The 72,089-nt window shown below is 34.1% G+C and overlaps 7 protein-coding genes and 2 pseudogenes across 10 annotated transcripts; 4 read left to right on the top strand and 5 right to left on the bottom strand.

Moving 5' to 3' along the window:
* Positions 1–6,229: 6,229 nt before the first annotated feature.
* Positions 6,230–6,812, top strand: LOC132938696 (KRAB-A domain-containing protein 2-like). Its single transcript, XM_061005685.1, has 3 exons — positions 6,230–6,279; positions 6,332–6,456; positions 6,562–6,812. The coding sequence occupies exons 1-3, from the start codon at positions 6,230–6,232 to the stop codon at positions 6,810–6,812; spliced, it is 426 nt and encodes a 141-aa protein (XP_060861668.1).
* A 16,660-nt stretch (positions 6,813–23,472) lies between these two features.
* Positions 23,473–24,610, bottom strand: LOC132936392 (uncharacterized). The gene is made up of 2 exons (XM_061003114.1): positions 23,699–24,610; positions 23,473–23,616 (listed from the first exon to the last, which is right to left on the bottom strand). The coding sequence occupies exons 1-2, from the start codon at positions 24,608–24,610 to the stop codon at positions 23,473–23,475; spliced, it is 1,056 nt and encodes a 351-aa protein (XP_060859097.1).
* A 3,386-nt stretch (positions 24,611–27,996) lies between these two features.
* LOC132936393 (uncharacterized) lies at positions 27,997–29,810 on the top strand. Of its 4 annotated transcripts, none has more exons than XM_061003115.1 (5): positions 27,998–28,338; positions 28,438–28,587; positions 28,681–28,767; positions 28,824–29,020; positions 29,367–29,807. In XM_061003115.1, the coding sequence occupies exons 1-5, from the start codon at positions 28,294–28,296 to the stop codon at positions 29,515–29,517; spliced, it is 630 nt and encodes a 209-aa protein (XP_060859098.1). In that variant the 5' UTR covers positions 27,998–28,293; the 3' UTR covers positions 29,518–29,807. The 4 variants fall into 4 exon arrangements, with proteins under 4 accessions (XP_060859100.1, XP_060859098.1, XP_060859099.1 ...); XM_061003116.1 differs by having other exon boundaries at positions 28,002–28,338; positions 28,438–28,575; positions 29,367–29,802; XM_061003117.1 differs by lacking the exon at positions 28,681–28,767 and having other exon boundaries at positions 27,997–28,338; positions 29,367–29,810.
* Positions 29,811–32,957: 3,147 nt separating this feature from the next.
* On the bottom strand, positions 32,958–34,182 carry LOC132938681 (uncharacterized). Its single transcript, XM_061005662.1, has 2 exons — positions 33,946–34,182; positions 32,958–33,161 (listed from the first exon to the last, which is right to left on the bottom strand). The coding sequence occupies exons 1-2, from the start codon at positions 34,180–34,182 to the stop codon at positions 32,958–32,960; spliced, it is 441 nt and encodes a 146-aa protein (XP_060861645.1).
* Positions 34,183–37,368: 3,186 nt separating this feature from the next.
* Positions 37,369–38,064, top strand: LOC132938668 (uncharacterized). The gene has a single exon (XM_061005641.1). The coding sequence runs from the start codon at positions 37,369–37,371 to the stop codon at positions 38,062–38,064; it is 696 nt and encodes a 231-aa protein (XP_060861624.1).
* A 9,176-nt stretch (positions 38,065–47,240) lies between these two features.
* On the top strand, positions 47,241–48,092 carry LOC132934080 (uncharacterized; annotated as a pseudogene).
* Positions 48,093–48,095: 3 nt separating this feature from the next.
* On the bottom strand, positions 48,096–48,534 carry LOC132938651 (uncharacterized; the record flags this gene model as incomplete). Its single annotated transcript, XM_061005606.1, has 2 exons — positions 48,294–48,534; positions 48,096–48,226 (listed from the first exon to the last, which is right to left on the bottom strand). Coding segments are annotated over exons 1-2 (372 nt in total), but the record flags the coding sequence as incomplete, so codon positions are not given.
* A 15,270-nt stretch (positions 48,535–63,804) lies between these two features.
* Positions 63,805–65,942, bottom strand: LOC132936703 (uncharacterized). The gene is made up of 5 exons (XM_061003464.1): positions 65,867–65,942; positions 65,400–65,663; positions 64,812–65,060; positions 64,600–64,728; positions 63,805–64,523 (listed from the first exon to the last, which is right to left on the bottom strand). Exons 1-5 carry the CDS (start codon positions 65,940–65,942, stop codon positions 63,976–63,978), a joined length of 1,266 nt encoding a protein of 421 aa, XP_060859447.1. The 3' UTR covers positions 63,805–63,975.
* A 39-nt stretch (positions 65,943–65,981) lies between these two features.
* LOC132938631 (uncharacterized) lies at positions 65,982–67,148 on the bottom strand (annotated as a pseudogene).
* Between the last annotated feature and the right edge of the window lie 4,941 nt (positions 67,149–72,089).

The raw sequence follows: 72,089 nt of genomic DNA, 5'->3' as shown, positions 1-72,089 counted from the left end.
GGTACGCCTCTACCCAGCGACTGTAACAATCAGTTACTACCAAAATCGTTGTCTTACCCCGCTGCGTTCGTGGGTATGGACCCATAAGATCGATGCTCAGCACCTCCCAAGGTTGCCTTGGGACTCGGGTGCATATCCGATCTTCTGGTTTGCGATTCAGTAGTTTTACACGTGCACAGACGACGCACGCCCGCATGTAATTACGCACTCCTTCTCGCATACCGGCCCAAAAGAAACGACTCTTTATGCTTCGGTACGTTTCTTTCCACCCTGGGTGATTCGCTGTATTGTGGTCGTGAAACCTTTGTAGCAGAATCTGGGCCTTGTCTACCGGGTCGATCACCCCCTCTTCTCCATGCGCGATGGATCGAGGGTGGAGGTGAAACACCTTGTCCCGGATCACGTACAACTTCCGAAGCCGACCGAACCTTGGACCGACTCCGGAGAGTTTAGCAACTATCTCCCGTATGTCGTTTTGTTTCCACTCTCGGACAACTTGCAATGTGACGTTTCTGTTATCCCTCTTCGGCTGGATCGCTCCACACTGGGTGACACGGCACCAACTCCGACTTCACTTGCGTCGGTCTGTAGATTGAATGTCTTACCCGGAAGAGGAGGGCAGAGCCGTGGTGCGGACACCAAAGACATCTTCAACTTCCGGAACGCCTCTTGCTCAATTTCTCACCAATGCCATTTGGTCCCTTTGGCCAACAGACTCGTGAGTGGTGCTGTGATATCGGCGTAGTGTGGCACGAACTGACTGTACCAACCACAAACGCCTAACACCCGTAACACGTCTTTAGACTTCTTTGGGACCGGTAATTCTTGAATCGCCGTCAGTTTTTCCGGCTCCCGGTCTATTCCTTCACCGTCCACGACGTGACCTAGGAATTTGATCTGTGTCAACCCGAATGTACATTTTTTTGGCTGGCACGTCAGACCGTAAGACTGGAGTCGCTTCAAGACTCTTTGCAAGTGGTTTAGATGTTGATCGGGACTATCAGAGTATACCACAATATCATCCAAATAAACCAACACAAATTTACTAACTAACCCACGGAAGACTTCGCTTACCAAGCGAAAGAATGTGGCGGGGGCGTTTTTAAGTCCAAAAGGCATTACTCTGAACTGGAATAATCCTCTTTGGGTCCTAAACGCCGTGAGTGGACATGTCTCTGGTGAGGGACCCACCTGCCAGTATCCTAATTTCAAATCCATGGTGCTGTAAATCTTCGCTCCACCCATTCCTCGGACTATGTCATGGAGGTCCGGCATCGGGTGAGCGTCTGCATGTTCAGACGGCGATAGTCAACGCAAAATTTACGTGAACCATCCTTTTTCTTCACGAGTACCACCGGCAGCCCATGGATATATGCTAAGTTCAACGAAAACCCTGCTCCTCCATATCTCGCACCATTTCGGCAATCACCTCGTTTTTCTCTCGGGAGTACCCGTAAGCGTTTAGAGCCACCGGATTTGGATCCTTGAGACGGATCTGGTGCTCTATAACCCGAGTTCTGCCTACTTCTCCGGAGAAAACCTCCGGATATTGGCATAAGACTTCTTTAGCCCGTATACCGTACTCTCCTTCGGGTAAACCTGCGGTTGTTAAGTCCACTCCTACGGTGACCGGAGTTGCTGGATTTCTCCAACTCACAGACACACGTCTTTCTTTCCCCAGGTGGATTATGCAACCACTGTAGTCTCAAGCTACTTGTTGCTCCACGAGGAAATCATGGCCCAGAAAGACATCTCCAATGAGATCGTCTAATACTGCCGCCCTGAAGCTTACCTCCAGATCCACTATTTGGGCCCGAAATTCAGAAAACTCCGTAATTTCTCGGGTCCGACCGTCCACCATCCGGACAATCTCCGGTTCTTCGGTAAAACTCCGGCCAAACTTCTTTGCCACCCATGGTTTGACGTATGTCCTCGCCGCTTAGGAGTCCAGTAGCGCTACTACTGCCCCGAGTGCAAACTCTAGTTCTATAGCCGGTAACGGAACATCCGTTACTTTAGTTTTCCCCGTTGACACCGTTGCAATGGCTGGAGACTCGAACACTCTTGTCCGCAGATCCGAAAAGCGTTCTCTCAACTCAATTTTTGAGTCCGTATCTGAGTCTCTCCTCTTGCACTTTTCCCGTGGATAAGGAATAAACTCCTCGGAAAAATCTTCGGATGTGACTGGACAAATAAACAACTCCTGTGTTAACTCATCTTGTTCCGCATCACCTGAAATGCTGTCTGCGACATTGTTATTGGAAAGATAACTCACCTCCGTGCGATTTTCACATTTTTGACCCTTATAGAGTTTCCCGACCTGTTGTCCAGCTGGCCGGGACCCGTTTCCGTCACCGAACCATTTACCCGGTCCATTGTCACGAACTGTGGTTCCTCCACCGGAACGTCGTTTTCAATGGATTTTCTCGGGTGATTTCGGCGATTTCTCCGGTGTTTTTCCGGAGGCTCAACGGCTTTCACCGAACAACTCCTCACTCCGGAGGTTATCTTGGGGTGACCAAAGTTTTTCTCCGGAGGAATTCCGTTCTTACCGGATTTCACCGGTTCAGAACTCTTTTGGCCCGATTTCTTCGAGCCCTTTCCCGAGTCTCCGGTCCGTAACGCTCCGAAGTTCCGTTTCTTCGAGCCAGGTCTTGTAACTTGTGGTTCCTGTACCGGAACGTTACTCACTGCCCGCGTTGAACTCCGCTGTTTACCTCTCTTTGGACGACTCGTGATTTTTTCGCCAGTTACTTCCTGGCCGGCCGGGACCCGGTGGTCCCGCTGGTCCTTTTGGAGTTTCCCGACTCCGACTTTCTTTTTCGACATGAAGCTTGCCAGTGGCCATGACTACCACAAACTCTGCATCCTGCTACCGATGATTGTCGTTGCTTCGGATTCGGCACATGGGATTTCTCTGCACTCTCAACTTTTCGTTTGTCCAACCATTTTAACTTTGGTGGTACGCTGGTGCTCACTCCCACCTTTTCCGATATTACAGCCTTGCTATTATCCAGTACATAGGCAAGCGCTCGTAACTCGCTGAACGATTTCAGTCGCTGTATACGTGCATGAATTCTAAATTCATCACGCATGAGTCCAATCACTGTCATTACCACCACCTCTTCTGTCAGACCAAGGTTTAACCTCCGATACAACTGATACTTGTGTAGGACATACTCCCCCAGTGTTTCGGTCTTGGTCTGAGCGGTGCTCAACAATTCTGATTGCAGACTCGACTGCAACTCGTCCCCGTTGAACTTCTCCAATAGTTCAGAACTGAACTCTTGCTATGGTAAGTCCAACGCTCTCATGGTTCCCCACTATGTTCCTGCCTGTGCCTTCAGCTGAGGAGCCAAAACGGTCACCCATCTAGCCTTGTGGATACCAGTTTCTTCAAGTATTGCCTCGGCCTGGAGCAAAAACCGCACGCGGTTGCTTTGGTCCAGCCCTTCTGTTACATCCCTCGCTTAATTGCCTCCACCGGTGTGTCGTAACATTTTTCCACGTCACTTTCCGTAACGCTGATATGTCACTCGGACGAGTGAGCCCCATGCGGATTAGAGAGGTATCCCTCTTCCCTCTGGCCTCTGGCCACTGTGATGTCAGGGGCCCCGCTTCGGAATCTTACTTTAACGCCGAGTCGCGTCTAACGGGCTCGTTCTTCCTCAGAGCGGCTCAGTGTTGCGTGTGCAAACTGTTTCACCGCCTGGAACAAGACCTTGGATCTGGTCATAAACTCGGGCTCACACGGCCAGTCCGCACCGGCCGCTCGCACCGTGAGCTCGAGTTTGTTTCTTTCCTGGTCAGCAAGTGGGCATTCATACAGCAGATGCTCGGCGGTCTGGTTCCGAGACCCGCACCCGCAAGCTGCATCGCCTCTCAGGTTGAACATGTGGGGTTTCGCATTGAAGTCGCCGTGTCCCGTCATCAGTTGCGATGTGTAATAGTCCGTGACGCACCAAGTGCGCTCCAACCGATGACGGATGCTTGGGAACCAGGCGTAAGTCCACCTTCCCTTATATACAGCGACCCATCGTTGCTGCCAGAGGTCGATGGTCTCATTTGTATAATATGACAGATTGCGGCCAGCCTCTACAGCCGTCATCGCGCCTTTCCTTACCAGGATCCTGTCCTTCTCAACCTTAGCCATCTCCTTTAGTTTCAAGTCCAGGGGGGGTGTCCCCGCTAGTACTTGCAGCGCCACCGTCGACGTCGTGTTGTAAGCACCTGTTATCGCCCGCAACGGTAGTCTCTGGGTTGAGTTCGCTCTGCCCCGTGTCTAAAGGTATATACATAGTATACATATTTAAAAAAAAAAAAAAAAAAAATATAGTGTATATCGGAAAAATACGCACCGCCGTCGACAGTGTCGTAACGGCGTGTTACATTATACATTCGGCCGGTCGGATATAATATATATGTATATACACCGGTGTATTCTATATATGTTACGGGCAAAGTATAAAAATTGGTCATTTTATACAATGGCCGGGCATTTTATATAATGTCCGGGCGTTATGTAAAATTACCTTCATATATTGGGCAATATAGATAATACAATGTAATTGTAAATTATAAAGCATTTTATTCATTATATTTTAACTTTATAAACATGATACGTATTAACTAGGAGGTACCTATACTAATATTATTGTTCAGTGCGTATGCCAGTTATCGTCGCGGATAATGTTCAACGCGCGACCGTTCCGATATCTCCGGAGAGGGAATGTTATCTGTGTACCGCCGGCGGTCTCTTCCCGCCGCATGCTAGCCCGACGCAGGACCTTTTAGTCGCAGTCGCAAGTCGAAAAGTCGCCGGTCCTCAGCCGTCTTGACAAATATCGTTCGTTTTGTCGTCTGTGTGTCCGATATATGAACGAACCGGTACGCCGTCGCCGTCAATATCCGTTCTGTGATTCCGTGCCCGTCCGAGTCGTTTTTGCTCACTATTATAGAGCTTGCGTTCGTTGTCAATCGTTACGACAGCGTTTAGCACCTCGCTAAACAGTTAAGCTTCGTTAAGTATTACTCAGCCGCACGTAGCCCTTCGCGCCACGTGGTTGGTCGTTCCGACTGGTACGTGTACCTACTAAGTCGTCCGAGCACCTCGAACTTTCGCGCGTCACACCCTCACGGTGACCGCGTATCATTTTGGGTATAGGATATTGTCAAACCACGTCGTATCCATTTCGTCCTCGCTTCAGTTTGTTAAAATCAAAATATTCACACGCGCACCGGCGCCCTCACGCGTAGTGTCGTAACCGCTGTTGTTACCCGCACGCGCAGTCTTTATTGGCCGTCGTCCAACATTTTATTATCATCCACCTTTTTTATTATAATTATTGTTTACGCTTGTCACTCAACCATTGAATTATTATTTTTTATATGTTTATTATTTGTCATTTTGTCCCGTTGTATTGGCGACCGCTTGTGGTCGGCCCCCCACCTACTACTAACATAGTATTTAAGCGTTTTTTTCCCTATAGCAACGGTTAATACACGTCATATTTATTTGATAATTTTTATACAGAAATTAAACGACATTTTTATTTCTCACTTTCATTTTCCGTCACCCATTTTCCATTTTCCTATTACAGTCCACTACTATCGTATGACAATTACCATATGCTAACATAATTCGTAAGCGGGCAATACCTGACAATCACATATACGCTGTCGAGCTGCACAGCTGCTTTAATTCAGGTTGCCTCCACACAATTATATTTTATTACTATTTAATTGTAAAGTATAGTCAAAATACCAATGTTGGATTATTATCTGTAGATTTGGCATTTTGGTTGGTTCTTATTGACTTATCGGGCAGTCACATATTATTTGATTGTAGTGTTTATCGTATGATGCCATAATAGATAGACATGATATTTTACCTATATCGATTAATTCTCAAAAATTAACTATTTAGTAACCGCGAATCACTTGTATAGTGCAGTTATATTTCGAATATGGAAAAGTTTAATGTAGATGTAAATGATAGGTTAAAAAAAAAGGTTCAAATACTTAATTTTTGAAAAAGCTATGTTCAACTAATTTCGCATATAATTCAACTAAAGAATAATTAATAAAAAAAGGAACCGAATGATTATAAACTTTTAAAAAAATACGACGTGTTAAACGTTGCTAATGTTAACAAGTTAATTGTACCTGTATCTGAAAATAATGAAATTAAATATTATGTAGACGATGAAGTTATTTGATATTATACACGATGTTCATTTATCAATTGGACACAGTGGCCGAAACAGAATGGAACACGAGGTACAAAGTACAAAAATATCACTAGAGATATGATTATGCTATACTTAAATAGTTGCGAATCATGTCAAAAAAAAGGAAGCAAAGCCAAGAAAGGGTTGGTGGTAAAACCAATTATATCTTCTGAGATGAATTCTCGCTGTCAGATTGACCTAATAGATATGCAAGCACAATCGGATGGTGAGTATAAGTTTATATTGGTTTACCAGGACGCCCTCACAAAATACGTACTACTTTGATCGTTAAAACACAAACGTGCTGAAGATGTAGCGTATGTATTATAAGATATTTTCACAACATTCGGAGCACCATCAATTTTACAGTCGGGTAGTGGTCGAGAATTTGCAAATAAAGTTGTAACTGAAATATGTGCGATGTGGCCAGAACTTAAAATAGTTCATGGAAAACCTCGTCACAGATTGAGCCAGGGTTCAGTTGAACGAGATAACCAGGATATTGCAAATATGCTTGCTACTTGGTTGACAGATAACCGTACTAAAAAATGGAGTGAGGAGTTAAAATTAAAATCGGGTTAAAATCGGTAATTTATCTCGGTTTAAATCGGGACTAAGGAAGGTCGCCTTTCAACTTTATATAGTAGAAACCAATTTGTAATTTGCAAGGAAAGATTTCTGAAAGTCGATGATGTGCTACAAACCAAGATTTCACTCCGAGAGACAGCACGGAAATTTTCTAATTTGGGTGGTCAAGGCTACGACCGATGTACGTGTGTACAAAAATGTAAAACACAGAAGTGCAAGTGCAAAGCTGCGGAGCGACTATGCACATCAAAATGCCACGGAAATAGTACATGCGATAATAAGTAATAAACTGATAACATTGAGTATAAATATTATCATTACTCAATGGTAATAAATAATAACTACTAATAAGTAATGAAATATAATTAAATAGTAATAAAATATAATATTAGTATAGGTACCTCCTAGTTAATATTTATCATGTTCATAAAGTTAAAATATAATTAATAAAATGCTTTATAATTTACAATCACATAGTATTATCCATATTGCCCAATATATGAAGGTCAATTTACATAACACCCGGACATTATATAAAATGCCCGGCCATTGTATAAAATGACCAAATTGTATACTTTGCCCGTAACTTATACATCTATACAATTCATTACCGGACGGGTGCGCTGGCATCATCGTCCCGCAGCCGCCGTCGAGGCAACCCGATCACATAAAATACGATCTAAAGCGGCCTCTAGACGATCAATAATATTGTCAATATTTGTATCAATAATATTGACGGAACCATATTGAAGCAAGTATTGATCGCTTAGAAGGATATTGATATAGATTGTCAATCATTGAGAGAGATTGATAGAAATTTTGATTGATGCTCATTGACGGTCAAGATTGACAGGACGTATTGAACGTCTAGAAGCGTTTATTGTCAATATTTCTGAAATTGTTATCATTTATCAGTCAGACAGCATGGCGGAACTATCGACACCGCTTGGCGACGAATCGGGTGGTGAGCGTGAGTTTTTAACACTTTTGATAACTTTATATCGTGATCATCCTGAACTATGGCAATTGAGATCAAAAGATTATTTCAATAAAAATAAAAAAGCTAAAGCACTCCAAACAATTGTGGACACTTTGAAGCCGTATAAATCTGATTTCACAGTAGAGAAATTGAAACAAAAAATTAATATATTGCGCACTAATTTTAACAAATGCTACAGGGCGATTGAAAATAAGAAACGGTCAGGTGCATCAGTGGACGATATTCCAGAACCCAACGTATGGTATTACAACGAACTGCTGTTTATCAAAGACCAAGTCGAGATAGCAGAATCTCAATCTTCCGAGGTTAGTAAACATCAAATATATTTTATTTATTTATGTGTATAATTATATTTACGACCTAACTATTTCTTTAAATAAGACTGATATGATCATAGACATAATTATATTATGTCTATGGGTATGATAAACAATCCACGCATGGCATATTCGATGGGCAGTCGTTGTTTTGTTGCGATAAGCTTTATTTTATTTTATACACATGACACAGTTGGATTATTGATTATTTTTCCCATTATTGTTTACAATATTGTATTTAATTTTCATTTACTTAATTTCGAATTTTTTTCCTACCTAATATATAATATTACATAATATAATAATAATAATAATAATAATAATAATAATACATAATATAATAATAATAACATAATATTAAATAATATATAATATTTAATTATTACTTATACAATATACCTGCTAAATTTAACAAATAATACAAAGGTACCTATATGGTTCTAAGTCAAATAATTGTTTTGCCACGGAACTGAGCCAGAAGAGTTGAAATACTCGCAAAAATCATCTCTTATTTTTTTTGCTTCAGCCGCTGAATTTCCTCTAGTTCTTTGAAGTTCTGCCACATGCTGAGTTCCTTGTCTCCATGAACCTTCTTCTACTTTGCCAGTATCTTTGTTTTCGTAATCAACATCACCACGTTGCAAATAATATCCATTATTTCTTGTTGACAAGTAGTTGTGTAAATGACAGCAAGCCATCACTATTTTCCTAGCCTTGTGTGGTTCAAAATTAATATTTTTTTGGAATATTTTGAACCTCGATGTTAAAATTCCAAACGCATTTTCAACAATCCTGCGTGCTCGGGACAATCTATAATTAAAAATCCGTTTTTCATCTGTGAGTACTGCTCTGTTGTAAGGTTTCATGAAATTTGGCTGAAGTTGGAAAGCTTCGTCACCGACAAACACGTAAGGGAACGTTTTATTTGAGCTGGGTAATTCACGTGCATTAGGAATGTTTAATTGGTTCCGACACAACTTTTGCCAAAATATCGTGTTCTTCAGAACTCTACCATCAGATATTCGTCCATTCACTCCAACATCTACCATGATAATGTAGTAATATTACGTTAGCTTGCCAGCCTGTATCCCCACTAATATGTCATTTTTAGTCAACATTATGCGCGCGACCGATGAAGGCGATCGGCGTCGTTGCAGTTTGTTATGCATTTTTTAGTTTGTAAATTGAAATAACATTGTGATTGCAAATTGTTTGTGAAATAAATACTAGTCGTGTTTGTAATATTGAAGTATTGTGTTTATCCTGACAACATTGTACCTGTAGCGGCCGAACGACCGTTACTACAACTTCAGAAGTGGGATTCGAGCGAGATATCTGCGTATTGTTACGGATTCTCAACACGTGTTCCATATTCCGTAATTGGAGACAATTGTCTGGTGAGACATCTTATTGTTTTGGATTCTCACAATTGTAATTGGTAAGTTGACTCTATTGTCAAGTCAATTTATTGCTAGTCAAGATGTCCGAGCACGTGGTTTCACAAGGTAATGATGACCTTAACCTCAAAAATCATATTGACCATGATTACGTTGGAAGTAATGACGCCAATGCAACCAATAGTGCGAATTTTTTTTCTACACCGTCAACTGTTGTTACACCTATTACTTCGACTGATACTCGTAGTCAGTTATCAAATTCTACAAACAATGCAAATGTTAACAACAGCTTGCCCCAACAATCAAACGTGATCTCGGATACGAATTCTGTTGTGATGGCATTGATTGAACAGAATCGATTGCTTATGGAACAATTATTGTTGCGCCGTTCTACGCCAAGTCCATCTGTTCAAAGTAATGTGTCTAACGGTTATTACGTAATGCCAGATTTCCATGAAACATTGTCAAACTTCATCGGAACTGAGTCACCCACTGAAGCGTCAAATTAGATGAAGAGTATTAATTCGACGGCTGATCTTCACAATTGGCCAGATTCATTTAAATTGGAGATCATACGAACTAAGTTTAAAGGTGCTGCTCGCAACTGGTACCTCGGAAGAACATTTTCTGACTGGGAGCATTTCGAAAGACAATTCAGAGAAACTTTTATTGGTACACAAACTTCAACAGTCGAGCGTACAAAATTATTAATTGCTCGCCACCAACGAAAAGGTGAAACAATTGTAGAATATTTTCACGACAAGGCTCGTATGTGCCATGAACTTGAACTCAACTTTGTCGAATCTAAGCAACAGATTATCGAAGGAATATATTCTCGCGAATTATGTTTGTATTTATTGAGCCGAAGTCATACTCACGAAAATGAACTATTGAATGATATTGTTATGTTTATGAAAGTCAATGATTCTCGAAACACAAGGTTCAAAAATTCTAGTCGTCCATTACATCCAGAAGCAACGACTAAAAATATTAATTGTCAACCTGAAGCAGCAACTAAACCACCCACTTCCGATGCATATTCCAAGCAATCATCTCAAGTAAAGAAAACACGATGTTTCAACTGCGGTTCGTTTGACCACATCTCAACAGGATGCACTAAGCCGAAACGACCAAAAGGTTCGTGTTTTAAGTGTGGGTCCGTAGATCATCAGATTAGCCAATGTTCTTCAGGTCAGCTTCCAGCTGACAGTAAAAATAAGCAGGCTCCTAGCAACTCAGCCATGTTATTACAGCAGTCAGATGTGGTAACTCCAGCTTATATTATAAATATTGATGTAAAATTTAACAATAGTTTGTTATCGAATATTTTGGCTGTTGTAGATACTGGTAGTCCTATAAGTTTAGTTAGGGAACAAGTGTTACCAGAACACACTAAAATTGTAGCAAGTCCAATTAACTCTGGTATTGTAGGCATTAATGGATCAGAATTGATAATTTTAGAACAGATATATGTAGATGTTTCTCAGCCTAATATTGGCGATCCATTAAATATTAAATTAAATGTAGTGCCTAACGACACAATTAAATGTGATTGTTTGCTGGGTAGAGATTTCCTGTCGCATCCAAGAGTAATTTTTGGAGTTAATAATGGTAATTTTGAAATTGAAATTAAACGTAGTGACATAATATCATTTAATGAAATTCTTAACTTGGAGATTTTGAATATGAAGGATGACAATATTGATCTTAAGTTGGACCATACCTTACCTGAACATATTAAAGTGAAAATGAATAATATATATAAACAATTTTACTTGGATAATACTAGTGAGCAGGATTATGAACTATTGGTTAGTGAACCTTTACAAATTGTTTTAAAAAATCAGGATGTGTTTAGTTTCCAACCAAGACGATTATCATATTATGAAAAAAATAAATTACAAGAAATAATCGATTCTTTACTTAAAAATGGTGTGATTAGAGAAAGTAACTCAGAATATAGTAGCCCAATAGTGTTGGTGAAGAAGAAGTCTGGTGAACTGAGATTGTGTGTTGATTACAGAGAACTTAACAAGAGATGCTGTAGAGATAGGTATCCAATTCCACTAATCGATGACCACCTTGACCTATTGAGGGAAAAAAAATATTTCTCAAGCCTTGATTTAAAAGATGGTTTTCATCATATTGAAGTGGCCGAATCATCTAGGAAGTACACATCTTTTATATCTCCATTGGGCCAATATGAATTTTGTAAGATGCCATTTGGACTTTGTAATGGTCCAAGTAAATTTCAAAGATTTGTCAATAATATTTTTAAAGAACTTGTTAAAGCAAATAAGATTTTAGTGTATTTTGATGATATTATTATTGCTACCGAGTCTCTTGAGGATCAATTAAATATTTTATCACAAGTTTTTGACCTGATGAGGAAACATAAATTGCAATTGAGGTTAGATAAATGTCAATTTCTTAAACAAAAAATTATCTACTTAGGATATCAGGTTGATGCATCTGGTATTCGGCCTAACCCTAAGAATGTTTCAGTTATTAGGGATTATCCTGTCCCAAGTAACACTAAAGCCCTTAAAAGTTTTATTGGTTTAGCTTCATATTTCAGGCGCTTTATTCCCAACTTTGCTATATTAGCTAGACCTCTTTATCAATTGCTTAAAGATAATGTTCAATTTAATTTTGGTATAGATCAAATTAATGCTTTGGAACTGATCAAACTTAAACTCTGTGAAAATCCACTATTATGTTTATTCAATCCTGGTGCCGAAACTGAATTGCATTGTGACGCATCAAGTCAAGGATTTGGATCTATTTTATTACAAAAACAACTTGATGGAAAATTTCACCCTATTTTTTTTTATAGTCATCGGACATCCGATGCAGAATCTCGCTACCATAGCTTCGAATTAGAAATGTTGGCCATAGTTAACTCAATTAAGAGATTTAAAATATATCTACAGGGCATTAGGTTTAAGATTGTCACAGACTGTAATAGCATAACAATGACTCTAGCGAGAAAAGATATCAATCCAAGAATTGCTAGGTGGGCATTGTTTTTGCAGGATTTTGATTATCAGATAGAACATAGACCAGGTACGAGAATGCAACACGTTGATGCCCTAAGCCGTAACCACATATTGGTTATTGAAGGGTGTACTTTTAACCAAACACTGTCAATTAAGCAAAGCTGTGACCCAGAAATAAAAAAACTTAGCTAAAATATTAGAATCTTCAGAGCACAAGTTCTTTGAACTTCGAAACGGGCTGGTTTATAGGAAGAGTAATGGGCGTCTTTTGTTTTATGTCCCAGCTGATATGTGTAGTAACGTAATTAGATCATGCCACGACGATATGGGTCATGTTGGTATTAATCGTACAACAGAAAATATTAAAATAACATATTGGTTCCCCAACATGTCTGAGCTAATTAGACGACATATTGAAAACTGCCTTAAGTGTATTATATTTTCTTCGAAAACTGGGAAATCAGAAGGGTTACTTAAATTAGTGGATAAGAATGATACCCCCTTTCATACTATACATATTGACCATTATGGTCCCCTAAATCCGACAGTGGGTAATTTTCGTCATATTTTTATTGTAGTTGATACGTTCAGCAAATTCCTAAAACTGTACCCAGTTCGCTCTGTTAAGACAACAGAGACATGCACGAAACTTCTTGAATACTTCTCTTACTATAGTAAACCAATAAGAATTATTTCAGATAGAGGTACAAGTTTTACCTCTGATGTATTTAAAAACTTTTGTAAGGAACATAATATTCAACATGTACTTATTGCTGTGGGTTCCCCTCAAGCCAATGGGCAAATAGAACGCTATAATAGGACAATCAAAGCAATGATTTTAAAAATTATGCATGAGGAAGGAAAAAATTGGAATGAGTCTTTAAATAAAGTACAATTTGCTTGTAATAATACATACAACAGGTCTATAAAAAATACACCTAGCATGCTACTATTTGGGTTAAATCAGCATGGTGAGACAAATGATTACCTAAGAAAGGTTCTGGATGCTGAAAATTGTGTGGATAAGCGTGAGTAGGTAGTATATGTAGGTTCTATCCCAGTTTTTACAATTACAGGGAGATTTAAAAACGGTTATCCACGACTTTCCCCCTTGAACGATCAGATTTGTGGGTGCTTACTACCCCAGTTTTTTACTGTTCCAGGGTGATTTAAAAACGGTTATCCACGACTTTCCCCCTTGGATGAACAGATTTTTGGCTGCTTTCTATCCCAGTTAATACTGTTTAATTTTTTCATCACTGCTAGATATCGCTTTTTGCTTAAAGCAGACTATGGTGTACCAGGAGAACATGTGAATTAAATTTTCATTGATGTATTTGTTCATTCACAGACTGTTTTTCCGGAGAAACTTAAATTTTACTTTTGTTGGTTGCACTGTATTTTTTATCAAAATTTGGTAAACAAATTATTAATAATTTTTAAATATATTCAGTTGCTTGCGATTAGCTGTTTTACCAAGTTGTGTTTTGTAGTTTCTAATTTCCTCGTCGTTTCTTTAATTTTTTTAAAAAAAATGAATTTCCAAAAATGTACAAATGATATCCGGTCATTGGTTAGTCAAATACGATTCAATTCAACACCGGCTTATCCAGAATTCACCGCATTTTCATCAAGGCTAAGATCATTTCAAACATACCCATCAAATACGGGCCAGAACAAATATAAATTGGCCCAGTGTGGTTTCCAGTATCTAAACATCGGGGATGCAGTTCAATGTCACTGGTGTGGGATAATTCTACATAATTTTGAAATTTTTGACGATTGTTTTATAGAACATACTCGTTATTCACCAAAATGTGTATTTCTATTATTAATGAAGGGAAATCAGTATATACAAAAAGTCTTAAGTAATTATTGTAAAACCGATGTTATTTGTAATTGTGAAACCGATCCGGACGACACCATTTGTTAAATCATGTGTTTTTGCTTATAATATATATTTTTTTTACATTTTTTGTATTTTTTATCCATGATTTTAGTATATAATATGTTTACAAACGATAAAAACTCACAGTTCAACGTAGGACTTCTAGCAGTTATATTTCACTTTATATTTATGCTTATAGTGGTCAAAATATTTTTAACTTATAAAAAAATTAACAAAATTATTTAACAATGGGTTCACCAATAATTGTCTGTAAGTCTACTTTTGACATCCGTGCTTTTAGCAAGAAAAATATTACAGTGGGGTTATTAATTAATAATCAGATTTCTATTATTTTGCTATTGGAGTGTAAACTTTCAAAGAAAATTATTACATTAAGTTTGGAAGAATGGTTTACACTTATGTCTGAATCTAATTACAATTCAATTATGAATAATTTACATATCAGATGTAGACGTGTAAAAATAACAGATAACTTTTCATATTCAACCAATGTTAAACATAGTTTAATTACCTTGCATATAAACGACAATTACATTAGTTTGACGAACATTGACTTCGCCCGTCTCAAGCAAATACAAAATTTGATCGATTTGTATATTGTAGAAAAACAGAAACGTTTGTCAAGTTATCAGGTTACATTTGACACAGCTTACGAACTGATTAAAAACGATGTCCGCGGTCTTCCCATCACTTGCCAGAGGAATGAATTTACAAACCAATATATTCAAAACTATGACTTTAGTTATTATTCGCATCTACAAAACGATGACACATCATTTTTACATGAAATATTGCAATTTAATTTTAACACAATGTCTGATATGATATTACAAGACCTATTAGTATAATAAATTATTGTTTTTTTATAAATAAAACTTTTTTGTATACAATAATCAATCTTTTTTTATTTCAGGAGATAACCTATGTAAATAATTAATTTGCCTTGATAAAAAACTTTTATATTTTTTATTATAAAAAGTATAACATATAAAATATCTTTATTTTAAAATATCTGATGATGTTATCCATGAATTTTGGCTCGAATCAAAGCCTAACCATTTGACAAACATTTTATTCCCAACTTTTTTTATGATACGTTCAACGAGGAAAGTGTCTGGATAATCCGTTAACTTAATTTCCTGTTCGTAAAAACCACCTAAGATTTTATTGCCTGTTCCATCTTTTAGTCGATAAGTTACTGGGTTTGTCTGTAAGACTTTTGAAATTGTAAATATTTCCGTTGTCCAATTTGGGGTGTATCCTTTACTAAATGCATGTTTATACTTAGATATTCTTACTTTATCATTAACTTTAAATTTCGGTTTATATAATGTTTTATCATTTATATGGGTATTAAATTTAATTTTGTTTGCGTCCAACCGAGCATCATTGGGTGTACATTTGATTGTTCTATGTTTTGTATTATTATAGTTTTGTATAATTTTTGATATTTTATCATACCAATTCCATGTACCTGTTGCAGTGAAATGTCTATATATATTATTTTTAAGGGTTTGTATAACACGTTCACAAATTGAACACTTGATAACACTGTATGAACTAAAATGTTTAATTTTATATTTTTTCATTAAATTTTGAAATTGAATATTATAAAATTCTGTGCCATTATCTGTCTGTAACAATTTTGGATTAGCTTTTTTCAATATATTAGACATGGCTTTTGTACAATTTTCACCGGACTTATTTTTCAGTGACTCAACCCAAATATATTTTGAATACGTGTCTATAACAACTAAAATATATCTAAAGCCGTGATTTTTTTTAGAATGAGATTGCATATCCATTAAATCAGCTTGCCAGAGGTCATCAATAAACCGTGTTACTACGCATCGTCTAGGAAATATTTTTCTGGCTGGCCGATGTAGTTCATTAGCTATACTATCTAAGGTTACCATTATACTATAATATTTCTCTCACGTAGCTCTTCTAAAATAGATATAATTTCATTATTAACACCAGTATTACCCGCACTTTGTGATGATGCTAAAAGATTTAATCTAGTCACTAGCTCATTTGGGTCGTCATAATAAACTAACTGGGTTTGAGGTATTACATCTTTATATAAACCAGCACCTTTATTATTAGTCTGTGGTGTTGAAGTAAAACTAAACATATTTTCAACAACAGGTTCTGAAATCATAGAACTGTTAGCTGTTGGTTGAAATTCAAACGGAGCATTTCCCATGGTTGTATTATTATGAATATTACTACGTTTAGCGCTCAACCTAGATATATGTTCGTTAAATGGTAATAAGTTAATTTGAGGAGTTTTAGGGGTATTAATTTTAGTTATTTCTTTGTTTAACTGATGATCCTCATTTTTCATTCGTTCGTACAGAGGTTTTACAACATTAATCCATTTAAAGTATCTTGAGGTTTTGGGTTTCCCATCGGGTTTTAAATGAACATGTGTTGTTCTTAAAATATCATAATAAGATTCCATATCTTCTATAGTGTGATTTTTTGGTTCCTTCTCGCATAATAACGACCATAGCCCTTTAGTCCATTTATAGTATTTATTAACCAACTGTAAGTTACCATGACAAAAAGTTACTGTGTGATCTCCTATTTTGTACGAATCACTAGCTTTATCATAATACATACCATAGGATTTATCATAACGTTGTATTGTCTGTCGATTATTAAAAAAATTTGAAAATGTTGAATTTAATACATCGTCATCTTCGTCACTAATATGCGAGGTTTCCGTATTTTTTTGATCAGCTGGGTGCGAGTTACATTGATTATTTTTTTCTATACTTGTACTCAATGGTTTAAATGCTTCACGGAAATAGTTTTCAGAATCTATAACGCCCCGTTTCATTTCCATTATTTTTCGTTTAATATTTTTTTTTGATGTTATTAAATTTTCCAGCAAAACTTTTTCTTTATCCATTGTAAATAATAAATACAATTTAACTGTATCGTATGACTACTGATATCACTATGTGGTTAATAACTGCGTACTATGGTATATATATATATTTATAAAGTATTTTATTAAAATAATATTAAGGTTTACAATAATTTTTACAAAGTTCATCATTAAATGGCTTGTAAATTATAATATCAGAAAATTAATGATATGTATGTTAACATAATACAATACTAATTTATCTTATTTTAATAAACGTATGAAAACCACATCTATATCTTCCTTCATTCATTTCTCGAGTCTTATCGATAACCAGAAACCCGTAATCACTGTGGTTCCAACATAAATGGGAAATTTCCCGAAATTTTGAGAAATCCATATCTGCTGACGTATGATCGTTGAATATATGTCGTAAATTTGTATCATCTTGTTTCAGCAGCATTAAAAAGTTTGAGTTATATCTTACTAATTGTTTTGATATTTTAGAATATGTTTGTGCTAAATAAAATACAGAGCTAGCACCTGAATGTCTTCCAATGCTGAAGTATTCTCTGATTACAGATTGTGGACCACATATTACATCATCAAAAATTATAATAGAATTTTTTTTAGTCAAGTTCGGTTTTATAACCTTATCAGCGCTTGTAAATATGAAAAAATTAGCACCTTGTATATCATCTATAATTTTTTTTAATAAAACATATTTTTCTTGATTGGAGGTTTTCGAGTATAAATAAATATTTTCAAATCTTAACCCGTTTGCGTGTGTGATCAGATTATACATTATATTTGTTTTTCCTGAACCGCTGGGACCAACTAGTATAGCACGTATAGTATCAGGAAATAACGAACCGTGTCTTGATGGTTTTTTAACTGTCCGAACATCCACATTTATAACATCCAATTTATCTTTCTGTTCAATCAAATCCATTTTTTCTTATAAATACGCTAGAATTTTCCAATTTGTAATCAGTTATCGATGACACGTTCAACTCGTAAGTGTAAGTCAGTCAAGACTGGAAAAGGATTTGTAAACTCCCTTATAAATAGTCTCCCGTTTGAAGCCCATGTACCAGGATATCAGTATTGCGGTCCAGGTACGAAATTAAAAAAGAGGTTAGATCGTGGTGATAAAGGAATAAACCCATTGGATGCTGCTTGTCGCGATCACGATATTGTGTATGCAGCGAGTAAAAATTTAGACGATAGACATAGAGCTGATAAAGTGTTAGAAAATCGTGCTTGGGAAAGATTTAAAGCAAAAGATACTCCTAAAAAAGAGAAACTAGTTGCGTATGAAGTAACAAATGCGATGAAAGCTAAAAGAAAAATAGGTATGGGTTGTAAACGGAAACGTGCTATAAAAACAAATGGTATATTAGCAGCGAAGAAAAAAAGAATCTCAAAGAAAAAGAATGGTGGTAAAAGGCTGATTTTAGCACCGAGACAGTCAGGAGGTGTAATTCCTTTAATACCTATATTTGCAGGATTGTCAGCACTTGGTAGTTTGATGTCTGGAGGTGCTAGTGTGTATAATGCGGTTCAAAATAGAAAAAGAAAAAAAGGAAGTGGTTTGAATTCAAACAAGAATAGATCAAGAAAAAAAAAAACTGATGATTACGCTACCTGACAGACCGCTTTCGTCTCAGGATATTATAAAATACGTCGGGAAGTTGAAAATCAATCATTTCCGTGGTGTCTTTTCACGTGATAACTTACCTAAAAAACCGCATACGATTGAATGTGGTATATTAAACTTGGATATATCTTCAGGCGACGGAAGCCATTGGGTAGCGTTTTATAAAAATAAGGACAAAGTTGTATATTTGGATAGCTTTGGTGATTTACCACCACCAATTGAATTACAACATTATTTCAGACAGTTCAAAATAGTATACAACTATTCCAACTATCAAGACTTCAATACATTTAACTGTGGTCATTTATGTCTTGAATTTTTACAATGTATGAATCTGTTACATTAAGTTTAACTGGAAATACAACTATATTATCCACGAATTATTTTCCATCTCTAAACGTTTACGAGGATTCAGAAATAGCTTTGTTATCTTTGCAAACATACAATTCATTTCCAAATATTATAAATCTAACTAATAACCGGCTGAGAATAAAATCAATTCCTCCAGATAGAAAAGTAAATATTCAATTTTTTGTGCCAGTCGAATGCTGTGACATAGAAGATATTAACAAATATATGGTAGAAGAGTTACCTCAAGCTAATAAAGTCTACGGAACAAAGCTAACATTCAATGAACGTATTGATCCTATCGATTTTAGAACGTATATAAAATGTAATGGAATACTACGCTTTGAGCATCCGTATAGTATAGCACCTGTTTTTGGGTATAGAAAGAAAGATTGTGGACCGTTTTATGAAGAACATCGATCGGATAAAGCTGCAAATTTAAACACATTTAATTCTATAAAAGTAATGTGTAATATAGCACATGGGTCATTCAACAACCAACTTCAAACCCATTCGATATATGAGTTTTTCCCGAGTGGGAGAAGAGGAACAAAGGTTGTTAAATCTCCGGTAAACCTTATATATTACCGATTAAACAAAACAGATATTAATTCAATTACTGTTCAGTTAGTTGACCAAAACAATAATCCAATTGACAATTTTAACGAAACGTTAACAGTTGTTCTGCATATTAAACGTCACGGATCTCATCATTAAATTTATATCTTAGATTTTGTAATGTATGAGTCAGTTACTTTAAGTTTAACTGGGAATGCTACCATATTATCTGTAAATTATTTTCCACCTATAGGCCTTTACGAGGACTCAGAAATAGCTTTGTTATGTTTACAGTCATTTAATTCGTTTCCAAATATTAATGATAATAATAATAAATTTTCTATACAAGTAGCTGAGAATGAAAACAATAATGATCCTATGATATGTTTTATTACATTGGAAGAGGGTTGTTATGAAATTGAAGATATTAAGCAACGAGTTAAGAAGCAAATAGATACCTATAATAGTAAAAACTTAACCAATTTAACATTCGACATTACGGTTGATCCTAACGATTTCAGATCGTATATAAAATGTAATGGGATACTACACTTTGAGTATCCGCATAGTATAGCACCTGTATTCGGTTTTGAAAAACGAGTATATAACCCATACAATGAAATTCTTCGATCAAAAAAAGCTGTCAATTTAAACACAATTAATTCTATAAAAGTAATGTGTAATATAGCTCAAGGATCATTCAACAACCATCTTCAAAGTCATTCGATTTATGAGTTTTTCCCGAGTGAAAAAACAGGATCTAAAGTTATACAGTCACCACCAAACTTAATATATTACAAATTGAATAAAACAAATATTGACTCGATAACCGTTCAGTTAGTAGATCAAGATCATAATCCGATTGATAATTTTGATGAGGCATTGACAATTGTGTTACATATTAAACGTTACGGGTCTTGAGATGGGATTAAAATTCAATATAAGTCCACTACTTCGGATCAGAACAACTAGTCATAAGACTAAAGTGCTACCAGTAACATCAAATAAAATAAAAAAATTGACAGTGAAGAATAAAAAAATTTTACAAGCTCTGGGTTATCAATTGAAGCAAAATGCCTGAAAGTGATATTTTGGATATAACTTCACAGTACGAAACGGATTCTAAAATTACGAAAATTGAATATCATTCATACGCACCGTATACAACATCATTTAATAATAATGATGAAATACGTATATCAATCCAGCAAACGGATGTTTATCCATACCTACACGAAAGCTTCATTTTTTTGGAAGGAACAATTACTGATCCTACCAAAGTGAAACTATCTAATAACGGTTACTCTTACCTCTTCGAACAAATACGATTGGAAATCAATGGGATAGAAGTAGATAGCGCACGTGTTCTTGTGTTCTTGGAATCACTAGCTCGTTGAAAGGTTACTTATCCGGTACGCCAGACAACTACAATTGCTATGAAAATGCTGGCTGGAATTTTAAAAACGCAACACAATCGGAAAATGATAAAGGTGAATTTAGTGCTTGCATTCCATTGAAATATTGGTTAGGTTTATTTGAAGACTATAAAAGAATATTAGTGAATTCTAGATTGGAATTAATATTAACCCGAAGTCATAGTGATTTAAATGCTTTACAAGTTAAAACTGGTGCAACTGCTACTGAAGGTAAAGTCGTTTTAAATAAAATTGTCTGGATGGTACCACATATCACTGTTGACGATGAAGAAAGATTAAAATTATTGAAACTTATAGAAAAAGAAAAAAGCCTATTTATCCCTTTTAGATCTTTTGAAACTTTTGAATATCCTGAACTTGGTACCACTAAAAAAGTTGTATGGAATTTGAAAACTGCATCAAAATTAGAAAAACCCCGATTTATCATAATTGGATTACAAAAAGGACGCAAAAATTTGATAACAAAAGATTGTAGTATATTTGACCATTGTAATTTAACAAACGTTAAAGTGTTTCTGAACTCGATAGCTTATCCGTACAATAATTTGAATTTAGATTTTACTAAAAATAATTTCACCTTATTATATAATATGTATACATCGTTTCAAGAATCGTACTATGAAAAAAGTATTCGTAACCCCATATTGAGTCCTTCTACTTTTCTGACAAACGCACCAATTATAGTCATCGATACTTCGAAACAGAACGATTCAGCCACTGCTTCAGCAGTAGATGTTCAATTGGAAATTGAAGCTTCAGAATCACTAGCAGGTGTGACTGCTTACTGTTTATTAATTCATGATAGAATTGTAGAATATGTACCTTTTACTAGAGAAGTAAGAAAACTTGTGTAAATATAATTAAGAATTAATTTATAACAATAAAAAAACTATTATTTATTAATTTGTAATATTTTCATTAAATATTATTTCAGTTTTATAGTAAGGTTTGATAAAAAATAATTTTGACTATAGTGTAAACATTTGATGTATATACACTAAATAATTTTGTGTAATGAATAAATAGGTTTACAACATGTGTGTAATCTCAGTAATGTGTGTCTCAGTAAATCGGTGACCCCCCGGAGGGATATCCAGATTAAGTCTTAATCATTACGTTACAACACGTCAATGAACTGTAAACATACAGATGTATACTACTAGCACGGGATAATAAGCGATCAGGTTTATATAAAAATTACACAATTGGTTAAGTACAATATTGTTTCAAATGATTTAGTTATACAAGATTCAAAAAAATTAAAAACATAATTTTATAAGTTATAACACTAAATTTCAAAATTGAATGATCAAGTATAAAATGCATCATTATTCTATATATTATTTATTTAATTTTATTTAATATTTACAAGGCCAATGTTCAATTACAATATAGAATAACGATATTAACAAAAGTATAATAATATTTACCAATTATAACATATTTTAAATAAATCAATATAACTAAAGTATATAAACATAAATAGACTTCTATATTTAATATAATAGGATCAATAAAAAGTAAAATTATATACATTTTGCTTCATCATCTTCATAGAACCGGCATATTACAATTTTTTAATTTATTATTAAATAATTACAGTATCATAAATCATATTACTTACAATTTAACATAATGAATCTCGACCAAAGTCAATCACAATACAATTATGTATATTATTATTTAATAATAAAAAATAAATAGAAATGAATCATACATAAAAGTTAATGATCAATGTTAGAATATTAAAATATATACATAGTTTTAACAAAAAGTTTGTAACCAAATTAAATAACATACATTTTCCATTTTTACAATTTATAAAATGTTCAATGAATTAAATATTATAACACTTTTAGAAATATTAAATTTGAAAAACAATGATTATTGTTATATTTTGTACATTAATATATTATAATATAAAAATTAAACAATTTGCTTCATGATTAGGTTACTATAGCTCCCTTAATTAATTTTATCATCGATAACGATTTGTCGAATAGCTAATTAGTTAAATGATTTACTATTTATAAAATACGTTTGTAATAAAACATATTCATAATTATTTTTGATTAGTTTAATTTATAATGTCCGTATGGTAAAGTGCAAATACCACCTTTTAATATGACACGTTTATCGTCATTTGCACTCAATACTATTTTTCTGGTTGTTTTGGAATAAACATTATGTTTTGTTGCCTGTATTGAGTTAATATCACAGTATGCATTAATTTGACTAGATTCACCATTTTGTGCATCCAAATGTGAGGAATTTTGTATACTGAACTTTGATAAAATATCTAAATAATGATTGACCGTCATATACTTGTCTCTAACATACTTTTTTACACCTTTTGCCTTTTTGTATTCAATACCACTTACTGTATAAGCATATAATTTGGGTCTTAGCGTTACAAATTGCGTCATAATTTCACTCTTCAATTCGTCTTTAAAATATCCTGGGGTGTTCTTATGTTTATCACTGTAACAAAAGTGACTAATTGGAAAATTAGAAGTATCAAAATGACTCAATAAATCAAATTTTAAATCATTAAAATAATTATTTGTTTTAATACGATATATTAATGAATCGGTATCAGTGTATAATAGTGATATTTTTTTTCCGTATTTATTTTTCATTACGTCATAATGGAAATTATAAATATAGGTTTTCGATATATCTAAAATAGAAAATCCCACGTAGATTGGTTTATCAAATTTAATCTTTTCTTTTTGAAAATGTAAAGACATTAACTCATTGCTATATATAGTTCTATCTATGAAATTAGGTTTTCTCATTAGCCTATGAGCTTTTCGATCATCTGATACCAACTTTATATCCAATCTTTTACGCGGATTCTCCATACATTTCCCATAGACACTATTCACGAGTAATTTCCAAAATTCATATTCAAACTTGTTTTTTGCCAAGACCCTCATACTAGTGCATTTATCAACATAAGGGGCTAACCATTTTGATTGATCAAACTTAATTATTTTATGAACTTTTACAACTTTTAATCCGTTGTGAATTGCCTGCTTTAACAATCTATAATGAACGACATAATTTGATTTATTATTTAAAGTTGTCAGCAGTTTAATAATCTTAGAATTAGGTGGACAACTATTGTGTGGCAAAAAAGGTAAATCGCTATGAATATCATGTAATTTTTCGGGGTAATCCACATCCACTTCCAGTATATAACCAATAGGTGCATCGTCATCTATAGTAGTAACGTCTAATGTCAAATCATTATACCATTCAAAATTTTTGTATGGTAAACTTGCAAGCATTGATTTGCCGTATAAATTTACACAATCAAAATATGCCAAATAAATGTGTGTTTTTTTTTGTTATAATTAATCCCATCAACATCTGGTAGATTAGCTCTGGCATAGCGTCTTACAGATTGGCATACCCCCCTCTTATTCCATTCTCCATCATGAGTAACATCAAATAATCTGTTAATCTCTCAAGTTTAACTCCAGTAAAACTTAACATTGCGTCAAACGCAAAACCAGGTGCTGTCAAATAATAAGAGGCGTCTAAATTAAAAGTTTTCAAACAAATATCTCTAAAATTTTCAAATACATCAGCCAGAATCAATATGTCCGTTAATAAATATAAATCACTATATTCACCTAATGTTTTTATATTAAATTTCTCCCAAACATTGCATGCATGCATGTAATCTTTTTTTGAAATATGATCATCTGTTAACGAATTATAAAATTTAATTCTAGGTGGTAATGAGGTATCTTTAAGTTTTGAGTTGCAGTCTACATACTCATATGGAAATACACCTTTCCGAATAACTAAATCAATGTTTTCTAAAGGAAAATGATGGTTAATTTCACGGAATCTTGTTTTATCTTCGGCTAAATTAGTAGCTAAATTAGAGAGTGATTCTGACATGAACATAAAAGTGTCTACAAATTTTACATAAAATTTATCAAAAATTTGCTTACTAAAGGTCAAATATTTTTCACCCGAGTTTGGAATAATGCGTATGTCATTATCATTACAGCCTAAGGTGCGTACAATAAAATGACCGTCATACGATAAATTATGGAAATATACTGGTACAAATGATGGGTTTTGTGCCGAAAAATTACAATTTAAGCATAAAGCCCTTAAATATTTCCCTGTAAGATGTGAGTGGTCTCTAACTTTAAATACGGTTTCATTATTAAATGATCTCAAACATAGTTCACATTTTTTCGAATTAATATATTGACCTTCTTCCTTTTTTGTTAATTTATGCATTGATTTATTAGTATTATATAGATAATAAATTTGGGTAGAAATATCAATTATAGTTAACATAAAATGCTTTGATGCATTTTTGCCTCTATAAATTATTGGATTTTTAGGAATTTTAAATTGTTTTACTAATTTTTTTGGGACGATGTTGTAATCAATTTTAACATATAGCCCATAACTCATGGGCTTATGATAATGCGTGTTTTTAGTATTGACCGTTATGATATTATTAGTGGGTTTTAAAAAGCATTCAAAATCGGCATAAATTACAATAGGAATTCGGTCAGCCCGATTATATTTATTAAAATATATAAATTTGTCATCATGTGGATCAATCATTACAGGCTTACAAAGTTTATGTTTTTGGCAGATTACTTTATGCCTATCGAGACCATGCTGCCCCCATGCCTTGTTTTTATTTGGTTTAACATTAAAAGTCGTAAAACATCGCTTGCAAATAATTATTTTACTTTCATGTTTTGTTCTTTGTGATCTAATCAGTCGTGAGAAATTAGCTATGTAACAATAATGTGTTGTTGGTTCATTTGAGAAAAAAAACAAATCATAATGATCGGATTTTTCGTTATTATTTATATGAAGTGGGTAAATTTGATTTTTATCATCACAACTATAAACATTAACGGATATGTTATTAATTTTTTCAAATTTTTTTATTTGATTGATTGGTGTAGGGTAATCAATACAATTAAAATTAAGACCACTTTTTTTTTCCAAAAAATTAAAATATTTAATACTAAAATTATTTTTATTTTTTTTTTCATTAAATTTTGATAAAATTGCATATTTAAAACATCTATTGTCATAATTCATTACGTTTATTATTGCTTTTTTATTATAAATTGGTTGGGGTAATTTTATAAATGAGGAACCCCCTAGTAAATTTACTTTATTTGTTCTTAATTGGAGACCATCTAAACTAATTTGTCTCCAAGAAGAACCCTTCAACAGAAATGACTCTTGTTCATTTAATAATTTATCGAACATGTTTTTAAAAAGGGTAGAAAAATTTGAAGTAAAATAACATAAAACATTTGTTGTTTTAAATGCAACATCCCGAACTTCTCCCGTAATTAAATTTTCATATACTAAGTCTACAAATAAATTAAATTTATATGTGGATGAAGAACATAATTCTTTTAGTTTTGATTTTAATGAAGAAGAAGTAGAATTTAAAAATGACAATAAGTCAATAAGGTTTTCGTTGTTTTTATAATAAAAAGTTTTTGAGCGATTATTTTTAAATTTCTCAATTTCTACTAATTTTTGTCCAGTGATGTTTAATCGATTAATTTTTTTAATGCGGTTAAATTTTGGCATTTTTAACAATTAATTCAAAACCGCATTAAAATAAATTATATAATAACGTATTAAAATAAAATATCACTTATGTAGTTATGTATGAACTGTTGATTGAAGTAGATTGACGGTGCAATTGGTTATTGGAAATACTTGTATTACATAATCCTCTTCGGGTTCAGCATATAAATTGCGATTGTCACAGACAGTGACGTATTTTTGGCATGCCAAACACCTTCGTCTTTGACAATACATTTGTAGCACATTTATATCCTTAAACATAACATGGTACGCTTTTAAACTTAAATTTACAAGATTCGACTCAAAATACGCCTGATTGATATAATTGGCACATTCGAATGAGCAAAATATATCGATAATATTATCATCAAATGAATATCGAACTTCCCTCACGACAAAAGCTGAATGCAACTGGCGAAAATATTCATAAACTTCACGTTCACTGTGAGTAAATGGATATTTTGCAATATGTTGTATTGTGATCGGTGGTATATGACTAATTACATTATCGAGGTTGTCGTCAGGTATCATATCTTTGCTAAAAATGAATAAAATGATTATATTTTAAAAATTAAAATGTTATAATTAATTAACTTACAATGAAATATTCTGCTCGCTGCATGCGGCGTTCTTGCATACCAGCTTGTTGAGTATTATTATTATTGATCTAATGAACCCCACTATTTAAGTAACACGGAAAAGCAGATTATAAACTGTATGCCAAAAATCGTTCGATATATCCATCACTTATTCGCACGGCACTATTTTTATTATTAGCACCTTATATGTTAATGTAAACATGAAATGCGATCAAATTTTAATTATAATCATTGATGTACAAAATACTAAAAATAAAAAATAGTGCAGTGCGAATAAGTGATGGATATATCAAACGATTTTTGGCATACAGTTTATAATCTGCTTTTCCACACATTAGCCAATGTCAAATATCTTTTAATTCCTCTGTTAATCGTGAAAAACAATGTGTATATCAGTTTTTATTTATTACCAACACGGCACCTTATATCTTAATGTAAACATAAAATGCGATCAAATTTTAATTATAATCATTGATGTACAAAATACTAAAAATAAAAATAGTGCAGTGCGAATAAGTGATGGATATATCAAACGATTTTGGGCATACAGTTTATAATCTGCTTTTCCACACATTAGTCAATGCCAAATATCTTTTAATTTCTCTGTTTATCGTTAAAAACAATGTGTATATCAGTTTTTATTTATTACCAACACCATGTGTAACAGGCATTGACATGACTATTACTATATATCATAGATATTAATTTATATAAAATAAAGAGACCTAATGTGAATTTCATCAGTTAATTTTAAGCAATACGAGTGCATAGTAATAATGTCCGACATGAGTGTACAAAATTCGGCCGATGAAGAAATCAATGTAAGTACATTATTATAATAATTATAATATATTATTAATATACTTTAATTTAACACCATTTATTAACAATAAGTTTAAAACATAATCATTTAAATTTAGGATCATTATTCATATCGAAAAAATGTGCAAATGCAGAATTCTAAAAAACCCAAAATCACTATGAAAGCTAAACCAAAAAAACAGAAATTAATAATGGTCAACACAAGCGATCAAAATTCAGATGATGAAGAAATTGATGTATGTGCACCGGTATTATTATTATTATTATTATATCATAAACTTTTTTCTTAATTTCCTTACATTACACATCAATATGTTAAAAACATGGGTATATAAATTTAGGAACTTTATAATCATCGGAAAAATGAGCAAATGCAGAATTCTAAAAAACCTGAAACCGTTATAAAACCTAAACCAAAAAAACAGAAAGTAAAATATTCCATATTTTAATAATAATATATTTATCAATTTAATATTGATTTTAGTTTCAGTCGCATTTATTAAAACTGGAACAAGAATATAATGGTTTAACAACTATGGTTAATGAAAACTGCATACGCGTAAAAAAATCAGATGGTGGAAATTTTTGTATCAAAATACCCGAAATCAAAACAGCAAGTGATTATTTGGTTATTCAAAAATACAAAACATCGGACATGGAAAAAGTAGAGTCAAAAGACAGGTAACTATTAATATTTTGTATAAACAGAGTATATTAAGATTTACACTAGGTATCATTAAAATGAATAAGAAAAAAAAAAAATTAAGTACAATATTTGTAAATTATTGGGGAAACATATCATGCCATAGTACTATTTTATAACCTAAATAGGCACGATGCTTACAACCAAGCAATTTTGTGAATATAGGTATGATGATGTTTCGTCGTTGATACTAATAATATTCACACAGTATGTAAAATATTTAACTGCTCAACAATTGTGTCATCTAGTTTATTTGATAAAATATTTATGATAATATGAAAATATATGCATTTATAATATACAATCATTAATTTGTTTTAATAGATGGAAAACCTCAACGTTCAACGCAAAAACTATGCTGAACGAAAAAGATAAAGCTGACAATACAATAATATCGGCATTTAATAATTTGCAAGATTTATTAATGGATAAATTTATGTGTAACAACAACAAAAAAATTGAATCTTATAAATAATAACTATATGTTTATATTATTATAGTTTCACTAAATGAAACCCGTCATTAATATTTGTGTATTTTTTATTTATTACCAAACGGTTAAAATATTTGTATTCAATTTTATTTTAGAAAGCTTACATTTGATTCAATAATTTATACAATATGATTATATTATGGAAAATATTTTGGTTTATTTTAACCAGTTAACATTTAAGATTATTTATAATATATAATATATTAATTATATTATTATCATTTATTATTAAATAAAGGTATGCATTTGACAAAATAAATAATGTTTATTATGAAGGTATAATCTAATTATTAAATAGTAAGCTTGTCGTATATCATGATTATTTTGGTTTTATTGGCTGGTTATATCAGGCTTTAGTATAATGTCTGCAAACGTTTCGTGATGGATTTGTTGTAATTCAAGTAAAAATGACTTTTCTTCATCCTTCAGGTCATTCATTTTGAAATTATAATCTTTAATATATGTACTGATAAAATCACTTCTAATACAATCAGGTGATAAATATAAAATATCATACTTGATAATTATACATGCATTATTGAAAACAGTCTGATACGCCACTAATTTATTTGATAACTCTATGATATTTGCATTTATACATGTTTCCAATAATTTCAATCGATTTAAATTATCACTGGATAATGTGATTCTGTTATTATTATGATGTAAATTAACTGATTCAGATTTTGCACATATTTTATAATAAAAATTATTATCTAAATGTAATCGTTTTGAATGTTGAACAGTGGATAAAGAACAAACAATTATATTAAAACTATCATCAGATATAAACTTATTCCATTGAAATACATTTAGTATTAGATATCGTTTAGTTACGTTACACATGAATAAAATAATAACAGATAAAGGTTGATCAACTAGGTATCCAATATAAATGTTTTTTTTATTCTGTTGATGTATGCTGAATATTGATTTGACTACTACGGCGTCCATGATGTGTGCAGTATTGATTATTAATATAGTATTGAGAATTATTGAATTCAAGATGATAATATTTTGGTTTGGATTTCAGTATAGTGAATCTTCTATGTGCCTTCAATGTTTGGCAGAGTTGACGTACCTATTGATTGATTTTTATCGATTGAAATATATGTTCCAATTTTAATTAAATTATTAGTACCTTAACAAATAAATAAAATACAGCATAGTCAACACTACTACACTGTAAAAACACAACTAAAATAAAATCAAAAAAAAGTCAAATATAGTGTGTTGGATAACAGTTTGATCACATTATGAAAGTTAAAAAGTGATTATTTAACTAATGATTTTTGTTTATTGATCAATATTTTTTTCAAATCGGTAAACAGATAATTGATAACAATGCACAAACATGTATCAGGTCCGCAATCACAATTTTGATTTGACCACGCACATAAAGTAAAATGATTATTGTTTTTTTCTGTTCCACATTTAATAGCGTGGCTTTTTAATTTTGATAATAATGTATACAATTCAGCTAATTCCTTGTAACAAAAATGTGATGGATGAATTATACCCATTTCTGAAATGTCTCTTTCAATTTCTTTTAATAAGTCCATTGTAAATAATAACGCACAATTCAACGGTTACTAATAAACTGATACAGATTAAGTTGTGCGTTATTATATAACATATTATAAACAGTTATTACAAAATCTAATAACCCGAAAATTGAAACATAATATATTATAAAATTAAAAATTACAGTTTATGAATAAAAACATGAAAAAAAAAAACAAAAAAAATGTAGACCCATGGTATAGTGGACTATGACACTGGGTGTAGTATTAACATACATACTTACCCTAAATTTAAATTTATCAAACTCTACACTCAACGCCTTAGCCCACTAGGCCATGAGTCTACAAGTTATTTAATTACTATTTTTGTATATAAGTTAAAATAATGAAAAAATTAAAAAGTAAGATAAAAATGGAAACAGTAAATATATTTGTATGGGCCAAAAAATAATAATAATCACTTGTTGTGAAACTGAGTAAAATTTGAATTGAAAAAATTAAGCAGTATAAACTGGGATAGAAAGCAGCCAAAAATCTGATCGACCAAGCGGGAAAGTTGTGGATACACGTTTTTAAATCTCCCTGTAATTGTAAAAACTGGGATAGTAAGCACCCACAAATCTGATCGTCCAAGTGGAAAAGTCGTGGATATCCGTTTTTAAATCTCCCTGGAACAGTAAAAAACTGGAAACAGTAAATATATTTGTATGGGCAAAAAATAATAATAATCACTTGTTGTGAAACTGAGTAAATATCTTTTTTTTTTTTGGGTAAAATTTAAATTGGAAAAATTAAATAGTGTAAACTGGGATAGAAAGCAGCCAAAAATCTGTTCATCCAAGGGGGAAAGTCGTGGATAACCGTTTTTAAATCACCCTGGAACAGTAAAAAACTGGGGTAGTAAGCACCCACAAATCTGATCGTTCAAGGGGGAAAGTCGTGGATAACCGTTTTTAAATCTCCCTGTAATTGTAAAAACTGGGATAGAACCTACATATACTACCTACTAGCGTGACTTAGTAAATACACGTCAGAATGCTAAAGAAAACATTTGGAATGCTCAAATGATTAATAAATCTAATGTAGATACTAAGCGGTGTGTAGCTAGAACATATAAAGTGGGAGACTATGTCATGGTTAAAAATGTTGACACTACACCCGGAGTTAGTAAAAAACATATTCCTAAATTTAAAGGTCCATACGAAGTAAAAGTAGTATTGCCTAATGATAGATATGTCATCAAGGATATTCCAGGTTTCCAAGTTACTCAACTCCCTTTTGAGTCAGTATTTGAGTGTAAACATATTAAACCTTGGATTCAACAAGTAAAGTGATACTTTTCTCCTTTGCATACTTTTCATTGTGTTAAATGCTATACTAAGTAATTGCTAGCTATTTAATTCTATTAAACACATTCTAATTGATAATGTTACTATCTTGTATTATTATTTTTTTGTTATTTTTTTTTTTTTGTTAAAGTTATATTATAATTATTTTTTTTATTTTTTGAATAAGCTATTTACTTTACTATTTTTCATTATGTACTAAGTATAAGTCAATAATTTTTTTTTTATATATTAATTAATTACTACAAGTTATACTTTATTATACTTTATTGAGTGGAGACCACTCAAGGTCAGGTATGGCCGAGCTGTAGTAATATTACGTTAGCTTGCCAGCCTGTATCCCCACTAATATGTCATTTTTAGTCAACAGTATGCGCGCGACCGATGAAGGCGATCGGCGTCGTTGCAGTTTGTTATGCATTTTTTAGTTTGTAAATTGAAATAACATTGTGATTGCAAATTGTTTGTGAAATAAATACTAGTCGTGTTTGTAATATTGAAGTATTGTGTTTATCCTGACAACATTGTACCTGTAGCGGCCGAACGACCGTTACTACAATAAACTGATATTTCGCATTGACAATAGCCATGAGAACAATACTGAAAGTACTTTTGTAGTTGTAGTAATAAGAACCAGAATTGGGTGGTTTTTAATCAATATATGTTTGCCATCTACACTACCAATGCAATTGTGAAAGTTCCAAAGTTCTTCAAAATTCTCAGCTAGTTGTTTCCAACCCACTTCAGTTTTTGGTACCTGAGTAAAAAAAAATCATTTTTTTTTTTTTAGCATAATTTGAGTGAAGACCTACAGACACTGTCTACTGACCAGCAAATCCCTCAACCACCAAAGAAAAAAAAACCATCTTCAAAGGATTCAACAGAGGAGCTAGTTGGTTTAGCTACACAATATTTTAAAAAATCTGAAACTGAATCGGACTTCATAGCTAAGGTATGGTCTCTAAAGTTAACCAGACTGAATTTAGATCAAAGGTGTTTTGCGGAAAAAATAATTAATGATACTTTGTTTGAAGCAGAAATGGGCACATTAACGAGGCATGGAGTGGTTTTCTTAACGTCTTCACAATCTGTATTGACACCTTCGTCGTCCCAGACAACTACGAACTTTAGATCCCCCTACTATTCGTCAAGCTGTGTATCATCATCTCCATCACCTAATCTTTACTTTATTCAAGACCTAGCTCTCCTCCGATTACACACATCACTCCTAATCACTATGTTTCTTCAGTAAATTATACTCCAATTCAAAACTCTGAAGATACCGTTCAAGAGGAAAATGTGGCAATTTACTTGTCAAGATTTTCTTCGTTTTCAGTTAACAAACAATATTTTTTTTTAGTTTTTATATTTTGAAATAAAAAAGGTTTTGATGTTATTCAAGTTGTTTTCATAGTTCATAATGATTATAATATGTTAATAATGATTTTAATATTGTAAAAGTTGTTTTTATATTTTAAAATGAAAAATGTTTTGATTTTTGCTTGATAACCTCAAAAAATAAAATATAAGTACATACATACCTGTATATTATCTTTTAATGTTTCGATTATTGCATCAGAGGTTTCCATTATGATGCCTTCCAAAGTGTGAGGGGCAATAGCACACATAAACTTCAAATCTTCCAAATCCATGCCAGACGCTAGATATCTTAATGTCACAGAAAGTCTCTGACTTGCAGGGATTGCTATAATAGTGTCTTGTTTTTCTATTTTGGGCCTAACTAGCTCAAGTAAAGTTTCAAACCCTTCTTGGTCCATTCGAAGAAAATTTTTGTAATCTTCTGGTTCTGTATCTCGAAGAACGTTTAGCAAATTTTCATGAGTAAAACGACTTCGCAGCTTAAAGCTGTGCAGTGGTTGATTCTCTATTATCAGCCCGCCGCCGAGAAGTGTCCTACCCCTGATAAAATCAACAAACTCAAAGATGCATCAAATTGGGACATGTGGAAATTTCAAATTAAGGTTATGTATCCTTTAAATCATGAATGCAGTTGAAATATTTGATGTAGTAACAGGAAAATCAAAGAAACCAATTTTAGCAAAAATCGGTAAGGAAACTGAAGATGAAGCGAGAAAAAGGCATAGTTTTGATTTTTCAATATGGAAAAGGGCAGATAATAAGGCTCAAAAATGTATCGTCACTTCGCTAGATGAACAACCTCTACAATACATTATGAACTGTGACACAGCAAATGGTATGTGGAACAAATTACTTAGTGTGTACGAACAGATGTCGGAAACAAGCACAACAATAGTACAACAAAAATTCTATCGTTATACAATGGATACTAAGGACAATATAGCCGGTCATATTTCGAAACTAGAAAACCTAAGTAGACAACTAAAACAATTGGGAAAACCTATCTCAGAATCAATGTTGATTACAACAATTTTGATGACATTACCTGATAGCTATAGGCACTTCTACAGTGCATGGGACTCAATGAATAGTACAAATAGAACGCTAGAACAGTTAACCACTCGATTGTGAAACACAACAAGTGCAAGGACAGGAGGTCCGTAACGATGGTGCTGAAAGTATTGCTTTGACTGCAATCAAAGGCAAGTATATTAAAAGTCAAAAATACGGGAACAAAAATGATAATACAAAACTAGGAAAATGCAACCACTGTAAAAAACCAGGACACTGGAAAAGGGACTGCAGGATATTCAAAAGGGAACAAGAAGAAGAGAAATCAACTTCCGGTTTGGCGCTTATTGGTGTACAAAGAAAAATTGAAGAAATCGACGACTCAGACAAATGGTATGTGGACTCAGGTGCGAGCGATCACATGACAAATCGGAAAGAGTGGTTCGTTGATTATAACAATTTTGATGTGCATTCACCTATACGTATTGGAGATGGTAAGCACATTATGGCAGTCGGAAAAGGTAACATAAATATTCATACTTATGTTAGCAAAAAGTGGATAAAAGGCTACTTAGAAAATGTTTTATATGTACCTGATATAAAAGTAAATTTATTTTCTTGTGGGGCATGCCTTGATAAAGGAATTACAATGGTGACAGACAGTAAAGGTTGTACATTTAAAATGGATAATCGTGTAATTGTAGTCGGTGTTCGTGAGAATAAATTGTTTTCAATGCTAATCAAAACAGATATTTCACAGGAAATTGGACACTGTGCTAACGTTGCAGTTAAGAAATTAACATTAGAACACTGGCACAAAATAATATGTCATCAGAATGTCAAACATATTCGTGAGTATTTAAAACACAATCAAATACAATTCACAGATATACAAGGACAGTTTTTCTGTGAACCATGCATCTATGGCAAACAGCATAAGGAGACGTTCACTCAGAGTGAAACAATAACTATTGAACCAGGGCAAATAATACACAGCGACGTATGTGGACCCATGGAAGAGAATTCATTAGGAGGTAAAAGATATTTCATTATTTTTAAAGATGATTATTGTAAATATACTTATGTTTATTTTATGAAACATCAATCTGGGGTTAAAGAAAAACTTAATTGTTTTCTGAGTATGGTTAAAACTCAAACTAAAAATGTTATTAAAACTATTAGAAGTGACTGTGGATTAGAATATAAGAATTCTGAAGTTCAATCAATTCTAAATATTTTTGGGATAAAGCATGAAACAAGTGTACCTTATACTCCTGAACAAAATAGAAGAGCTGAACGTTCAATGAGGACTATTTGTGAGGCAGCCAGAACAATGATCTATGCCAAGAATTTTTCAAAATCACTGTGGGCAGAAGCAGTCAATACAGTAGTGTTCTCATTCAATTATACTGGTAATTCAGGGAAAGTATGTTAAACTCCATATGAGTTATGGTTTGATAAACTTCCTAAAATAGAAAAGTTCGTAGAATTTGGAATAAATGCATATAGTTTAGTTCCAAAACAACGACGAAAGAAGTGGGATGCAAAAAGTCGAAAAGGATACTTTGTTGGATATTCAGAAACTTCAAAAGGGTATCGTATTTGGTATAAATAAAATAACGAGGTGTCACTTAGTAGAGACGTTATTTTCAAGGATGAAAGTGTTGTAAATGACCAAAGTGTAGAATGTTCTAATAATTTAAATGATGGTAATAACATTGATGTTCTTAGCTTACACAAAGACGGCTCTTTAGAACACAGCAATAAATCAGAAGGAGATGAAGTCATGGAAAATAAATTTGGGTCAATAAGTGTAGATGACATTGAAAAACAAGAACATGAACAAGAAAATGGATCAAATTTCAACGTGTACAACTTGCGAGACAGAAGTAATATTAAGAAACCATTACGTTATGATAATTCAGCCTTTTTCGTAGTCGAATCCGATCCAGTGAATTTCAAGGAAGCTGTGGAGTCACAAAATTCAGAATGAATGAAGAAATGAAATGGAATCTCTTGAACAAAACGGAACATGGTCGCTCGTAAGTTTACCTAAGGACAGAACTATTGTAAATTGTGGTTGGGTGTATAAAACAAAATATAATGCTCATGGACATGTTGATCGATACAAGGCTAGGCTAGTAGCAAAAGGGTATAGTCAAATGTTCGGTATTGATTTTAATGAAACCTTTAGTCCTGTAGTAAAGTTCGATTCAATTCAGTCTATATTAGCTATAACAGCAGCAGAACAATTACAACTTCGACAATTTGACGTTCAAACAGCCTTTCTATATGGAGATTAGGACGAAGAAATTTACATGACACAACAAGAAGGGTTCAACGATGGTACCGAAATGGTGTGCAGACTTCAACGCAGTTTATATGGCCTCAAGCAGTCACCACGATGTTGGAACATAAAGTTCAAAACATTTCTTCTTAACTTTAATCTATTAGAAACAAAAGCAGATCCCTGCGTTTTTGTTAATAGATAAAATAACAAAGTATTAATCGTCGCTATATTTGTTGATGATGGTCTAGTTGCAGCTACATCGAGTCAGAATGTACATGCATTAATGGAATATTTGAGACAACATTTCAATATTACCGAAGGAGAATTGAATCAATTTTTAGGTACAAAAATTGAGCGAAAATCTGATGGATCAATTGTAATGCACCAAGTGTTGTATTGTAAAAGAGTATTGGAGAAGTTCAATATGACTGAAGCAAAATCAGTTCAAATACCAGGAGACCCTCAACATTCATTAGATTACAAGCAACAAAATACTAATTTAACTAGTAAAGTCCCATATCGTGAAGCAGTCGGAAGCTTATTATATCTCAGTCAGATTACAAGACCGGACATAACTTTTTCAGTAAATCTAGTTAGTAGATACACCGAGGATCCAAAGGAACAACACTGGACAGCAGTGAAACGAATTTTAAAATATTTAAAGGGAACTATTAATTTTGAATTGGTATTTAGTTCTAGACAAAAATTCATGTTAAAAGGATACAGTGATGCTGACTATGCAGGTGACTTGGATACAAGAAGATCAACATCAGGGTCTGTATTTACATTAGGATCTGGAAGTATAGCATGGAGTTCACGTTGTCAACAGTGTGTTAGCCTTAGCACAACTGAATCAGATTACATAGCTTTAAGTCAAGCAGTACAAGAATTAACTTGGTTAAAATTGTTTTTAGGTGAATTGCTAGACCAGCCAAAAAATAGTGCCAACAATGTATGGAGACAATCAAAGTGCGATTAAACTCGTAAAAAATCCAGAGTTTCATAGAAGAACGAAGCACATAGATGTTCGCTACCACTATATAAGAGAAAAGTTCAATGAAGGATTGTTTTCATTGGAGTACATATCCAACAAGGAGCAGATTGCGGACATTATGACAAAACCAACTCCACGAACGCGGTTCAATGAGCTAAGGGAGATCTTAGGAGTTATAAATATTGATGTAGAAGGGTATATTGTTTAAGGGAAAGTGTTGGAATTATAAACAAAACACCCTATATAATGTAGTGTATAAGTAATATATTCACACTGTAGTTCATCAGACGCTGACTATACATTTTTATATACTATATGTATTTATATATTTATTTATATACTATATAGCATATATGTCCTGCGTAGTGTAGCCGGGTATACATAGTTAGTCGTTGATTTATATTACGCCTCGTAACACTATTGTACATCGTATCATCATACTTATTATTATATTATATATATCCGATTATATTATTATTTACCTTTTAACTTCTGTATATCTGTGTACTTCAACATCTAGAACATCAAAAATTTAAAAGTTCAGAACATCCAAAGCATCGAGAAGACAAGGAGCACATGGAACATCCAGAACCTCAACCAAATTCAGAGCATCAAAAATATTCAGGAAGTATAAAAAGGCAAAAAACGTCAGAGCGACAGATAGAAATCATGAACAACGATACCTCTAATTCTACGGAAGGACCCAAATCCGGAGTAAGCATCGAAGCAGCAATGCGAGTAGTACCGAACTTTGATGGAACAAATCCCGACCAGGCATACCATTTCCTAAGGTTATGTGATTTTGCAGTCAGGATCATCGATCAAGAACAGGTGGACCTTCTAGTGCAACGATTAATAGTAAAGCTAACAGGAAGAGCATTGCGGTCGTTAAAGTACAAGGATATAACGACACACAAGGAGTTCTGGAAAAATATTGTGAAAATATCAGAAACGAAAAAACTATTACCGCAACTACTAATGAAATTACTCACGTGTAGGAAGAGCCCTGATGAAGGAGTGCAAGAATACTATGATAAAATGGAACAATTATTGCAAGACTTGATCGATGCAACAATGGAGGCAGGAGATTATTCGAATGGAAATGATATTGACAGGCTATTACACAATCAGGTACTCAACGCTTTTATAAGTGGGTTACCAGAATCTTATCGGCTACTATTAAAGGCTCGAGGTCCGAATAAGTTAAGTGACGCGTTAGCCTTTGCGTTGGAAGAGGAAACAGAAGAAAACTTGGCAAAGGAGACACAATTATTCAGTCTGCAGACGAATACCAGAAATCAGCAACCGCAGTCAGGGAAATCTAATCTCGGAACGTCTAAACAAGGAAGAAGCAATAAATCGAATAAGGGCTGTTTCAAGTGTGGCAGGACGAATCATTTCGCCAGGGACTGCAGAGAATCACAAGGGGACCAAGCAAAATTTAAAGCCAGCCAGTAAAGTGGACAGTCGAACTCAAAAACCACCGTAAAAACGGTAATGATATGCAGATATTGCAAGAAGGAAGGACACGAGCTAGAGGAGTGTCGGAAAAGAAAGTATGTTAACAGAAAAAAGGAACAGGGCACAAAGGGAGATACGACGGAGAATCAGAATACGAAAAACGGGGAAGAGCCGAACTCAGTCAGCGCACGTTCAGTTCAACAGATTCAGAGCGCTGTCATAAGTCTGCAGCGACCCTGTACTACTTGGCAAAATTCGTAAATAATTCAACTTCGCTCAAGATTGTACATTGTGTCCAAGAGGAAGTAAGAGTAATAGCGGACACAGGAAGCGATGTAAATATAATCAAACTTTCGGAATTAAGAAAAGAGGTATTGGTTAACGAGAAAATAATCTATGAGCTAAAAGGTATCAATTCGCAACCAGTACTTACTATAGGATCGGTTACTTTAAAAGTTCAACTTGGGACAAAGCAGACAGATGCCGAATTTCAAGTGGTTCACGACAACTTTTCGATTACGGAATCGGGAATTTTAGGCGTGCCATTTTTCAAGAACAATGGCATCAATATCAATTTCAGAAACTCCAGTTTATTAACAGAAAATCCAGAAAATCCAGAAAATCTAGCAAGTCCAGAACCTCCAGTGTCCGTGGTTTGCCCAATAATCTTGACTATCCAGCTGAGATCGGAAACACTTATACCTATCTTAACAGACAAGGAAGACGGCACAGCCTTAATAATTCACAAGCAAAACATTGGTGAGAGTATTATCCTGTTAGGAATATCAATACGGTTGAAAATAGCCAAATATTAGTGTCGGTGTTAAATCAATCAAGTTATTTCGTTGAATTCACACCACCTCAGCTAGAAAGTGTACAATATGACATTTTTGAAAGGGCGAGCACACATTTATGTTCGAAATCGGAAGACAGTGTAAATAAGGAAGACTGTATAGCGAACATATCTCAGGTAATTCACACAGACCATCTAAATCATGAAGAGCGAGCTAGCCTGCTTAGAGTGTGTAGGAAGTATCAAAGATTATTCCATTTGGACGGTCAGCCTCTTCCATTCACCACAGCGATCCAGCATGAGATAAAGGTTCCTGTGGAAACGGCTCCTGTAAACATTATGTGTTAAGAACGCCTGATTAGCACATATTTTATTTTTTATATATCTATATATGTTAACAACATATATAGACAATCATAATGCTGAGTGTGTGTCGTAAGACGCTGATACCGTGGGAACCGCTGAATAAGGGTTTTTTATGTGAGACGGGGCACCGTCACGACAACACACAGGGAGTCAGTCAGTCGTAGAATTACGAGTGTTCGATTAACAGTTTGTAGCTATACTTAAGATTTTTACTACCAATTTTAATAAAAAATACATAAATTATTTTAATCTTAAATTGGTGCGTACGTTTATTTTGTATTGTGCGTAAAATCCATAACATTTTTGGTGGCAGCGGTGGGATCCGTAGATTCCGGTGTTACGCTTAAAGTAAAATTTGTTTTAAGTGTTTAAATAGCTAAGTAAATCGCGCACTGCGTCTATGTACTCAAATACGACCCGCAGAAAATTCAAACACTCCAGATCAACTCAGACATTCAGACCTTTAACATTCAGACATTCTACAGAACATTCCTGTAAATTACGTAAATAATATTATTATTATTATTATTACCATCGGCGTCAGCAATTTCTTGGGCGTGGCATTGGTGCGCCGCCCGAACCCGACATCAGTCGAACCAGTTCGAGCAACGGTAAGACATCAAAATCGAAATCGATAGTCAAAATCGAAATCGATAGTCAAAATCGAAATCGATAGTCACAATCGATATTGTTATCAATATTGATAAGAGTTATCAAAATTGATAAGACTATTGATGACATTGTTTACAACAACAATAACAATAACGGAGCAATAATTGAAACCCACTACCTGTAGTGGTCCTCGCGCCAGCAGTTTCGGGGCAAGCGAACGTCCATCCAACAAGAGCTGTCGAAGAGGATTTACGTCGTTTATAATTCTTTTCACTGGCAACACTCAGAGCCAACCCGACTTATCCAGACTCTTTCAACAACACACATTTCCAATGACAACACTCATGGCGGCATCAATACAGTTTGCGGTGATGTGAGTAACAGAACATTTACTAACATACTAACAATTTAAATTAGTTATTGAAAATTTTTTTTTTATTTTTTTATTATTATTATTATTGTCATCAAACCTAGTAGTGATAACATTTAATAATTTATTTTAACTGTTAACAACAGTAGTAGTAGTTTGCATAAATCGTTATTGTGTAACACTTAGTTGATGAGTGATCCGGGAGATACTAATAGTAGGACTCCTACCCCTGAATTGGAAGATAGAGAGGAAACTTTCGAGGACCCTCTCCCTGCTCCACGTCTCAGTCTTCCTGTTAGGTTTGTAAATCCACAAATTCCAGATTCCGAACGACCTGTTGCGGAAATTTCGGGGGATAATCTTTTTATCTACCAGACCAATGAAATCATAGAATTTAACGAGACGTTGTTGCAAAACGTTAACCAAACCTTAGCTGCCGTAGATAGCGTGCTTGTTCATACGAACCATACCTTGCATACAAATATTTTAGATCAGACCATCACGATGACCGATGACGGATCCCTTCTACAACCAAACAACCTCGAAACAGGAAATTCCCGACAGACCGAAAATCCACTGACAAACCCTTCAACACAGAACAACCCACAAGAACTCCTATCACAATATGGGAAATCCATGGACACCATCGGACTAGAAGCAGCCTTGAAGTTATTACCATCGACATTCAGTGGGGAAAATCAATAAGATCTCGAGCTGTTCCTAGAAACATGTGAGTTCGCGATTATGTGTGCCAATGAGAAAGCTAAGCAGCGACTGCTCCAAGGCATTATTATTCGGCTTACGGGAAAGGCCCGGGCCGCAGTAAAATTTCGTTCGATTCAATCCTGGACTGAGCTCAAGGATACCCTAAAAACATCACTAGAACCCCAGTGAACTACGCTACATTTATATTTAGAACTGTATTCTATCAAACAGAAAGGAGATGAGGACGTAATGACATATTCATCGCGTATTGAGGCCTTACAGACTCTCATATTAGAACAGGAAACAAATGGAAAATCAGTAGAAGTCGCCACAGCATTGGAGGACAGTTTGAAAGCACAGACCATTCAAGTCTTTATAGAAGGATTGGGAAAACTGAAAGACTTCATAAAGGCTCGGAATCCACCAACTCTTGACAAAGCGATTCAAGCTGCAAGAGAAGAAGAAAGGGTGAGAAAATCGCACGACGAGTCCAAGCGTTTCTATGAACCGTCTGCTAAACAAAACAATGGGAAAACACTTACAAAGAAACGTAGTACCCGTTGTTTCCATTGCGGAAAAATGGGACATTGGGCCAGAGACTCCAGGTCTCTCCAAGTGAAGCCAAATAATGGTCAGACACCTCAAAACGCCCAAAAGGCGATCGTTAATACAATTACTTGTCGTTACTGCAAGAAACCAGGTCACACCAAGGAGGAATGCAGGAAACTAAAATACGTAAATTCAAAGCGATCCGCAGAATCTCCAGCTACTACCTCACACAATTCAAAAAAATCTACACAGTCGAGTGCCGACGGCGGGCGCCCGGCAGGAAGCCTGAAAACAGCCGCAATCTCATTCGCAGAAATATCTTAAATAATACGGCTCGCCAGAAAATTTAACAGGATCATGTACAGTTTCAAAGCCCTCAGACCATTCCAGCAAACAGCAAATTTTTAATCGACTCTGGCAGTGACTTAAATTTAATCAAACTCTCATCATTGCGCGATGAAGTAATAGTATACGACCATACCGTGTACGAACTCAAAGGAATAACAGATAATTTTGTGACGACTCTAGGATCCGTCACTATCCAACTCCAAATTGGAAGTGAAAAAAGAAGCGTTGAATTCCCAGTTGTTAAATCTGATTTCCCAGTACCAAATGAAGGAATCTTAGGCAAACCATTTATTATCGGACATGGAACTATAATCAACTACCAGTCAAAGGAATTAATCCTCCCTCCTCTTGTGAATTTAACCATACTACCAAGAATAGAAATTCTCGTTGCCATTCCAGCTCCCAATAAAACAGAGGGTTCAAACATTTTAATTTCAAGCCAAAGCATTACCAATGCCCTCACCTGTGGAAATTGTGTTACCACAGTGAGAAATCATCTTATATACGTTCCCTTTATTAATCCAACAGACAATGAAGTTCAATTACAAATCCCTCAACCAGGGCAACTCGAGCACGAATATTTCAACGAAGCTAATGTGCACTTATCACAAATTTCAGAAAATACGGAACCTTGTGTTGATGGGACCAGAATATCTCGCTTACATTCAGCCCTGTGAAACCGCCATTTAAACTCAGAAGAAAAATCCTCATTGATTACTGTTTGTGAGGAATACTCTGATGTGTTTCAATTGGAAGGGTTTTATCTGCAACAACCACCGTCAATCACGAAATCAAGACTTCTGAAGCCGTTCAACCAATTCATGAAAAACCATACCGACTACCCCAGCGACATCGACAAGAAATAACAGAACAAATGGAGACTTTAGAGCGAGAAGGTGTAATTGCCCCTAGTGACTCTCCATGGAATGCTCCTCTTTTGGTGGTTCCGAAGAAACCGGATGTTAACGGAGTAGTGAAATATCGAGTATGCTTTGACTTTCGACGACTAAATCAAGTTACAGTGGGAGATGCTTTTCCACTTCCCAATATCACGGACATCTTGGATCAGTTAGGTAAGTCCAAATACTACAGTACACTCGATTTGGCCCAAGGATATAATCAGGTGCCAATGAACCCGGCCGATCGCGAGAATACAGCTTTCTCTACGGATAAAGGCCATTTCGAATTTTTGCGGATGCCGTTTGGTCTAAAGGGTGCTCCCGGAACATTTCAAAGGATGATGAACAAGGTACTTTCCAGCCTGAATGGGTTAAAAGCGTTCGTATACCTTGATGACATCATTATTTATGTTAAGGACCTCCCAGATCATTCACAAAAACTTACAGAAATTTTGGAAAGGCTCAGACAATTCAATCTAAAACTACAGCCCTTGAAATGTGAATTTTTGAGGAAAGAGGTCACTTATTTAGGACACCAAATTACTGACGAAGGCGTTAAGCCTGACCCGAAATTAGTTGAATGTGTTCAGAATTTTCCAGTACCCCAAAACATAAAAGGTATCAAATCGTTCTTGGAACTCTCTGGGTATTACAGGCGTTTCATACAAAATTATGGACAGATCGCTAAACCACTAACTTCGTTACTTAAGAGGGATGTGCCATTCAAGTGGAGTGATCTATGTCAACAGTCATTCGAAAAACTGAAAAACCTTCTAATAAATTATCCAATCCTTCAGTATCCAGACTTCACCAGACCCTTCAATCTCACTTGTGATGCTAGCAACTACGCTATTGGTTGTGTACTTTCTCAAGGTCCCATTGGGAAGGACCTACCCATTGCTTATGCATCCAGAACATTAAATAAAGCTGAGATAAACTATAATACCACTGAAAAGGAATTAGCCAGCATAGTATGGGGAGTTAAAACTTTTCGCCCGTACCTTTTTGGTCAACAGTTTAATATTATAACTGACCATCGAGCATTGGTGTGGCTGTTTAACCTAAAGGACCCCGGTTCACGGCTAACGCGGTGGCGTTTAAAATTGGAAGAACACCAATACACCATTCATTACAAACCTGGCACTAATAACACAAATGCAGATGCTTTAAGTCGGATAAATCAAATCGTCACCAGATCATCAAAGGCCGCAAAGAACTCAAAACATCCAGACAATACAAAACCATTAAAAACTTCAGAACCTCAGAACGATCACACCTCTCATCAGGCTAGTTCTTCTATAGAAATACAAATCACCGAAAATTATCAGGAATTTCTGCAAGCAGATTCAAGTCTTAAGAAACCAACTAAAAAAATTAGCGAAGTATCAGGAAATATATTTGAAATGGATCCTAGCATTTCCCTGGCATGTTGCGTTTCGGCGGATTTCGAGATGACACACGGAATAGCTGTACAAATAAGAAGAAAATTTGGCAACATGGCACAGCTACATAGACTACAGAAAAAGGTTACTGAGGTAGCATCCCTAGAGATAACAGACAGAAACATATTCTACCTCATTACTAAAGAAAAGTTCTGGCAAAAACCGACCTGCGAAGATATTTTTCAGAGTCTACAGAATCTCAAGAAAATTTGCCACGAGCGGAAAGTAACTCGACTCGCTTGTCCGCGTTTAGTGATAGATCGAGACGGTATCAAATGGGAAACCGTCCGGAGCATGCTCTACTACACGTTCCGAAATTCGGAAATAGAAATAAAAATCGTAACACAAGAACAATTATCGAAAGAAGACCAGTTACGAATCATTACAGAATTCCACGAGACTCCTTTGGGGGGACATCAAGGAATAAATCGGACATATCAAAGAATATTGCAGCAACATCATTGGAAGGGAATTAGACAGATGATCAAAGCATATATCCTTTCCTGTGAAACTTGCCAACGTCAGAAAATACCAAATCGATCAGTAAAGGAACCACAACCTCTTCCAGACCCTTTGAGAAAATCTTCATGGATATTGTAGGACCATTTCCTAAATCTCATAAAGGGAATATATGCATCTTAACTCTTCAAGATGACCTTTCTAAATTCGCATGGGCAGTACCTATGATAAACCATGAAGCAAACACTGTAGCATACCATTTTGTAACCCAATTTGTGTGCTTACATGGACTTCCGAAAAGTCTTGTCACAGACTGTGGTACGGAATTCCTGAGTCATGTATTCAAAGAAGTATGTCAACTTATTAAGATCAAACAAACTTCGACCACTCCATACCATCCACAAAGTAATGGGTCTTTAGAGCGTAGCCACAGAACATTAGGAGACTACTTACGCAGTTTCGTTGACAAAGATCCTCAAAACTGGGACACTTATGTTCCATTCCCGATGTTTTGTCATAATTCAACAGTACATACTGCAACCAAATTTCAACCATACCAATTCGTTTATGGTAATGAGATAACAGTTCCTCATTCATTCACTCGAGATCCTGAACCTCAATACAACTATGAGGACTATTACTTTGAGATGAAGAAACAAATGCAGGAAGCTCATAAATTAGCGAGAGCAGAGCTATTAGAAAGCAAACACAAATCTAAAGAGCGTTATGACAAATCAATATCACCTCTAAACCTTGCAGAAGGAGATAGGGTCCTAGTACAAGACAAAGCCCGTAAGGGAAAACTAGCTCCAAAATGGTTAGGTCCTTACCCCATCGTAGAAATCCAACCAGATTCACCAAATATCACGATACTTAAGAAAACCAAACCTGTAAAGGTACACCGGAACCTTCTAAAACAATTTCATGAAAGAACATAACTATGTTTCAGACTCAGCATAATTTCAATAAGCGTCACGGAACCTTCCATCAATGATTCGGACCAAAGAAATCACCACCAAGTATTTAATCTAACGTCATTCAAGAGCCAACCAGGGATCTATTATGAGTCACATGGAGTAGCCAGATTGTCACATGTAAGTTGGGAATTGGTAATCTCCTTGGATGTACAATTACTAATTTCAAAATACCATGTCATCATGGCTCACTATCAAGCAACCACGACCATTTGTGAAAATATGAAGAACAGACTTGGTAATGTGGAAATTGAGGAGATTTGCTCTCTGTTTATACAACAATTTTCTAGAGCAACTTTGCCCTATTTAAACGAGATCGAAGCTAATCACAGAAGTCTTATGTTAGCCATTAATAATGATGATAATAGAGTTCGACGGGGATTGGGGCAGACATTCAGGCGTATGGCCAACGTTCTGTATGGTGTATGCTCAAAGATTGATGTTGAATTCATTATAAATCAAATAACAGAACTAAATCGAAGCAAAGTACCTAGCAAAAGCAATATTCCGGAAAAGATCAGATTCTGACAAGCAGAAGTAAATAACTCTACACAACAATTAGAACTTTAACAACAAAAAGTAGAACAAAACCTCCAGTACCTACAAGTACAAACAAATCTTACTATCCAAAACCTTAATAAATTGGCATTCCGAACCAAAGTATTAGAACAATCATTACTATTTGAACTAGTTTTAAACAAGTACGCTTATGAAACCCAAAACCTTATCTCCATAATAAATACAGCATTAGATGGAAAAATTCACACTAGTGTCTTTACTCCACAGCACATTATTAAAGAACTTCTCGAAATTAAGGTAGACTTGCCGATTGGAAATACTTTTCCATTGGAAGTTAATATAGAATCTCTTAATGAAATCCTCCGAATCTCTGAAAAAAACATATTCTTAAAAGACAACTATCTTATCTACGTCATAGAAATCCTACTAATTACCAGTGAGGAATATAGTATATACCACCCTATACCTTTACCCATACCCCACAGTGAACAAACCATTTTCTTAGTCGACCCTGAAATCGACGTGCTGGTGATCAGTACGCAATTGTCGGCTCGAGTCAGTGTTATTTGTTGATTTTGTTGTGGTATCAGGTGGTTCTGCATTACCCTTGGACTCTGCTCCTTGTGCGTCGTTGTCCTTGTTCTGTTGATCTATGAATAAACGTCACAGTGTTAAATTATATTAAACATGTATATTTGAAATATAACGCAGACTCACCAGGTTGTTCACTACCGCACTGTGGATATATTGCGCTGTTACTACCGGTAATCGCTTCGTGTGTACGTTCTGCTATGTTTTTGAGCCCAAGGCCAACAATTGTGGCAATGTTACCATAGTATTTATCGGTAGTATTCATTGCTGCCAACATTGATTTTTTATCTGCTTCCCATACTTGATCTTTTGTCGGGTTGGTCATATTGTTATAATCGACATCGTGTTGGAACGTGACCTTGTCCATTTCAGTTTTCGGTAACGAACACCCGATAAACTTATAGTTCGTATCGTATAACTTATTACCCGGTCCTGTATACGAACTTCAAAACCACGTGATACCACCATTATCACACGCTGCCTCTTGATTATGAATTTTTTCATAAGTTTCTGCATTTTTGCTTCCAACCATGGGTGCCTAAATTTACTAAATTTAGTGGGTCGAATACAAAAAACATTATTTGGTACATTAGATGATACCGACGCGGAATCATATGATAAACAAATCGAGGAATTACAAACTAGTCAAAATAGATTATTAAAAATAGTAGAAAAACAAACTAGTATAGTAAAAGCAACTGCGAACACATTTAAAGAGGCAACCCAAATGGAAGGTCAGATAAATAAACTTAGTGTATTATACAATCGAATGGCAACAACTGTAAACCAAACCATAATCAATTTAGATATCGTAGAAGCAAAAAGTAATATCAATGAACAAATAAACATATTAAATTTAGTACTTCAACAACTAAGTTTCGAAACCGATACAATTTGCGAAGTAATAATAGCGGTGCAAAGTGGTATAATACATTCGAGCATAATATCCGCTACGGAATTACGTACACAGTTAAAGGATATTTCAATAAACGTTCCAAAAGGACAAAGCTTACCGTTCGATCTAAATCAAATAACATCATACGAACTAAGTAAAATGTCGAAATTAAATATAATTTACATAAACGAAACATTAATATTCGAAATAATAATACCGCTAATAAACTCAGTCGATTTAACATTATTTCACGTAATACCATTACCGGTAGTAAAAAATGATCATTATATGCACATAATACCTGAATACGGGTACATAGCCATATCAAAAACACACGAATATTATTTAACATTATTATTTAGCAAGTTGTTGATGTGTAAACAAATTAATGTAGGATCGTTATGCCCGGAAACACAACCATTAAGACTAGGAGCCAGTGAGCTTCCATGCGAGGTAGAATTATTCATTAAACCATCAGGCATACCTAGCACGTGCCCAATACATTATCTAGACATCACTCGCAGTATTTATCATAAGTTAAAATATCAGAACGCTTGGGTATATACGATAAAAACAACTGACAATGTAGCCATCTCGTGCGAGAATCGAGACCAGGCGATGAATTTACAATTAAGCGGGATAGGTATACTAAGATTAAACGAAGACTGTAGGGGGTACACACCACAGTTAGTGTTAACACCGAATAGGCATTTAAACTCGACACATTATAAGGATTTTATATCAACCATAGGAATAACATCAAATTTGACAATCCCCACTTCCATAAAAAAGAGAATAAGTAACGTCATTACACACACGAATTTCGTGGTAAAGTTAACTGACCTAAGTCAATATTCTAAGTCCATTGACGAAATAGAACAACTAATACAAGAAGAAAAGGATAAAAAGACCACGAAAGATACTACGAATTTCCATACTTATTTGTTTTATCTAATAATAATAATAATAGCGAGTATAATAATTATAATAAAGTGCAAAAAGAAAATGAGTAATAACCGATCAGTAAATAGAGTTAGGCGACACTTAGTATCACTACGGACTGCTAGAGAAATGGACGAAGTCACACGTTTATAAGTAGGATCACGTACATTCTTCACTTTTGCTTTCATGTTCAAATTATATTTCAATCCTAAAATTAGTATCCTAATACTAATATCTCGTAATATAAAACCATTATTAAAATAAAAAAAAATGACTCACATACAACCATTATAATTTTCAGTGACAACATCAAATTCGTTATAGTGGACTTTGAGTTCATGATAAATAAGAAGGATTTATTACTTGTATCAGGGTCGATATCAAATAGTCTCGATAAATATAGGCCAGTTAAAATCGAAGGCAAACCGATCGTATTGACTACCACCAATAAACTGAAGATGATACAGCATCGAGAAATCAGACAAGTAATGCCTGGTGTCGGTAGGATATTTAGGAACGAGCCAGAGTTATTAATACCATTATTGGGGCAGTTAGAATCAATTCTAACGCTCGAGGGCGCGACAACTCTGTCCACCATATACCTTAACCAATACTTGCATACTGACGGGAGAACACCGATCATAGTTTTTTGGAACGGTACCACTGACAAAGATATAATAAACCGGTTAAAATTAAATATAAAAAAATGTTAAATATCACTTCTTATAGTGATAACAACGATAATTATTTCAACTTAAAGCTATTAGACATAACAGGACCTACAAATAAACTAATATACTCAACTAAAATAGGACACCACCCGAAAAAATGGGAGAATGTTAAACCTAATGGAAACCTAACCATATAAGACCAATAGAATATAGGACAGATATATAAATATGTAATAAATGTAATGTCAAGTTTTATAATTTTAGGTAATAGCATAAGTATAATCAACTATAGATCTGCATTCATCATTATCCTAATATAGCGTAATACTGTTACGTACCCACGTATTAAGTAGTCATATATTAACTATGTACAGTGCGCCGCACGTTTCTAATAATATTTGACACTATAACTAATAAGGCAATTAGTATAGTATAACATGCGGAGGTCGTTGCAAAATCGTAGAGAAAACAATTAAACTATAGAAGGTGCCGTCACATACGTATCTTTCCTGGAAAGCCAACGCCCATACGCAGGATACGAGTCGACCAGCATACCAAATACGAGACCCGAACTCTGTCTCATGACCGAGCTTAGCCACTACTACAACCACCCACTCCAAAGGACACAATCATATACCTATATAGAAGCCCAGGACAAGAGCTCTTCAGACGGTTAGGGACATTCAGAGTCAGGTCGTAACACCACTCACAGTTTAAATTCTATCTTAAAGAGTCGTAACACCACTCTTTTACACCATATATTATAACATTGTATTTTTGTACTACGTTAATAAACATTCATCATACCTAGTACATCACGTATTTTATCTCTGCGTTGATGTATATATCGACGTCGGTTGGGACGTAACAGGTACTTTAGAATAGTTAATCAAATAGATTAATGAAAGTTTTATTATACAAGTAGACATTCTCAAACTGTTTGTTACTAGGAAATAGCATCAACAGAATCTAGTATCAGTGCATCTGGTGCATCCGGTTCTTTGAACTTAATCGACATTGGTAATATTGCAAACTTTGAAATTCTTACTACTCAAGATAATTTTAATGGTTAAGCTGCTGAGAAACTATTACCTACCACAAATTCAAATTTAGGTAGAATAATTTTCTTGTTTATTACCTACCTATATTATCCCAATGTTATTAATTTTTAAATTGTTTGTTAATATATAGATTCAAATGAAAATGATTTATACTTAGGTCAATACATAAATGATATTTTAAATAAATACCAGGATGGACTAATGATCTTAGATTATTATAATGTACATAAAAATTTAAATTCTTCAATGAAAAACAATAAAAGGTCAAATTATGTTTATATTATAATACCATTTATTAATATGATAGTGAATAAAACAATAACTTAAAATTTCTAAAATATATACGTGTAATAGATTATGAAGATTCACTCAACTGGTTAAAAAATCAAGTTGAACCCGAAAGTGTCCTGCATAAACTATGGATAGAAACAGCACCTTATAGGCTAACTGTTCAAATTAATGAAACGGGGTCGATAAAAGTCCACCTTGACGTGGTGACCCCGCCCGACCGGACATATGTTTGGCGTTAAGAGACTTTTAACTGTCCGGAGTAGGCCGACTCCGGGCATCTAACCCTTGGCATGAAAGGCAACCACCGGAAGCTGGAAGGTGCGTACACAGAAATACTGAAAAATAAAAAAGAACAGGTACTTGCGCCAAGCAGACCGCAAGAAATAACAACAATAGACAATTGAGGGATCTTCTTATTCAGACGTACTCCAACGCAAAACATCGAACATTGAACCCACCAGGGTCAGTGTTCACGATGGAAGGATCGGAAAGAAACAAAAATCGAAAGGCTCAAAGCCAAAGGTAATACCGGCGCAAGCACCAAAACTGGCGCCAAAGAAAGTTCAGCATTCTGAACAAACAAGGACCACTACGGAAGGTACCTTCCAAGTGGTTGGAAAGAAAAACAAACGGACTCGTAAAGCAAAGACTAATATTGACCTTAATACGATAAGGAAACCACCGGCCCTGCCAAGGTTTGCCTTGAAGGACTCAGCGACCACTGAGGAATATCCGAAACTATGGAATAGTTTCTGGACTGTTCTAAGGGGTAAGACGAAAAACCCAAGACTTGCGGTTCACAAAAGCCGAACAAAAGGTCCGGACAATGAGGTCACTTTAGACGCTCTAAGAGATATTACTCTGGTCTCGGAAATCATTCCAAGAAGGCCACGACTAACCTTGAAAGGTTTTGACAGCAGTCTTACGGATGCAGAAATCATCCAAGAACTGTTAGAGTGCAACCCGGAATTAGGACTATCCGAGACTGATGCACAGGACATCAGGGTGGTCTACCACTCTGGGCCTAAATCAGAGATAGTGAACAACCTCGTCCTTGAAGTTAGTCCCGAAATTCTTCGGAGAATCGAAGGCAAGAAAGCATATATTGGTGGCATACGCAGCACCCTGAGTCTGAATCATTCAGTCTCACAATGCTTCAAGTGCCAAAAATATGGACACACGGCAAAGAATTGTCGGGAGGAAGAACCAATATGTCGGAATTGCGCAGAATGCCATGACAGCTGCACATGCCAGATCAAAGATAAATTCAAATGCAGCAACTGTAAAGGCAAACACAAAGCATCTAGTGACAGCTGTCCCGCTAAGACAGCTGCTCTGAAGCGTCTCGCAAAGTGGACTGACTTTGGTCAACCGCTAACGACAGGAACTTCTGACGAAGAACAACAATGACTTGCCTGAAGATAATTCAGGTCAACCTAAACAAACAATTGATCGCCTCCGAACAATTGAGGGACATATGTTTGAAAGACAAGGTAGACATTATACTTTGCCAAGGACCGACTCATTATCAATGGATATGTATCAGGCTTTGAGGGCTGTCGTCAGATTCTGTCTGATGATAATCCCGAAGCTGCTATAACTATCACAAATAACAAAATCAAAGCCATAAATCTAGGACAATTTACTACTCGCTATGTTGCAGTCGCCAGAATTGGCATTGGCCTCTGCAAGGACGACGTGGTGATAGTGTCGGCCTATTTTAGGTACAACAAGCCTACGACAATGTTCACTGAACTACTGACTAACATCAGTCTAGCTAATAGACACCTACTAATTGGCGCTGACTGTAACGGCCATTCAACAAGATGGCATAATGACGTTACTAACACAAGTGGAAAGATAGTAGAGGAACTGATCGATGATCAGGAACTCCGCATTACAAATACCCCTCAAGACCTAAAGACTTACAAAAGGCATGGAATGGGAGAGTCTAACATTGACATCACACTGGCGAGCACCTCGATCCACAGATCAGTAAGAGGCTGGTCCGTGACTGATCGGACAGACAGTGACCATAGAACATTGGAATTCACTCTAAACCTAAAAAGACCGAATAGGAAAACTGAAAACCCTGGTACAAGGTTTAACACAGAAAAAGCGGACCAGGACAAATATAGACTTGTACTCTTGGGTCTAAAGGCACAGATCAACGGTGACTCCGTTGACGAAGTTGCAAGTAGCCTAACTAAGGCAATTGTCCAAACAGCCAGGCTCTCCACGCCGACGCGTGGTGGATCAAAAACCAGAATAATGACACCTTCGTGGTGGACAGATGAACTCACAGAATCAAAAAAGTCGCTACAAAAAGTCAGGCGAGAGGGTCTCCCTGACACAAATAGACAGGATTACCATCACCAAAGAAATCAACACCTACATAAAATCAGACTTGCCAAGATGAACTCTTGGCGCAAATTTAGTGCAGACATGAACACCAATCGTTGGGGCAAAGCCTTTAAATGGGCTAAGAGTGGCTCACAGAAGAATCCTATGCCCACCACGGTAAAGACCAGTGTCGGGACATATACTACTGATCTGAAAGACACGATAGACACATTTCTCGAGGCCTATCTGCCCGAGGATCAGAACACACCAATATTCACGCCTTATGATTATCAGTCAGATGACACACCTGCTGATAGCACAACCACTCACGAGGTTAAAGAAGCCATATGGAAGATGAAGCCAGGCGGAAACCCGGGGCTGTATGGCATAACTTCCAAGATGTTTAGGGTTGCATGGCCGGTCATATCAGACTCCATAACGAATCTGTATGAAAACTGTCTAAAGACCGCGAAGTTTCCTAATCGCTGGAAGACCGCCTGCTTGGTGATCATTCCAAAGGGAAAAAGGAAAAACCCACTCCTTACGGGGTCGTACAGACCTATCAGTCTGTTATCGACTCTTGGTAAGGCGTTGGAGTCTTTGATCACCACAAGATTAGAAAAAGAAACTGGACTGAACGAAATAGGCCAGCAACATGAGTACGTCACCGGAAGATCCACCGAGACAGCCGTAAAAGCTCTATATGATTGGACAGATCAATGCCCGAACAGAATAGTAATTGGTGCCTTCCTGGACATTACTGGCGCCTTTGACTATGTCAGATGGACACAAATATTTGAACAGCTGAAAATCCTTAATATCAGCAACAGAACGCTTGCACTACTTGAGAGTTATCTCACAAACAGATCAGCGACGTTTGCTTCTGACAATGAGACCAGAACAAGGCAAATGACACGGGGCTGCCCACAGGGGTCGAGACTAGGACCGACACTCTGGAAAGTAGCGATGTCAGACGCATTCAAGTCCATGGGACATCAATCACATATGATTGCCTACGCAGACGATATAGCACTTACAGTCGGGGGTGCAAGGTTAGACACAGTAAGGAAAAGACTTATGCAATACTTTGACCAACTGACAAACTGGTCAAACAAGTTCAGCTTAAAATTCTCAATGGCAAAAAGCCAAATTATGACTCTAAAAGGTGGGGTCAAACCCACTTACACGGTGCCATTTGGTTCAAGTGCAGATGCCATACCAATCAAAGCAACCAAGACAGTTAAATACCTCGGAGTCATCATAGACCCAAGAAGATCATTTAGATTTAGAGATCACGTAGAAGATATCTCAGACAAGTCCAAGGAAATGTTTATACGCCTACGCTCCATGACATCAGCCAACTGGGGAATAGAACAGAGCACGTCATTGGTAATATACAAAGCGGTTTTCTTGCCAAGAATTACCTATGCTGCCTCCATATGGCAAAAAGCACTAGATCTTAAATGCTCAATAAAAACGCTTGGAAGTACCCAACGTGACGCCCTACGTGCCATAACGGGCGCACATAGGACAACGTCTACAGCTGCTCTACAAGTCATATCAGGGCAATTACCACTGGACTTAGAAGTAAAATGCTTTATTCTTCGAAGATCCTTGAAGACAAATGATATCTCATATCAAGAATATGAACGGGACCTACAGGATCTGTTAGAGTTCTGGCAAGAAAGATGGAACACTCAGGACAAATGTGAGTAGACTTTTCAACTCATTCCAGACGTAAGAATCTGGTATGGATTACCACTTACTATGGACCACTACACGAGGCAAATGCTTACTGGACACGGAGACTTCCGAGGAAAGCTCGTCGAATAAAGCACCGGCTCCAGGATGTGCTTGTGGAAATGGCAGCGAAACAGTTAAGCACGTTCTTCTCGCCTGCCCAAGAACCAACATTCAGAGAGAACACCTGAAAAGTAAACTCCAGCAAGAATTAAGTCCGTGGACACCATATGAAGGGACCATTCTTAAAAACAAGATGACTTACGAGGCTTTCCGAACTTTTGCTCGGGAGAGTCTTAAGCAAAGAATGGATCGATGATCCAAAGATTTCCCTGTGGTCTGGGCGGTATCAGAATAGGCCCGCAGTCTCACCCGCTTGTCGTAAGAGGCGACTAAAGGGAAGGCCAGTCGGGGCCGGCGTCTGGGACGTGGACACACTGAAACCTCCGGGGACTAGGGTGTTGGGGGTCTTGACTGCAACCTCGAGAAGAGGGAGTCGATCACTTCTGTGATGCCTCTGGGAGGCGTGGCTAAGGCTACCAAGCCTCTAACTCGGGGGTCGCGGCCACCGCGACGGCGGCGATCGCTGCTGGTCAGGGCCTACCGTGAGCCCGTGGTACACGACCTGAATCTCGGAAGGATCACAGCCGAGGCCCCAGCCGACGAAGCTCGGTCCGACCATCCTACCATTGATGTGCCTTCCTAACGGGGGCGAGAATGGTACTTCGGGATGTGGGGGGCCTCGCGGTGCCAAGCAATTGGCGCCGTGCCCCCACACAGCGGTCGCGCACCAGTCTCGGTCGGGGCGCGGTCGACGGCGATTTGGTTTCGGAGTGGCTGTTAGCAGGAGCTAACCTTGTGGTTAATTAATTTAATATATAGTTTATTAATATAATCAGTTGTACAGAATACTTAGATTTAAATAATTAGACTTAAAAGATTAACAGAGGTTCTGCTCGATGGTCTGACAGTACTACACTGACTCTTATACAGACAGGGAGACACGGTAGGGGCTCGCTCGGGCTTAAAACTGTCCACACAGCGAATTCCCTTAGCCCGTGTGACTCTGCCTGTTCACATATTAATATGCTTACACACTATTCTATATTATACTATTACTATATATCATACTGCGTATAGCATACAGACAGGGGTTCACAACAATGTATCTAAATCAAAATTCTGTTAACATTGGTATCTTAGGTTCACCACTTCTAACTAAACTTAATGCACCAATAAACAATAGCAAGTGTAAAACTTTCACATTATTAGGGCTCAGAAATTGAACATTATAAAACGTTTATATTTTGAATTTTTTTCAGATTTGTAAATACAATATATTCTGAGCCTAGGCATATAACCAACCGCTTATTTAAACATTCTTAATTTTTTAACATTTTTGTCGAATATAATTTAATATTGTATAAAAGTAGCATCATATTGTGCAATAACAACAACCTAGTTTTTTTTAGCACAATCAGGTAAATCACACCACATTGTGTAATATAGTTATTAGCCAATAGACAAGCTAGCAAAGTGGCGTGAGCCATGGGTCAAAAGGGTCATTAGTATATAAGACAGTTAATTGTACGGAACAGGACTGCATTTTAGTATTATCTATGTGTACGTCATGTATGTCTCGTAAGCATAGAACTTACATTGTTAGAAGACAATTTACTTTTCATACTTAGTTATGTGTATTAGTTATAGTGAAATATTACGTATTCTTATTATAACTAATTGTGTTGTATATTTAATCTTTTGTCGATCCATATTATAATCCTCATTCAACAATTTTTTTTCAGATGATCATGATTTGGCTGCACTTAAACTAATACCTTTTCTATTTTCACTGGTCAATATTGTTTTAAAAAACAAAAAGTGATAAGACCATCTAAAATAGAACAATCCAATGCTTTCATCGTGAACATTCCTGTAAATATTTAAAATTTCTTTTTAATAAAATACTCTATATTAATTTTTAACTATTTTAATATGTTATAGAATGCCAATGAACTGAAGATCGTACATAAACAAAAAGTGGACAAAGCATTAACTTGTGGTTCTACTGTTCAACCGTATGTGATTATAGTGGGAGATGTTGATGGCCAAGATTCTACATACTATTATACAATAATCAACAACACCCAGTACCAATTGGAAACAGCGGTTAAGGCCGTAGATTTATGTTTTAAATTATACCATGTTTTAAACCTAGAATACCCTCCCAAAGCTGAACAAATATGGCATTTTTTTGAGCAGTATTTTTTTGAAATACTAAACCCTAAAAAAAAAAAAAACTTATCTGTTCAAAGTTTTTGCAAGGATTTACAATTCTCACAACCTATCATTCTATAAACTCCATTGTATTTTAAACAGCACACAATATGTTTAATTGTTTTTTGTGCAATTTAAATTTTAATTGTATTAATTATTTAATCATTCATCTTGGTATTTATCATGATATAAATGAAATAAAGGAATTTGTCTGTAAAACAACTAATTGTCTTCGCAGTTTTAGTACATTAAATTCTTTTAAAAAACATTTTGTTTGAACTTGCCGCCGTTTTCGTCGCGACATTTGGCAACCAGTCCGCGAGACAGCGCAACGCGCAGCCCACGGACGCCGGCCTCCGGCCGAGTCGCCGCCGGCGACTTAACTTGTCTTTGCCCTACGCTCTACGCGAGCAGACCGTGCGTGCGTCGCGTCCGGCCGTTGTTTTTGTGCCGTTCATCGATAGCCGCATGTGGTGCGAATTATCCGCGCATATTTAATATTTTATACGCGTACCGAGTCGTGTATTGTTATTTCGCGCGCGCGCGATTATCGTGTTTTCGACGCCGTTGTCGTCGAGTTCGACCGCGTATATCGTCCACCGTCGATATGATTATTGCGTGTGTTCCGCGTTCGACGACGTTTTCAGTGCCGGGACTACGTCCTTTGCGCCTTACGTAATCCGGCCGCTTGCCATCGTCCGGTGTCGCAGTCGCCGCCGCCAACAGCCACCGCTCCCCGTTCACTTGCGTGTCGTCACATAGACGCATCAGCTGTTGCAGCCGCAGCCGCCGCCGCCGCCGCCGATACCCCGCCCCACCGCGGCGTATGTGCCGATCGGTAATATATACCTATCTATTATTATATCATCTCTGTTATTATTATTATTTTAAGTCGTGCTCGGGAAGAGACGTTTTCCCGACCGACATACAAATTAGTTGTATCTTTAATATACTATTATCATTTATATACGACGTGCTATCATTTATATTTAGTGGTCACCTATCCCGTCCCAAGTTGAACACCATTTTCTCTACATTTAAGTAGCAGCCTGGCCAAATACAAGCTAATAGCCGGCAGCCCAAACACATTTAAAAACCCACATTTTAACTTCCAATCATAATGATACTTGTAATTCTCATATTTCAATTCCTAATGTTATTGGTCAAAATATTGATGATTGTAATTTAAGTACAAGTCAATTAATTGTACCATTAGATGCACCAAATATTAAAGATTCAGATAATAATGCTGTATCTGATATTCCACTTTTAGAATCCCCCAAAGATACATCAGAGTTATTAAAACAAGAGTTACAAAAAAATGCTCTGTACTTAACTAGTAAATGGTATAGCAATGTTTCAATTCCAAGAAATATTGTGCAAACATTAATTAATGATGTACAACATTTTAATGATTCAATATCTCTATAATAAAACGGAAAATTGATAGTGAACTCTCCAAATTAAATATTTCTTCTAAAACTACCTCAGAGTTTACAAATATATTTGATGTGCTTTCTAATTCATTTGATGAGGTTAAAACAGAATATTTCCGCTTACAATTATTAGAAAATATAGGTGTCTTAATAAGACCTTATCAGATTATAATTGGACAAAGGTTAAACGATAGACTTACTAGTGGTAGAGTAATTTTAGAACCAAAAAATGTTAAAATGACTATGATATCCTTGAGATTAGTTTTGAAAAAACAATTTGAACATACTAATTTTTTTAATGTCATAGTTGAATATCTAAGACAAGTACAGGAAAACAATAATCCATGTATAATTAAAAATTTTGTTCAATCTTCCCTATGGAAAGTTAAGCTAAATAACCAAAATAAAATTATTTTACCATATTTCTTTATTACGATGATTTTGAAGTAAATAACCCGTTGAGGTCTCATGCTGGAACACAAAAACTTGGAGCTGTATACATTTCTCTTGCTTGTTTACCACCTGAACTAGCATCATTACTAAATTATATTTATTTAGTTGCTCTTTTCAAAACTGATGATAAAAATTGCTTTGGGAATTGTGCTATATTTAAAGATCTTATTGCAGAGCTAAATTTTTTAAAGTCAACTGTGATTGAAGTGGTTGTTGATAACAAAACCTATAATATTTTCTTTAAATTAGGATTAATTCTCGGTGATAACCTAGGATTGCACTCTATTCTAGGATTTTTTGAGAGTTGTGTTGCAAATTATCATTGTCGATTCTGTAAAACTCATAAAAAAGAATGTCATCAACAATCTATACAAAATGATAACAGTTTAAGAGACTCTGTTAATTATACAGCTGATGTTATGCATAATGATGTGTCCATTACTGGTATTAAAGAACCATGTATCTGGAATGATGTAGGATCTTTCAATGTAACTACCAACTTTAGTGTGGATATAATGCATGATATGGCAGAAGGGGTATGCAAATATGATATAGGTCTTATACTGAAAGAAATGATATATAATCTCAAATATTTTTCTCTTGATACATTAAATAACAGAATAGAGTCCTTTAATTATGGGCCAGTAGACATTAGAAGTAGGCCAACACTAATTACAGATACAAGTTTGAAACGAGAAGGGTGTCTCAAAATGTCAGCCTCTGAAATGTTATGTTTTACAAAATACCTCGGGTTGATAATAGGAGATTTAGTGCCAGAAGAATCTGAACTTTGGAATTTATATATTCTATTAAAATAAATCCTTGACATTATTTTTTGCAAATGGATACAAAATCAGGATGTAATTTTATTACAATCAATTATTTCTGAACACCATGAATTATATAAAAAATTATTCCAAAATACTTTGAAACCTTAACACCACCATATGGTACATTATCCATTAATTATAAAAAACTCTGGTCCTCTATCCCTTTTTTGGTCAATGCGCTTTGAAGCTAAACATAAAGAACTAAAGGAAACGGCACATTCAATTACATCAAGAAAAAATATTACTTTAACATTAGTAATTAAACAACAACTACAATTTGCATATTGACTTTTATTACCCGATCAAAGTATATATACAATCAAAGCAGATATAGGACCAGTTATAACAATATCATTAGATACAATTGAATTATATACATCAAATACTTCATTTCATTCAATAAAGTTTAATTTTTATAATAATAATATTGTTTTTATTTCATGGGTTAATGAAAAAGGTAAAATATAGTTGTAATAATAATACGACTGTGGTGTTGAATTTATGCGAAGAAAATAATTATATGATGCCATGTTTTGGTCTAATTAAATCTATTTTTATGACAGAGTCAAATGTACCATTTTTAGTTTGTAAAAAATTTAAGTCATATTATTTTGACAAACATTATCAAGCATATAACGCAACCATCATATCAAATTTTGTATGCATTGCACTTAACGATTTAGAAAACATGAACCCTACTCATCATAATATTATATCTAATGGGTTAACATTTATTCCATTGAAATTATAAAAATTATGTGTATTATGATCCTATATTTCTATTTTTAATTATCATTACTATGTATCATGTATGTGTGTATGTACCATATGTATTATGATGTATGGATAATGTTTAATTAATTATTTCTTAATGTTTAATTTATAATATTTATAAAATGTACTAAACATTTCGGTTTTATAAAATCATTCGTGAATAAATACTTGGTATAAGTGAAACATTTTAATAATATACTAAAGATACCTATAATTTATTATTTTTAATTGGATACTATTTTTAGGTCTTGCTTAAAACAAAGTACCTATAGTATAGAAAAATATATTAAAGGTCCTATAATATACTTTTTTATAAGTCACTAACATTTTTTGATAAATCAATCAACTATTGTTTTGTTTACTAGGTAGTTAATACTATTATAAAAGTAGGTAAATTAACAGATACAAACTAGTTGAATTAATTTGAAATTATAGTTAAGCCAACAATTTATAACATTGTAAAAGTAACATTTTCATAAGTTGGTATAACTACTTTGTAAAAATGTGTTAACTATAATTGTTGGCTGCTCCAACCATGAAATATTGTTAAGCCAACTATTTATAATATTGTAAAAGTAACAATTTAATTGGTTATTTTGACTACTTGGAAACAATGTATTAACTATAATTGTTGGCTAATCCAACTAAATGTATAGTTGATAATAGCAGTACAATATAGTTAAATTAATCAAATAGTATTGTTAAAAAAGAGTATAATATTGTGTGGTTAAACCAACTAAAATAATTTAACTAAATACATTTAGTACATTCAGCAATAATTAATGTTGTCACATATGTAACTCTAAATTATTGTTGGTTCAACAATAAAAATTGTTAAACCAGCTATTTAGAACATAATAATTTAGTCAACCTAACCAATTAAGTAATCAGTTAAGTAATCTAAATACTTTTTAAAATAAACATAAATCAATAAGATTAAATACAATTTTTAGTCACCATGTTGCGTCTTTTACGTTTTAACTTTAGTGAAGTTGTGAAGTACTTTTCGTACGATAGTTAGTACGATTATTCTCCTATACACGTATTCATTAGTTATAATTTAAATATGAAGTTGATATTAATAAATCAGTTAATCATAAATACATTATTGTAAAAACTTGTAGGTATGAGTTCATCAATGCATTTATTAAAGCCATAAATATAATATATAACAAACAATTTTTTATAATGTATATTGTTCATTTTAATATAGATAATTTATTATTTCTGTTTTTTATTCTTTATATTGTCAAGTATATGAGCCGGTTCATTAATATCGGTAACCAAAAGTCTCTTTCCATTTTGCGGGTTTACAATTTCCGGTAGTAAACATTCTTTGTAGAAACTGTAAAAATTTAATGAAATAATAATATTGAAGATTTATGTAGATATAATATAATACAACATAAGATATAATACAAAATATAATATAATTGTTTTAACAACAATACGATACACATAGGTGTAACGTGTGTACCTATTGTATATTAATTGTATTTTTATTTATTTGTACATTATATTATTAACCAAAAACATTTATATTATATTTTGTCAAACAGAAACACTGATACTTGATAGTGTTTACAAAATGTTATTATACTTGTTAGCATATTATTATAATATTATAGTTTTTTACTATTGTTATACAGTATACACTTATACTTACACCTCAAGTTTGCTAACCATTTTATTCGACCAAAATGATTCATCGTATTCAATAATTTGAACTTTAGACCAATTTTTGGTATATACAACAAAATAACAAAATTGTCTTTTTAAGACGTGCATTTGGCCTTGAATCTGATAGTACCTAGTAATTATGCTCTTTTTTCAGTTCTATTTCATTTTCATTTTGAATACGGCAAAATGTTATCTAACAATTTATATTATATTTAAACATTTAGCTCATATACCATATTTTAAATTTTTACAATTCAATTTTACTTTTTTATTCATTACAGCTTCAATAAAACTGGAACTGTCTTTAGCTTTGAATGGGCACTTTATTTCTACGACATAATCAGTTCCCACAAGACCATCTATCGATGAAAAATAATACTACTTATTCATAAATATACCTACATATTAATAGTAATTAAATTAAATTATTTTTGATTATTTTCCCGGGAGAAGCAGCTAAATAATGCAAATCGTCATCCACTATAAGACCACAAGGTTCAACAGTACAATTAAAACCGTTTTGGAATACGATTATAGCCTTATTTTCCATTGCTTTACCATAATCAGTTGATTTAGAAGTAAATGACCTATACAACATATCATAAACCGTACACCTACATAATTTAGTTGGTCGCATTTTACAAATCCGACCAAAATTTGAAGCTGTTATTCGGTTTCTTCTTTCTGTGTGCCAAATTTGTGAATTAGCCTGTTCTCTAGTTTTAATTTCTAATTCTATGTGTTTGTCGTGGTCCAAGTAAAGTGACTGAATGAATGCACTTTTCTTTGATTCCAGTTCATTTGAACGTATATCATAGAGTAACGTTTCAGCCAGGCCATAATGTTGATCCGGACCCGTTTGTTTAGAAAATTTTTTTACCTTTTTTGGAAAAATGAGTTTTTTACATTTTCTTTTTTCACTTTTCATTTGTTTTGTTTTCAAATATTTTTTCCCGATATCTCCTACAAATGTAAAATATTATATTTATTATTAATTATTAATTATTTTTTATTGAAATATAAATTATGACTATTTTACCTGGACTTATTTCATTAACTTCGTTCTTGTGTAATTTTCTAAGAAATTCCCCTGACGTATTATAAGATACAACAGCAGCTTCAACTCTGGTGTTGTATGATTGCTGTTGAGAAAAATTGATACGTTTACCTAGAGTCATAATGTTTTTATTTATCTCTATAAATTTATTATTTATACTTACATATATATTCAAAACATTTCTATCGGTTTACCCGATAAATGCTTGTTTATTATACTATTAAATTGCTCACAAACATTGTTATCCACATTCATTAGTAAACTGTCAGCATGAGTTACTAATCGATTAGCTAACTGCGTAATTCCGTCTATAACTTTCGATTTTTCTGCGTCATCAACAAAGTTGTACTCGTTTAATTTGGGCCCATGACAGAAATACTCTTCATACTGAACATGAGAACCCAAAATATGGTAAAAACTGTTCAAAATATCCTTACGTAAACCTACCCTTGTTAATAAAATAATTAATATTTAATTATATTCATCAATAGTATTATTAGAGATCAAATTGCATGGAAAACGATATAGGTATAAACTAAGCAATGGGCCATGAACATTTACTATTTAAAAATTCTAAAAATTTTAAAATTGACAGTTAAAAGTGTATTATTAGTGTATTATTTATATTAATTGAAAATTACATATTGTTTTTTGCCAATATTTTTTTTTTTAATTTTCAAAATAATAATTTTTCGAAAATGTTTATGCAAGTTAGTCCCTTTATACTATATCCTCCTAATATAAAAAGCATTATAGTATAAACTAAAAAAAATACAATATACCTAAACGTTTATCATTGTCAGATTGGTTGATTAATTGGCTGCGATATTCAATTGATTTAACAATTGCATTTCTGAATGTTATTATATTACTTTGAATATTTCTTAAATTCAGGTAAGGATATCTGATGTTTTTGGCTAGTAATGATAATTTTGTTCCGTAATTTCGTAACATATGATTACGGCATTCTATTTTTTGAATATGAAATTTAGGACCATAAGGCATAATTTTAGAGAGCCTTTTTGTCACACTAGAATCACCATCACCTTTAATAAAATATTAAAAGAAATCATGGTAGGCACTAAAATATTAAACATAAATAACATATCACTTGTACCTATAATATAATATATATAAACAATTATTATAATATAATGTATATATATATATATATTATTATATTATTATGTATTATATAATATTATGTATAAATTATTTTTATAAATTATATATTTGTATAAATATATACCTATTAGTTTATTGTATTTCAATCCATGTAATTCCATACTTCGCTTAAAACCTTCTGCAATTGAATCGGCTTCCATACTTGTAGCTCCTTTTGACCAGTTTAAAAAACAAGTATGCTCAGGTTTGGGTACACCTTTATTTTTTGCTCTTTGGCAAACGGCACAATACCGGTTACGAATTCCAATAAACAAATTTTTTTTTGATTTATACCCAATAATAGTTGCCTATAAAAATTACAAATTAAATCAGGTCATAGTTTTATATTATATTATCATGTATAAATATTTGATGAAAAACTTAAGTTTATTATAGAATTTACTACGCCAGGCAATGCATCATAATTAGTCTTATAGCTTCTTTTTGACCATTGCCCGTCAGCCACTACAGTACACATTGGCGTTCCATCCGTATCAATTGAACCAGACTCTAAGGCCAACCGTTTTTCTTCCTCGCCAGCAATTTACATTTCTCTTTCAGCGATTATATGAATTTGATGACTAATATCTTCTTGAACCGATAGAAATGTATTGGAAGACATACATGGAATATCCATTGTTGCACACAATTCTGATAATTGACTATAGCCAATACCAATACCAATAGTGCCGCTTACTGCTGATTGATTGATTGGCATAATATAAGTATCAGGTTTTTGTTTTTCTGATTCTATTTATGATATTGTGTTACACATTTTACAAATAAATTTAAATACTGTTCTAAATCCAAACTGTTTTTCATTTATCAAAGCCATATCTAAAAACAAACAACCAATATCATTTACGTGGACGGTATTTTGAATCTGATTGAAAATATGATACACATCTACTACTCGTCGTCCTTTAAACAAGTTTTCAGAAGTTGTACTAAGAAATTACAAAAAATAATTACTCAAATAAACAAATCAAATCAATTTAACTAATTTTTTCAATTTAACTCCAAGTAACTTACAACAAATTAAAAAAAACTAAAAGGTATTTTTTGTGTTTGAATAAATGAAGCAGACGTTTTTGAAGCAGATTTTTTTAATATTTTTAATTAAATTATTATGGGCGGTGTGGGGACATCGCCCCGACGGGTTATTTTTCATGTAATATCAGGAGGACTACAACCCCTCTCAACATTTTAGCCCCAGTTGGGTCACTATATATAATACATGTATAATATAGTGCATACTTATCTGGTACTTCAAATGATATCTTCGGAAATGCATTAGCTTCAAAAGCAGACGACTCAATTACATCATGTTCGTGTAAAACAACGTGTGTGAAGTTGGCCCCCCCCATGTTTTCATATAATTACAAAACATACGCCAAAAATTTGCAACTGATTTGCAACTATTTGCAACGATGGTTTCATAATTTGCAACTCAATACTTGCAACACAATTTTTATTTTATTTTTGGGGGGGCCAACTTCACGTAGCCCCCCCAAATGCTCGTACAGGAACGAAACTGGTCCCAACATTTTGCCCTCGATTTGCAACTATTTGCAACCATGGTTTTGTAATTTGCAACCGGGTACATTTCTCACAAGAGACGTTTTCCGGTGGGGGGGCTAGCCCCCCCCCCCCAAATGCTCGTACAGGAACGAAACTGGTCCCAACATTTTGCCCTCGATTTGCAACTATTTGCAACCATGGTTTTGTAATTTGCAACCGGGTACATTTCTCACAAGAGACGTTTTCCGGTGGGGGGGCTAGCCCCCCCAAATGCTCGTACAGGAACGAAACTGGTCCCAACATTTTGCCCTCGATTTGCAACTATTTGCAACCATGGTTTTGTAATTTGCAACTTGGTACATTTCTCACAAGAGACATGGTAATTAGATAATAAAAGTAACTTAACTTAGTTAAAAATAAGTTACTTTTTTTAAATAAAATTAATAATTACTAAATATTATAATATAATAATCAAATTCATTATTATTTATTAGAATATATAATATCAAATATTTGATATTTTGGTTATGAACTTTTTGTTCATTACTCCACAAGTCTCCACTATTAAAATTTATTACAGCCCACAATTATTGGTTGGTTTATTGAAAAATAAAAATGAATCAGCGTCCTGGGTATTTATTTAATTAGGTAAGTAGTAATACGATGAACTACCACGCTACTACGGGTATTATTTGCACCGACGGTCCAAGTTATCGCTGTAATTCTATGAATGAATAAAAATATAATAATATAACTTATAAGTAGTAATAATATTAATAATGATTAGGTATAGGTTAGGTTATATGTCGTGTATGGGTAGGTAGGTACTGAGTAAATTGTTATATTTTTCTTTTATTAATGACACGGTTACCCCTATAATATTTCCTTCTAAAATATAGTTATATAATATTTTCTGTGAATATGCGATATAATAACTTACTATTATTATTTACTAAAATACATTTAATGTTCCGGATTTTTTTATATAATTAATTTCACAAAATTGAATTTATTTTAAGTATGTGGTTTGGGAAAAAATTAATTTAACTTGCCAATAAAATTAATTAACTCGTTAAGTTACTGAATAACATGGGAAAAATGTAACTCGTTAAGTTAGAAGTTAGATAGTTCTACAAAAAAAAGTAACTCGTTAACTTAGTTAAAAGTAACTTTAACTTATTAACTCGTTAATGCCCAGCCTTGCCAAAATCTGTACAATATCTAGTTATAAGAAAATATAACAATTTGTATCAACAGTACAACTGCACAACAACACGTATTAATTTTATTGATAAATGTGTGCGGTGCTGCCTCAGTGGAAACTCGCCACGTACGAGAACACATCGTTGTATTTAGAACATCCTGTTATATTTAAAACTAAACGGTTCTCAAGAAAACCCTATGCATGCGGCAATAACGCTTCGTGCGACCCGATCATTAAATACAATTATTATTGCGTTTAAACTGTACCTATTGTTATTTCTTATCGCGCGGTTGACATGTTGTTACTTGCGTGCTATATGTCTTTGGGTTTTCCTATTTTTTGGCATCGTCTAGACTCTAGATAATATGCCGTTGAGGATTTCTGTAGACAATAATAATATTATCCTCTAGTCTTTGCCGAATGATAACAAAATTGTTAAAATTAAATTAAAGTGATCCTTTTCTCATTTGCCGTCCAGACGTGCAGTCGCATGCTCGAGCATTTTACTCACAATTAATAGTATTGTTCATTTATTTTGTAATACCTAGCTTGTGTGTTGTTAGTTATTAATTTCATTTTAATATACATCGCGTTTATAATGGTAAGTTTAGAAATATATTTAATTACAATAGTGTGTACCTATTATTCAAATTAATTTATTAAATTATGAGTACTGCCATATAGGCAAGCCTGGGCATAAACGCGTTAAAAAGTTAAATTTAAGTTCATTTTTCTTATTAACTTAAGGAATTTTTGAATTAACTTTAAATTAACTTGAGTTAATTTTACATTTAAACAAGTTAAGTTAATTTCAATTTTAATCATTGATAATATTACACATAATAATTAGTTATAATAGTAAATTATAATTATATAAACTAATTAGTTATAAATTATAATAAATAAATACATTTTATTCTCTGCATAGAATTTATAATTAATGACGGTAAATATTTTCATATTGCCTACATTACATTTTGGTTCTAAGTATTGAGTTTTATTAATAACAATATAAAATACAAATTTTAATAAATATAATCATTGTATCTATCTATAACATGGTAATACTAGATTATTAATCTATTGATATTTTTAATAAATACATAATGAGTTGAACTTTATGTTCCTAAAAATATGTTAGTTTATACTACATTACTTTTATAACAATAATAATATATTTATTTGAAAATATTTAAATCCCTCTGACAAGCTGATAGCTTGTGGTGGAGAGTTTACAATTACACAAAATAATATTTTAAAATTAAAAAATATAACATTACAAAAGCGTTTAAATATTTGTGTTTTAAATATAATTTAAAATGTTTTACATATTAAGAATGTTAGATTTTATTATTAAATTTAGATTATTTATTTATTAAATATAGATTTGTTTAAATGAACCAGATTATTTTTAGATCAAATTTTTATTCAAATTAGTTTTTTTTAATTATAAACATACCTAGATCATTTTTACATGGCTAAATTGAAGCAGTATTAATGCCCCAAAAGGTGATGACAAACCCAAAAATAAATAAATAAAAAATACTTGTCATTGCAAAACAGTGATTTAAAAATAGATAATTATTACAGTTAGAATGATACTTGTGTAGTATAAAAAATATTATTATTTTAAGCATAGTTTTATAAACGGATAAAATAATTAAGGGCATTATAAAAAATCATAACTATAATTTGTGTTATGCTTGATTCTAAAACTAAAATTTGTACTATTCCTTAGGCCGGTAGAAAACCAAATGTAGATCCCAATGAAGTTTTTAATGCACTGAGTACACGTAATGTTTTTGATGATGTTGGGAACTTGTTAACTTCAAGCAACCCTATTTGGACTCAACTATCAGATTGTCTTGATGGTAAGATAGCTCCCAAAAGTCTTTACATAAGTATTCTACAAAATAGACATGGATGGCGAAGTAAACTAAGACAAATATATAGTTATGCTTATGATAGTCATGAAAATGAAAGTATTGAAAAAGGTATTGAAACAGCGGATGAATCAAATAATGGAACATTGGACGAAGACGTAACAGACGTATCATCTTCATCAGTGTTTGAGAAAGGGAGAGAATTGTTCGAATTGTCTATTCAATATGATGTTTATAGAACAATTCGTCCAGAAAAAGTTGTGTACAAGAGAAAAAATAAAAAAAGAGTTTATGAAGTTTTAAAACAAAATGCCTGGACTGATGTTATAAATGATGCATTGATTGAATCGTATAATTTTCCTTGTAATTATATCTATAAAAGAGTTAAAGTATATGATTCAAACCATAGCAAACATTTTATTTCATTTCAAGCAAAGTGTAAAGATAAAAGCTGTGGAGCAAACTTAAATGGTTGGAGTGATCAGAGGCCCGCAGAAGGAGAGCCACTCTTAGTAACAATATTTACTACTGACACCCGAGGAATGGAACGTCAACACAACACAAAGAGACCTTTAAAAGGCAGAAAAAGGATTGCTGTTGGGTTAGAATTAGAAAAAGACTTGGCAAGTAATTGGAGACGAAATAACGTTAATGACATGGAGTTTGGCAGATTTTCTCCACCAAATTTATATTCCTTACCTACATTACGAAAAGCAAAAAAGAAAGTAAAGATAAAATAATGGGCATAAAATATAAATGTCCTGTCCAATCTTTAATGGAATTTAAGCATAATTCAAGTCTTTCTGGATCTATACATGGTATCGGAATTGACCCATTTTTCGTTCACTATTGGACAAACTATCAAATTGCAGTATACAAAGATGCTAGTAAAGAATATACAAAGTTATCAATTGATGCAACCGGTAGCCTTGTGAAAAAGTTGAAGCGAACGTCATTGGATTTATTATCAGCCCACATATTTTTGTATGAAGGCATTTTAAGTACAAGCATCGGTCATATTTCCATAACTCAAATGTTATCTGAGAAACAAGACACGTTGTCAATCTATAATTGGTTAGCATCTTGGATGGCTACGGGTATCCAGCCACCAAACGAAGTGGTATGTGACTATTCCCGTGCTCTTCTAGCAGCAATAACCAGAGTTTTTTTTAAGGGTGCAAGTACAAATGACTATACAAATTATGTTTATAATCTATTAATTGGCAAGGAGAAAGAATTGCCAACTACATATATTCGTTTGGACGTTGCTCACATAATCAAAATATTCTGTCGGATAAAATGTATGTGTGGAATAAAAAATAGGTACTTAAAAGAATTTTATGTCAGGGGTTTTCGTTTACTTCTAACATCTGAAGATTTAAGTTCGTTTGCAATTATACTGGAAGCATTACTGACAATAATGTTAAGTGAGACAGATGGGTTAGGTTTGGATGATGTTGTAAGCCCATCTGAAAAACACCGAGAATTTATTTTAAATTTAATAAAAGGTATACAAGATAACGATGAAAATACAAATGACGCTTTTGATCATTCCGAATCAGATGACACAAATATTGATTTAAGTGATGGTGACAACGAAGACAATACTTCTAATGCAATAGGAACTTTTTTGGAAAATATAAAGCAAAAAAGTATGACAAATGCTTTAGTAAAAGGTAACAGAATATCGGCATATTTTT

The sequence above is a fragment of the Metopolophium dirhodum genome, chromosome 1 (assembly GCF_019925205.1).
Source record: "Metopolophium dirhodum isolate CAU chromosome 1, ASM1992520v1, whole genome shotgun sequence".
In the NCBI taxonomy this organism is placed as follows: Eukaryota; Metazoa; Arthropoda; class Insecta; order Hemiptera; family Aphididae; genus Metopolophium; species Metopolophium dirhodum.
The sequence above is the reverse complement of the archived record's forward strand: the minus strand, read 5'-3'. Positions and strand labels throughout refer to the sequence as shown.

Coding starts and splice junctions, on each gene's coding strand:
- LOC132938696 (XM_061005685.1), top strand. CDS start 6,230: ATGTTCATTTATCAATTGGACACAGTGGCCGAAACAGAATGGAACACG. Junction 6,280..6,331: donor GAAACAGAATGGAACACGAG/GTACAAAGTACA, acceptor ATACTTAAATAG/TTGCGAATCATGTCAAAAAA. Junction 6,457..6,561: donor TATGCAAGCACAATCGGATG/GTGAGTATAAGT, acceptor ATGTATTATAAG/ATATTTTCACAACATTCGGA.
- LOC132936392 (XM_061003114.1), bottom strand. CDS start 24,610: ATGCTTGCAAGTTTACCATACAAAAATTTTGAATGGTATAATGATTTG. Junction 23,617..23,698: donor CCAAATTATATGCTTATACA/GTAAGTGGTATT, acceptor ATCATTATTTAG/ATATTTTATCAAAGTTCAGT.
- LOC132936393 (XM_061003115.1), top strand. CDS start 28,294: ATGTCCGACATGAGTGTACAAAATTCGGCCGATGAAGAAATCAAT. Junction 28,339..28,437: donor CGGCCGATGAAGAAATCAAT/GTAAGTACATTA, acceptor ATTTAAATTTAG/GATCATTATTCATATCGAAA. Junction 28,588..28,680: donor AAATTGATGTATGTGCACCG/GTATTATTATTA, acceptor ATATAAATTTAG/GAACTTTATAATCATCGGAA.
- LOC132938681 (XM_061005662.1), bottom strand. CDS start 34,182: ATGGACCAAGAAGGGTTTGAAACTTTACTTGAGCTAGTTAGGCCCAAA. Junction 33,162..33,945: donor CATTAAAAGATAATATACAG/GTATGTATGTAC, acceptor TTTTTTACTCAG/GTACCAAAAACTGAAGTGGG.
- LOC132938668 (XM_061005641.1), top strand. CDS start 37,369: ATGGAATATTTGAGACAACATTTCAATATTACCGAAGGAGAATTGAAT.
- LOC132936703 (XM_061003464.1), bottom strand. CDS start 65,942: ATGGAAGCCGATTCAATTGCAGAAGGTTTTAAGCGAAGTATGGAATTA. Junction 65,664..65,866: donor GAAATACAATAAACTAATAG/GTATATATTTAT, acceptor ATTTTATTAAAG/GTGATGGTGATTCTAGTGTG. Junction 64,729..64,811: donor AATAAACAAGCATTTATCGG/GTAAACCGATAG, acceptor TTATGACTCTAG/GTAAACGTATCAATTTTTCT.